A 72,089-nucleotide genomic window follows, 5' to 3' on the forward strand; every position below is an offset into this window, starting at 1 on the left:
AGAAGGACAGGGCTCCAGGGAAGCCACCAGAGCCTGACAATTAGAAATAATTGTTTCTTGCTTGCTATCTACACTAACGTGTTTATTTTTGTCTTTCTCTACTGCCTGGGTGAACTTTCGCTTCCTCTCCTCACCCAGACCTGCCGTCTTCACTCAAGGGAGCCAGTTTCATCCTTTTGCAATGTCCCCAAACACCTCCGGCAGCGTGGGAGGAGACGTGCAGCTGCGGGGAGGAGACCGGTGGCCGGCACGGAGGTGGCCGCTGGCCATGGGCATGGCCCCACTGCTCTCCCAGGGATTTTCTCCCTGCAGCTGTTTTCCTTTGTTCTCCTCTTGAAACCCTCTGGTCATAACATTTTCAGTGCTTTTTTTCTGACTCACAGTTGAGGAAACCAACCTTTATGATCTGCTCGTCAAGTGAAAACTTCGAGTCAGCCCTGATCGCTGTCCGTATCTTTCGTGAAAACAGCTCATTTGTAAACTGCATCCTGCAACAACTAGAGTCCCGTTCCTCATTCTTGAAAAGAAGCTGCTGCAGCTGTGTTTTCTGCATAGACAGCAGGGCACGGCGCTCACCCACGCCTCCTGCGCAGCACCAGCCTGGTCCTTCTGTTGGGGACACTGGCACCCACCCGATGCCCGAAGTCCCCTTCCCCTGAGGTCCCTGTCAGTGTTCAGCCTCGAGGTCCACAGCTCCTGCCCCTTAAGCACCTACCAAGGATCCCTCCGCAGCCCCTCCGCAGCCCTCCCTCCCCCAGGCCTCCCCTCACCGAGCACAGCCCACCAACCCGGCAGCCCCGCTCCAACATCAGGAGGCCTGCATCTCCACCCTAGCCTCCCTGCGGAGGACGCTGACCTCAGACGAGGTGCCGAACCTGGCCCCTCATACGCCAATGAAATGAATGCAGCAAATGTGCTCGGCAGAGCCCAGGAAGCCCGCAGTCCACGTGGCCCCGGGTAGGCGTGGACAGGCCCCGTGCCCGGTGCAAGAAGTCTTATTTCCTGCCGTGCGGGCCGAGTAAACACTGCGCGCACCGTGAGCAGGGAGGGATGCCAGGTGGTGGCATGGTGTTCTTTCATTATTAATAATGTGAAAAGCAGATTCACACGCCAGGTCCAGCTGAATTCGCAGGGCTCCCGGGACACTCAGATGGGACAACACGGCATCCACGAAAACAGCCTAAAAACCCAGTGTGCAAAATAAATTGTTTAAGTCTGTTTAAACTTCTTGCTCCTTCAAAAGACATGCTGTTTTAAAAGGAGATCCAGGCCTGAGGAAAAGTTTTACACAGATGACGATGTTCCCCTTTGACGGGCTCCATAAACACCACTGTTTTCCGCTGAGAGGTCCCAGGAGACAGAAGCCCAAGCGCCGGGCTGTCCCCTCGTGCCGGCAGACACAGAGCAACGCAGTACAAATGCCTATTTTCAAGCAGACACAGGATTCTACCGATGGTTTACGAAAGCTAGCAAAACCAAAGAAAATGAAAATGATTTGGGGCCGAGGTCTTCACGGTGACCTGCAGGGCCCAGCTGAAGGTGTACGGTGAAGGCCACACAGTCTGGATGGCACCCGTGCCCGTGTCACTCAGGGGAGTCCAGCACCTTCCGGGCCGGCCGAAAACTCAGTAAGTGTTTCTCTAGTCTAAGTCCACATGAGAAGTCCATTTGCAGAGCACAAATGTGGCCACGGCCAGCTTATGTGTCCTTATTCCCATGTTTGCTGCGTTCCCTAAGTGCAGCGGCCATCACCCAGCGGTAAGCGCTCACAGGAGGTGCTGGGCCACAGATTTCATGGAGAGGCAGCAGGGGTATCAGCAGCTGATGTAAGGGGTTTGTTTGGCAAACCTCTATCCTCGGTCCATTTTCTGAGCGATGATAGGGACACTCCTCACTCCTTCCACACACTTTTGCAGAGCCTGGTCCAGTGGGGCACTCCCTTTATTGGGGAGTCTGGGTCTCCCCACAGGCCATGCGACAGGCATCCTCCCCAGGCACTCAGAGCTGATGCAGGATGGCCCACTCCTGCCCCTTCTCTTGTGGAAGCCACTCTGCCGGAGCCCGGAAAGGGGCAAAGGGCTCTCTGGTTTTTTCTTTATCCTTTTTTGTATTTTTGCATCTATAACACTATTTCTGCATGAATTATTTTCAAAAGAGAATGCCAAAATAAGTTCTACAAGTTTCCAGATTTGTAGGCAGGATAAATAAGAACTCAGTTTGGTTTTCAATCATGTTCAAATTATTTGCATATGTGCAGCTTAGTTTCATTTAGTTACTAAATTCTAGCCATCCCTAGACAAACGGACCGATGAAACTTGCATTTCAAATGTAAATGTATTTATACACACACACACACACACACACACACACACACACACGAGCACACGCGCAGTTAAATCTGCATAGACAAATCCTTAGCAAACACTTTTCTGAAGCCCACTGCCTAAACACATTTGGGAACCCAGCTGTCACTGCCCTCACAGGCCATGAATCTGAAGGACATTCAAGATGACCATGCAGGCAGCAGAGAAGTATCAGGTTACCCGGCTTTCAAAGAGCTGTGGGTAAACTCAGAGGTGTGGTGATTTCCCCACAGCAGGAATTATCCGTGCTGTTCTAGCCTGCCTACATGAGAGAATCATCACATTTAAATAACTAGTTGAGGATTCAGGATCTCAGAGAATGCCGCCATCAGTCTTGCTTCTAGAAACCGATGATGGATCCGAGTCACAGGTACCTGGCTCTTCCCCAGAAGTCGCTTCTCTGAAGAAATCCCCAATTTCTACTGTTTTCCTGGCACTTCCCATCTCTTCCCACACTTCGAAGGCAGGAGAGGTTCAGCCCCTGCCGGGATTCTCGGGCTGACGGTTGTTGGATGGAGGCCGCTGACCCGAGGCCAAAGATCAGTGACTGCAACTGGAGAGAGTCAGTGACTGAGTTGGCTGACATCTGCACCCAGGCCAAGAGGTCCTACTTTCTTGGATAATTTTCTGACAACCACGCTTAGTCTTCCAAACACCACCGGGTGGGTTTTTTTCAAGTTCTCTTTCTGAACAATCATAACAGAACAGATTGGAGTGTTTTACATGTTCTCCCGGAACCAGGGATTTAGGAACAGCACACACATCTCACTGTGTCAAGGTGAGGCTCTCTGCCCCTCGCCTCTGATATTCCCACACAAACCAAACACACGAGGCCCAGGAGCAACACCCAGCGAAGGCCCCACATCCACGCAGAGGTGAAGGCCGCACAGCCAAGAGCTGGAAAACACCAGAGACGTCCGGTCGCTGGAGGCCCTGCCTGCGCTGCATCCCGGCCGCAGCCCCCAGCTGTGAGACCCCGGGCACGGCATCCCCCGTCTGGGCCTGTTTCCTCGCAGCGGAATGGGGTTATGTAAGCAACTGCTTGCGTAGGTGTGTTTTAAGGATTCTGTAAGAAATTTCATTCGCATGTTTAGCATTGGCCTGCCATCCAGAAAGCACTGCATGAATACTGGCTATCGTTTCAGAAATGAGAAAGTGAGAACCCAGCGGGAAGTTCGTGCTCGGGACTAGAAGGAACCACAGACCTGGCTCCGCCTCACTGAGCTGGGTCCCTGGTGACACAGGATGACAGGATGACCCGGGCGGCAGTCAGCACAGATGTTCCTAACAAGAATTTAACAATTCCATGAGGCTTTAAAGCAACTGAGGGATGAGAGACGACAGCCAAGATTCCTAGGTTTTGTTTCCAGAGGGTCTTCTTAGCAAAGTACAGAATCTACAGATCTCTCTGGAAGATCAGCCTACCAACGGAAAATAATGGTAAAGGAGATATTTTCGGTTTTTAGACAAGAGTGAAACATGCAACCACCATCCCTAGACGGCCATCGCTTCCCAAGAGGGAGGCACTCTGCTTCTGGGCCAAGATCGGCGCTCGTGGAACAGTCTGCGCGGAGCGTGGGTGACGGGGCCTCCGGTGTCCCGGGAGAGGTCAGCAGCACCCCGAGGCAGGATGCAGGGGTTGGTGAACGGTCCCTGTGCCCACAGCACTGTCTGTGGGCAGCAACCTGCCCCCACGGGCAGTGCCCATGCCCCAGCCCCTCACCCGGAGAACTGCGGACCCCCTTTACTCCTACTCCACACTCTGCCACAGGGCATGGAGGCCGGAGGTGGCGGCGGCCAAGGCCACTGCTCAGCACCCAGTGAGTCCCGACGTTCTAGGGCAACCGGCTAGCAAGTCACCAGGCCACGCAGAACGACCCTTCGCAGTTATGTAACAGGACACAGAAAATCCCATACGAGTTTCTCAGGAGAGCGAATCGCACTGGATCTGCACTTTACCTTCAGCCAAGGCTTTTGTTCAGGTCCCAGCAGCCCCTCTAGAGCCAGTCCTCTCGGGCAGTCAGCCGGGAACGGAGGAGGAAAGTCGAGCCGTGCCCTGCCGGCGCCCACTGATGAGGACTGCGTGGCCCCGCCCCGACATCTGCTTTCTATTTCATCCCCGTGTTGTCACATTACATAACAAGCAGATGAGGCACGGCCTCGCCAGGGACTCGAGGCTCCTGACTCCCCGGGAACGCCCGCACCGCTGCACGCTCCACCTGGGCCGCACAGCAAGCGCCCTCCGAAGCGAGACACAGCGCGGCAACTGCTCCTACCTCTTCCCGAATTCCTTCTTCTCATTCCACATGCAAATGTGAGGCAAACCTAAGTTCGCTGTGGCCCGAGGTTCACCTTCCAGACCTCAGCCTCGGACATGTAGAGGAAGGGGGCCGTACACTGGGCGACAGAGGGTCCCCACGGGAGAGGGCGAGGAGGCCCGCCAGCAAGGGCAGGTGTGGGAGCCCCGGAGGGGAGAAGACACACTCCAGGCCTGCGGAGGGACAGCCCTGGAGCACGTGTTCTAGGAGCTCTGGAGCCACACTGGGGAGCAAGCGCCCTGCGACCCCTCAGCTTGCTCAGGAAGCAGGGCGGGTTCTTAGGAAGAAAACCTGCCACACACACTCCAGGCGCCGAGGCCGTGATGGCCGCAAGCAAGCGGGAGCCCCTTTCAAGAGTGTGCTCCAGAGCGGCCCCTCCAGGACTGCCATCTGCTTCCTCAACCCACCCAAACCGACCAACGCGGGCCAGCGTCACGTACGAGGGTGCCCCAAGGTCACCTGGGGTGGCCCATCAGCTCTAGGCCAGAAGAACCAGATCCCACGGCCGAGGTGCACATCTGGCAGTCGAGTACCTAAGGGGCTTCATGCAGGGCAGAAATCTCACCACTAAGCCACAGAGTCTCCCCGGCTGAGTGGTCCAGGGCAACCACCAGCCTGCAGGTGAACCATTCTGCGCAAAATCTCACCACTAAGCCACGGAAACTCTCCTCAGCTGAGCAGTCCAGGGCAACCACCGGCCTCCTGGTAAACCACTGTGCACAAGGGGAAGTGAGAATTTAAGCTTCTCTCTTATTTATACACAGAAGTGCCCCGGCCGACTTGATTGGCAAGAAATTGAATGAGGCAGTAGACCTAGCGGTCCGGTCTATCCAGCCACGGGCAGAAGCCCCCAGCACTACCCCACATAGCCACCTCACCCAGGCCTGGTCCAGGGCCCCGCAGACAGGACAGCAGTGGTGTTCACTGGACTTCAGGTCCCGCTCTCCTCACTGCACTGGGGGCAGCAGACACTTGTTTGGGGAGAGCTATTTCAAGGGCAACACTTACCAGGCAAGGGGCACAGTTCAGCCCCAAGGGTGTGCAATGTCACGGAGGACCTAACGCTGGCGCCGCCGAGAGAAAGCTTGGCTGCGAACGGCATGTTCCTTGAGCCCCAGAGGCAAAGAAACTCAGGATTTTAGGCAGAGGAAACTGCACGGGGCAGCCCCTCCCAGGCAGGACTGCCCCCCATGGAAAGGCCCCACCACAAGAGAAGATAAGCACACAGAAGCCCCAGATGTCACTGTGCAGACCAGACAATGTGCATGAGCGTAAGGAGGACACAGAGCAGAGTGGAGTGGTTGCAGAGGACATCACAGTGACAGCCCCCCCCCCCGCTAACTGATGAGGGACTTCTAGAAGATGTCCTGTCAATGTATCGGTGTTTTCCTAACCTGGGCAGGGGGAAGGGGCCCTACACTGTGCACAACTGGGCTGGTTTTCTCTTGTTACATTGATCTGGTTATGGCAGGGTCAAAGGGATCGACAGAGAAGAGCCCATATATGCCAGTGAGGGAGGCCAGGCCAGGGTCACTGTGCGCAACGCAGGAGCCACTGAAAAACAAGCCTTTCTCTAAAACAGACACGTGGGTGCAAGGCTTTAAAGGGACACCTGAACCAACGCTGCCCTGCCGCAGGTAAGCCGCGTCCAAAGCCACTGCCAAGGCCACAGCCGCTGGACAGTGAAGAAAACGAACCCTGACTTTAATCTGCCTGAGCCACATGATCAGGCCAACATACTGTCACACACTCAGAACTGCCTATAAACATTCAGTGGGACCTACAGCTGTCGGAGTCTTTTCAGGAAAATCTTTTCAACCACCTGCGATCTAACTCAAAACTCTTCACAGATCACCAGCTATGTGCTGGTTCTGGTCTTTGGAGCTTTCCATCTAGGGGCAATCGGACCAAACAAAGCAAGCCTCCCAAAAGCAAATAAGTGAATAGACCCCTGCCCCTCATGAACAGGGTCCCCAGGGAGTGTTGCGGGCCTGGGGCGCACAGGAGCACCCATTTGAGCATCAGATCAACCACAAACTTGTGCCTCTAACCACAGCAGGGGAAGACAGGGCTGGTCCCCAAAGTGGCTCACGCGCGATGATGGGCCAGAGAGGCAAACCCTGCCCCGGCAGCATGCCCAGCCCTTCCCACAGCTCCCTCTCCCAGGCTGCCCTCTGCCTCCCGCTCTGTCCTGCAGGGCCCTCCCGCTGGCAGGCAGGACCAGGCAGGACATCTCAGGTCTAGCCCAGTGGCAGTGCCTGCATATTAGCAGGCGTGGCCACAGACGTGCTCTTCCTCTCCACCCCCACCTGCTTCAGGGTCAGATTTGTCATCTGACTTGGTGCAAGTCTGGGCTCTCTGCTGGTTGCCAAGGATGAAGGCCACACCTGTACCTGCATAAGCAATAAAGAGGACTGGCTGGAAAGCCCCTGGGGCAGCTCCCAGGAACCAGAGAATACCCACCCCTCTCGAGAAAGGTGGGCACCAGGCAACTCAGGAGCCACGGGGACCAGTGCCACCAAACATCCGAGGTCTGTGGACTGCCGGCCTCCGGCCTGCCCACCACCCACTTCTCTTACAGCACTTAAAACTGAATGCAGCAGCTCCCGGGCCCCCATGTCCCCAGTTCTGCCACCGGACACGAAGGGGCCTCTTGCCCCAGCTCCAATCTGAAGGACTCCCAGAGAAGGGCACTGCCACTGGTACTTCCACCTAAGACCACACTTTCTTTCCTTGGGGTTGGGGGCTGCATTGCCCATAAACATAAAGAGGGGAGATAAATAAGTAAAGAGAGAAGCAGCCAGTGCCCACCAGAGGCTGTGCAGCAGCCGAGCCAGCTTGGAGAGCACTACACAGGGGCTGCTGGCCTGAGCCTAAGGGCCAGGTCCCCAGGAGAAGGGCCATGGCCACTACCAGAGGCTAAGCCTCAGCAGGGCCACGAGGCAGGCCTCAGGGCAAAGGCGACAGGCACCAGTATTCACCTCTGCTTTTCCTCAAACAGCCACTAAGGGAATGAGCCCCTGTCAGGTCGCATTACAAACCAATCCCACAATACTCTCTGCAACAGATGCCCACGGCACTCAGCTACATTTACAAAACAGCTCGCCGGCATGGGATGGCTTTCTGGCCCATCGTGCTTTTGGCCGGGTCGAGCAGCGTTCGTTCTATCTTACAAAGAAGAAAACAGAATCTCCTGGAGTTTCACGGAGCCTGGCCCCATGGGAGCTCTCTGCACCCCTTGGCAGCGGGATGCCCGTTCATGCACTCAGCAGCCTTCACGGCATGAGAGCAAAAACGCCCGGCGTCATCAGCACACTTGTTCCACACCATGTTGCAACGTTTGGGCCTGGCAACGCAGCCAGGCTGGGCCGGTGAGGACCGTTGAGCCACACGCCACACAAACAGCAGGATGAAGTGCCCTTAACCGGCGTCAGCTGTCTCCACAGACACACAACACCTAGCGTCTCGCTCTGCACGGCCGGGAAATGCAGAAGCCTGGGTGTTGCTGGCAGGTTCGAGAAATGAAAAGACACTGAAAACCGAAAACCGAGGGCTCTGCTGGAATGCAAGCCCTGCCCCGCGCATACAGGGAGGGGCTCCAGAATTCTCTCCCAGGTGAGGAGCAGAGGGAAGCAGACCGGGGAGGGCAGCTCGGCCCCTCCCCAAGCACACACACAGTGACAGAAGTGCTAGAACTTCATGTTTCTGTTTTAAGCAAACATGAAAATGTATACTTTAAACTGCATTTCACACAGAATTCCCATGCTGAGACCTTCGAACAACTCCAGAACACCCTCTCCCCAGGGTAACACAGCAGGGGGACCTGCCGGCAGGGCCAACCTCGGCCCATGGGCCCTCCCCAGACTCAAGAGCTCCAAAAGGATTACGTGACACGCTCCCCAAGAGCAGAGATCCTGCCTCAAACACTAACATAACGTGCTGGGGAGACAGAGAACACTGCTCAATAGAAGTCTCAACGAAAAATCCAGAGTCACAAAAATCACAACCAGATACTCTTAGTTTAGACTTCAGGGATCTTAGCAATATGATAAAATCCTCATCATCAATCAAAAGGCACCAGACGCCAATGCACGCTCACAGCTGGCCTCACACAGTGCCTCCTGTGCTGGGGCTGGACAGCAGACCCAGCAGGCCAGACTGCGGGGTAGTATGGCATTTGCGGGGGGGCGGGGGGAGAAGCACTGCTTCCTACCCAAGTCATCTCAGTGCCGTCACCATGCCCTCTGCCCTGGGCTCCAGGTCCACAAGGGGCCAACAAGAGATGCCACCATCCCTGACCCACCTGGTCAGTGAGGAACCACCTGAGCCCCTCTCCGCAGACAGCACACCCTGTGCAGAACACAGAACTGTGCGTGCGTCTCCGCCTGTGGTCGCCGAGCGGTCAAACACAGTGCGTTCACGCACACACGCACACACACAATTTTACATTCTGCCCGTTCTTCCTCCATTATTTGAAAGAAGGCCAAGGCCAGATAGTAAAATCCTGGAGTGAAAATCTCCCCCATTGTCTTCCGTTCTAAAGCAGAAACTTGACTGTTATTCACAGTTTTGTTAAAACTGAAGCACTGCACTGCTACAGAGGAAAGGCAAGTTCACGCTTTTCCTTGTGTGTCCAATTAAATTGAAACTTGTGCATCTGCCTTCCACAGACATGAACACAGCCACCGGAACAGGGACCTCAGCGCCTTTGCCAGCACGGCCCAAGGAGTGTGGGTCATCTCTCTGCAGCCGTCCTTCGGGGCGCTCACTGGCACCTGGCACCGCAGCACAGCCAGCAGAAATCCGTAGCCTGTCCGTCCACTCCAGCCCCACGGACCAGCCCGGCAAAGTGGACAGAGAGCGTCAGCAGAAGGTAGGGCCCTTGGTCCAAGGCCTAGGGCAGGCCCGGGCAGGTGGCCTTAGGCAAACCACCTTCCTTCTGGGCCTCTTCGTCTACACGATGAACTTTCGTAGCTCCTCCCAGAACAGATGCGTTCACGGCTAGCAAGCGCTCTCTGCACCTCTGTCCTCGCACTGGCCAGGGCACGCGCTCCTGGCCGGCAGGGCTAAGGGGCAGGGAGCCAAGGAGGACACGTCCCGGGAAGGCATTTCGGGTGGCCTCGCCCAGCACGCGGAGGGTGCCGAAGGGCTGGGGGCTAAAAGAGAAAGTGGTTGTTAGAAGCTCCCTCGCCCAGGCTCGACCTCTGCATGGGGACGTGCGGCGGCCGACGGGAATGCGCAGGGCAGGAGGCTGGACGCTCTGCCGGCTCCTTACCCAGCTCCCCATTTCTTCCTCCTACCAGCACACAGATGTGCTCAGCAGCAGAGTCTGGCTTCTGCTCTCACTCATTTCATAATTTTAAATATACTCTTAACGGAAAGCAACCGAAGTACTTGACGAGACCAGCTGACGTACATGTCCCCGCAGCAGCCAGTGAGTCATCCCAACAGCGTGAAAGTGAGCGCTCGGAGCAGAGCCGGAGACACGGTCGCACACCGGGAGCGTCCTCTGAAGGCAGAAAGACGGGCCCGCACGGCCCACCCACGGCCGGCTCTTCGCGTCAGGGTGTGACTGCTAAGACAGCTCCGACGGGCAGCGTGGAGGACTCCTCGAGCTCTCAGGAGGCAGCGCGGTTCGGAATGACTGCGGTATTCCACATCACTGAGCAGATATGACTGGTCAGGCCTCAGCATCCCCAGACCCCCAGACCTGCCAGGCCAGCTGCCTGAAATCGTGGAAGACAATGCTTGTTCCTTGTGAAAACAAGTGTCCCCAGAAGAAAGCCAGCTGACCATGCTGGTGGCAGAGTGAGCTGTTAAGAGAAGCCTCTGAGTCGGGCAATGTGGCCTCAAGTGTTTAAAACCTTCTCCAAGCCCAGCTGAGCTGTCAGAAGAGTAAGGAACCCCCGGAAGGCAGGCCCTCACGGAGGCTGAATCAGACAGGCATCGGCACGCAGGCCAGGGCCCATCCTGAGGCTGCCACCTGACTCGGCCACAGCTCGTTGGGTCACTGCTAAAACCCACGGCTAGAGGCCAGGAGACCAAGCCGGGGACTGAGCAGGAGGGGAGGTGACCATGCCTGCCCTGGGGTGGGGGGGGAGGAGGCTGGTCAACCTCCCTGCTGAAGGGACGCACCCCTGCCTGGCCCTGACACTGGGGGGGGCAATCAAGAAAGAAGACTCCCCTGGGGGTCCATGAACAGAGCACCTGGCAATGGTTTGGGGGGGAATCTGGCCCCCCCCCCCCGCCAAGATGAGACAGACACCGTGGGAGATGCATCTGGAAGCGCATCCCAGGTGAAGCCACCCAGGCCTGCTCTGCTCGGGCACCAGGCAGACAGAAGCACGCACCCTCCCCGGATGGGCACGTTATCAACGTCGAAAGAATGTCTGTAAAACATTACAAGGCATAAAGTCACAATCTAAAATCAAAAGCAGGGGAAAACCCAGGGAGTAGAAGTCAGGCCAGGACAGACTTCAATAACAGGAAAATCTGATCTGACCACAAAATGCATCTCCACACCAGGCGTGAAGAAACAGACAGGGTCATCCAAGGAGCCAGCGGCTGTCGGGGACTGTCACTCACCAGCTGCACAGCCCTGGGTCCCATGAGCTCTCCCTGTGCCTCAGTCTCTCCCTTGCCAAAGACGGACCGTAACAGCCAGACCCTCTGCGGCAAGAGCACGCGGGCAGCGAGCGAGACTGTGAGCCGCCCACCATCACTAGCACCAAGAACGGTCAGGCACATGTGAACTCATGAGAAAAAAGCTGTTACTAATTGAAATTAAAAAAGGAATGAGTAGGTTAAATAGTCAATCAGACACGGCTGAGGAGAGAAGTGGGGAACGGTACAACAGCACAGAGGAGAAGACCAGGAAGGCAACCCAGAAAGACACGAATGAGACATATGAGCAGCTGGGGGAGCGCAGGGCAGAGGGAGGCACACTGACCCGCACTCACCAGAGGGCCGTACCGCAACAGTCGTGCGGCAGGCACGGGAGATGCTTTCAGAACAGGCAGAGAGCCCAGCCAGACCACAAACCCGCCTGGGAGCCACCGTGCTTGAGACAGCGGAGGACAGGCACACAGACAGGCAGGCAGACCAGCACAGGACAAGGGGGCGTCTCGAATGCTGGGCAAACAGGAGCCGTTTAACCCACGGTGTTGGGACACCTGGGGAGCCACTGGGAAAAGATAAATGAGATCCACCCCCTAACACACACACACACACACACACACACACACACACACACGTAAATGCCATGTGGGCCAGGAACCTAGTGTAAGAAAATGAAATAATACAAGCTCCAGAACAAGACATGGGGGTTCCTCTGGAGCAGGAACAGAGGAAAGCTTTCTAATTGCAACTCACTAGACAGAGCAGTTAAGACGACGACGAAGAAGAAATCGGTCAATCTGAACCGTGCTGGGGTGGGCCAGGGGGTGCTTTTACATGGCAAACAAGCACCACAAAGCATTCAAAAACAGTGGACAGATCGAGCAAAAGTATTTGCAGGATATCTCACGGATAAAAATCTAATATTCCTGATGTATAAAAAAACTCTTAAAACTTTCAGGAACAGGGGCGCCTGGGTGGCACAGCAGTTAAACGTCTGCCTTCGGCTCAGGGCGTGAATCCCGGCGTTATGGGATCGAGCCCCACATCGGGCTCCTCCGCTGGGAGCCTGCTTCTTCCTCTCCCACTCCCCCTGCTGGTGTTCCCTCTCTCGCTGGCTGTCTCTCTGTCACATAAATAAATAAAATCTTTAAAAAAAAAAAAAACTTGCAGGAACAATGACCAAAATCCTGATAGAAAAACAGGCCAAAGGCATGAGGAGAGAAAAAGGCCCTCACACTGAGCTTCCATTTCTTATCTGTCAGACTGGCAGAAAGTACCAGGCTTTGCTCTCCACACCATGTGGGCACAGGCACACTCTGGCGTCGTATTAGGAATGGGAATGCAAACTGGTACAAGCTTCATACAGGCAACCTGGCTGAAATCGAACCAAGTACACGTCTGCTCATCTTCTGTGGGAATCTCTTTGCAAGTGAAGTCTGAAGATGCAGGTCCGGCAGAGGAAAGCTCGTGTGCACAAGGTCAACCCAGGGCAAGCGCAGGAACCCACCAGCCAGCCAAGCGCAGGCCTGGGGCTCTGGGGAGGGATGGCAGGGCTTCCAGGAAATGCTCTGGCGTGGAAAAGCCACGTGCAAGACAGCTACCGGTACGCCGTTCCTCAGGTGCAAGACAGAATCCAAGATAAAGGATGTGTACTTGCTCTGTTGTCCAGAGGGCCACTCAGGAGAGCAAGGGTGGGCAGGAGTGGCCCCAGGGTGAAAGGACAGGCCTGGCCGGGCCGGCACACCACTGAGTCCGGTTTCTTACACACCACTGGCTTTAGGGACTGCACTCACGTCTCACATACTCAAAAACTGAAAATAAATATATCAGAACGTATGAGGAGGGGGAAAACATGAATTACAAACGGAAACAAAATGAACCAAACCACATTTCAAGCGAGTAACGCCGGTGCACAAGGGCTGGGCGGGGGCCACTAAGAACCGTCCCAAGTAGCTTTGGGACACAGTATTCAGACTCTATTTGGACTCTATGCCTTCAACAAATACCGAGCCCCGATTGGCAGGTTTCTTTCTCACAGAGGCACAGATTAACAATTTCTAAGGAGAGGATGGAAAGTGGGAGCGGAGTTTCTCATCGTGGGAGGAGGGGATGACTATTCAGAAAAGAGAGAGGGTGGTCCGTGGACCTGGTGACGTTGGGCTGGAATGAGAAGTGTCGGTGTGAGCTCTGCGGTTCACGTGGACACAGGGAATTCCATCTCGGTGGGAGGGGTGTGTGCATGCCCGCTGTGGCACACGCATCCCTCTCCTAGCTCCGCCTGCTCCCAGGCCATGGAAGCCGTGGGCACAGCCAGCACGCAGAGAAACAGAACCGCTTGGGGCAAGGGCAGACTCCAGGTGTGTGGCACGGAGGGCACTGGGGAGGCCAGACTACCTTCCTGCAACAGAGAGAGCACAGGGGGCCCCTGGAGCGCTGGCGACCTGCCAGGGCAGCCAGCATGCGGGGCTGCCATGGGCAAACGAGGACACTACGGGCACCAGAATGAGTCATGGTAACAACGGCTTAGAACCCAGTTAAGAAAGTAAGAATCCATGCCTCCAAATTGATGTACATAAACAAAGAAGAAAGGGAAGTCCTCTATAGAAGAAAGCCGACCACGGCACGCAGTGAGAATGACCGCACGAGAAGCCCACCATTCAGCCACTATCGTCACCGCACCCACAGCCACTGATGGAAGCAAGGGATTCAGTGAGGCTTCTGTCATGCAGAAGTCTGGAAGTTTCTATCACACCCAATCCATCGATTTCCTAAAACCATCGGTTGGTTCTTGGACTTTTCTACTAATTACTGGCAAATAGGAAATAGGTGGGTTTTGTCAGGGAGTCTTTTCTCCAGCTGTTGAGCGAACCTATTTTGGTACTGCAAACCAAAGGTGCCGAGTACCTGCCATGGCAGCACGAGGCCTCCAGAGCGTCCCAGCCGTGGGAAAGCTGACTTCCACCTTCTGATCATCTGTAACCTACTCATTAAAACTATGAATTTGGGGGGGGTTTGTAATTGTGAAAACTGGAGTACTTATTAACCTATTTTTGCTAAACATTCTCCTGTATCTATGTGAGTTCTGTAGTTTCCCGGTGATGACAACATTCCCGCAATAAAAACCTCAGGGACAAACCATAGAATGTGCTCTCCTATTCTCTCCCCTAACATTCTGTTCAGGGCTTCCATCTCTGTTCAGAGGTAAAATTTGCATATAATTTTTGTTTTCTTGTTGTTTCTAACAAGTTCTAGAATTAGGGCACTTCCATCTCATAAAATATGATAACACTTTTCAAGGCTTAGAAGCAATCGCGGAGAACAAACAGTGTGTGAACCTTGAGAAAACACAGACCAGTCCATTAAGGACCAGGTACTTTTTTTAAAAAAAAGATTATGTTTATTTGAGAGAGAGAGGGGAGGGAGAGAACAAGTGGTAGGGAGGGGCAGAGGGAGAGGGAGAAGCAGACTCCCCACTGAGCGGGAAGCCCGACACAGGACTCGATCCAGGACCCTGAGATCATGACCTGAGCCGAAGACAAGCGCTTCATCGACTGAGCCCCCGAGGCGTCCCAATGAGCAGGTACTTCTAAGAAGCATTCGGTTAAGTCCTTTACCAACAAGTGCCAAGTCTGTACAAGTTCCTCTTGGTGACAACTAGCTCACGTTACTTCGTAGCAGAGAAAAGGATGATTCTCGTCTGTGCGGAGTGCAGACACTCGATACCACGTCTGCTCTGGCACGCTGCTGATCTAACTTTCCGGCAAAGTGCTGAGAACCCTTCCTTCCAGGTGACTGTCCACCCTTCCGTGCAGAAGCCCTACTGTGTGCACTGTGCACAGGTCCCTTCTGTCTGGCAGCCAACAGCACCTGCCACCCCTCCGGCTGAGCTCAGTGCCCCGCTGCTGAGGGCATTCTGCCCCAGGCCGGATGGCCCTGCAGGCCCCCAGCACCCCCTCATCTGGGCGTGTGCGGTTCAGGAGGCGACTGGGAGAATTCTCGCTTGGATGGCAAAAATAAAAGTATTCATTTACTGAGACTGTTTCTACCTAAACTTCCTATCAGATGTGTTTTCTTCTTTGCTCTTAGAACTCTCTTGGCTCTTCTGTTTGTTTTCTTTATCACTTGACACTTCTAACACTGTCATTATTTATTCTCCATGTGATATATTTTTCAGACAGTTGGGGTCCAGAAGAAGCGTTCTAAAGGTCCACACTCATCTATGGTCTTTCCTGAAATTTGCCGTTTTACAAAGTGACAAACGTTAAATGAGAACAAAAATTCTAGTAAATTCATTCTTCCTCAGCTGCATATGTATTTACATAATAAGCCATAACCATTTATAATTAAATGCAACATAAATACAAGGCAGACATAAAATAATCAATCATTTTCAATAGCTGTGACTCCCACCCCACAGCACCCGTGGGCTGGAGGCGGTGTGGCTACATCTGTCGTCCCCGAGGCCTGCCTGCCCACGAGGTGGGACCACAGAGAGGCCCAGACCTCTACGGTCCAGTGCACCGCTCCCCACACAGGTGCACCCCCCATACACACCTACAGGAGCAACATTTCCCCTTGACAGCCATCACTGCTCCCCGCCTCTCGGGCCTGAGGGTCAGAACATCAAGGACAAGTAACAGTAAGTGCTTTTAAAAATATACGCCTCGCAACACCGGGTCGCTTAGAAAAGCAGTTCTTGCAGTTTTTAGTCTCTGAGCCCTTGCACCCTCTTAAAAATTATGGAGCACCCCAAAAGGCTTTTGTTTATGTGGCTATACCTATTGATATTGACCATATCTTAAGTTACAACTGAGATGTTTTTCAATGTTCATTTAATTCATTTGAAAATAATGTCACTGAACATTAACATAAATGACCTATTTTAACGAAAAAATAAGTATCTTTTCCAAAACACAAAACAAGCAGTGAGCAGGGTGGCACTGTTTTACATGGGCGAGCCTCTGCGGGGTCTGGCTTGGGGGAAGTTAGTGGGGCTTTGGTGCGTTGTCTGTTGGGGCAGGTCGTTGGGGTGGAAAAGGGAAAGGCAGCCCATGTCACAGAGACGTGGCAGCAGGGCGAGCAGGGTCCCAGCCCTGTGGTGCCTGCAAGCTTTCTGATTCGGTGGCATGTGGGAGCCTGGGAAGGGCCGCTCAGGTTGGTGACAGTGTAGCCATGAGCCCCACCAGTGAGGACCCCACCAGCGAGCTCCACAGACCTGGCTCCCAACCCCACCCAAGTCTGCGACATTGGGACCTCGTCATGTGGGAAGAACCGAGCTCTCCCCGAGGCTGACACGTGCCATTAGACACTATTGGGGCGGGGGGGTTTCACAGGCTCCAAAATTCCAGTTTCCACTTGAGAGCTGAAATGTCATCGCTGGCAACACACCCTATCAGCTGTTTTCCTTAAAGTGGCAGCCGAGCTTCATTTTCAAGAAAGTATCTGGCACATGCCCGAGTCTGAACACCCACAGTTTATCCATCAGTTATCCTTTCAAGGACAGATGGTGTCCCACGAAACAAGGGCTCGTTCAGCAGGCAACCTGGCCACACAGCGCTCTCCCGGGGACGACCGAGACGCCGGTCCATGGCCCAAGGGCTTTGTGTGCACAGCCCACGTCTTCACACAGAGTACTAAACAGACCTGTACCTCCGGGGTAGAGACTGAAATACTCGGTAACCGTCACAAGTGTCCTGCTTCATCAAGGACATTCCTAAGTGAAACTGCCTGGCAGTGAGGAAGCCGACAACCACGGGCCCCATGCCTGCCATGTCCCCAGCAGCTTGGCCCGTGGCACCCCCACCCACCAGGAGAAACTTCGGCCCGGTGAAAAGGAAAGCCACCCTCATACCCTTATAAATACAGCTTCAGCCTCGTAGAGCTCCGCGGGGCCCCGGGGCCAACAGCCACACCTCCAGCATGAGGCATTCAGAAATACAAAGCACAACGCAGTCCTAAGGGAGAAAGACCGTGAGTCTGGGGATGAGGTTAAAACAAACGCGCGCTTGCTGAAGCAGAAGGCTCCGCATACAAGAAAATGGGGTTTCCAACGACCACTGCCCGGGGCGGGTACCAGGTCCAGGTTTCCACAGGTACCGAGTCAAGTCCCTGCATGCCACGAGCTCTCGAGCACAAACTGCGGCAGCCCAGCTCTCGGGCCTGCTGCAGGATGTGCCCCAGCCTCTCTGCTGTCTGCGAGAAGCCACCCCCTGCCGCCTTGCACCCGCTCTGGACACACACCCCTGCCCCATCCCCTCGTGCATCCCACCAGCTCCACCCCCAGCCATGTCTCACCCTCAGCCAAACCCACATCAGTTCAGCATCCCGCCTCTCGCAGCGGCCACCTCACTGGAGGTGAACACCCAAGAGTGTATCGTAAAAACTCAAATGTCACTGCCCTGATCAAACCCCTCAAAGCCGTCTCCAAACTCAGAATCGACCAGTGCGCTGGGCCGGCTCCCCAGCCTGCTTCCCCAGCACCCGATACCACACTGGGGGTGCTAAGTTCAGAGGCAAGACCCGCGACTCTGAGGAGCACAAACTGCCTGGCAGAACTCCTTGGGTGAGTCACTTCCTTCCTCAAGGCTTCAGTTTTCTCATCTGTAGAACGGGGATGCCGAAGGGGTCATAAACCTCCTCCTGGGCTGTTACGAGAATTACATCTGCAAAGACGGAGAAGCACTTAGAAAAAGTCCCAGTTACACCTAGGCTCGCCCGTTGTTAGCCATTTTTACTATTATATAGTAATTTACTCATCTACTGTTTGATGTCCCCCTGAGCACTGAGCAACACTGGAGGGGGGCTTCTGTGTGGTTCACCAGTAGACCCTGGTGCTTAGAACAGCCTGGCACATGGGACAGGCTCAGTGCCCCTCACTTCAGTGAGTGAGGTGAGGTCAGCAGCAGCAGAGGAAAGCTCTGGGACGTTTCCGGAGTTTCCGTCTGCCCTGGTGCATGGTCACTACCTCACAACAGCGGCCTGGGTCGGTCTCCTGGTCCTGTCCCCCGAAGCCCCACACCCAGGACGGACAGGTGGTGTGAGCCATGGCCGCGGGAGCGTGCGGCCTCTCCTCTCTGTCCGTCGGTAGAGGAGCCCTGCAGACCGGCCGCTGCTGGGCCTCAGACTGGCCCTCACAACCGGCCCGGTGGCTGCACGGCCACTAACATCTGAAGGGCAGCCTGGTGATACATGTTACCCACGTGTGTGCCCTTTGTCCCAGCAATGCTATTTCTAGGCCTTTATCCTAATACAACTAGAATAATGAAAGCAATCAGCCCCAAATTCAAAGACAGAGATCTAAGAGCGTCCCACTAGAGTGTTATTTACTCCAGAATAAAACACGGGAGTCCCACTAGGAGAGGACTTTTAAGGACAGAAATAGCAGGCGGCTACCCCAAGTACCCCTTGGTCCTATGGTGCACACGGCAGGTGCACCGAAGCCTGGGCGGAGTCTGTGCAAGGTGGCACGAGTGGCTCTTCTCAGAACGGTGTCCCTCCGCTGCCTGTGGTCTGCTCGGACACGATGGTGTTTTCTTTTTTACGTCTTTCAGCACTGTGTGAATTTGAGGCGAACTTAACTTTTAAAATCAGGGGAGGAAAGTATTTTCCCATTTATTAAATAAACTGCTTTCACGAAAACAAAATCAATGAAGCTGGCCAATCCCTTGAGAGTCTGCTCCGTGGAAGAGCCGCTTCGGGGCTTGAGGTGGGGTCAGACACAGGAACGGAGCTCTGTCTCTGGCTCCCAAGAGCTGGTTTCGTGGAAGCAGGAGGGAGGGAGGCCACACTGGTGCTTCTGTGTCGGGTCCCTCCGGAGCCCGGACTGGAGCAGGAGGAAGGCCTGGGGGCAGCGGCACAAGCAGACGATGGCCGGCCACTCCACGGCACGCTGCAAGGGGACGGCGGAGCTCGGGGACGGTGGGTCCCACACACACAAGCCTGTGCAGCCAAGAGAGGCCTGCGCCCCTAGCATGCAGAAGTGTCACAAAACTCCCAGTTTTTTACAAAAAAGACAACATACATTTCTACTGAAATGTTTAGCTGACAAGAAACAATGAAATTTTCAATATGAAATACATCCACGGAAGCTTCCCTATAATGTAAGCTACAAGAAGTGTATGTGGATGGGGACACACACAACAGTGTGCAGTTATGAAGCACTGACGAGGGCTGGTGTAACTTCTAGAATGCTAAGGATCAACACGGTTGAGAGTGGGACAGCAGATAGCAGCTGAAGGAAAGAGCTGTAATAGAACCACAAGAAACTGGGTATCTGAGGATTACTTTCAAACACAAAGTACTCATACGATCCTGAATTTCAAGGCCACACCAGCCACCACGCAAAGGCAAGACTGCAACCACAAGGAGCTGAAAGAAACCCGGCCCGGAGGCCTCCCACCAGAAAAGCACTCTCCACCACTCACCACTGTGGACCCAACAGGGCAGGCGGCAAACACCATGTGGTCCCTGAGACAGAGAAGCTGCTAGAACAAAGCAACCTGGGGGCTTTAAAGTAGTTGCAATTAAGTACAAAAACAGCGACATTCAAATGCATTTAAGTAAAATGAATAAATCCTGTAACAGTAAAGTTCGCTGTGAAGCCCACAGCCCTGCTGTATTTGCCCTGGCAGGTGCCGGGCCAAACCCAGGAGTCTGCCATGTGCCAGCAGCGGCTTCCCCACCCCGCAGCCCACCTGGGATTGTGTAGTGGCCACTGTACCCTGGGTCCCTGGGAAGATACCTACTGATCAGGACTCATGCCGGCAGGTGGAGAGAGTGGTCTGCAGAAGCCAGCTCGTGGGGGCCACGGCCAACGGCCGGCCTCCACAGGGAGCCCGAGCCGAGCTCTGCAGGTCTTCTATAGAAAGCCATGGAGGCCACCCTCAAACTCTCCAGCCCTGCAGAGGTGGGCAACACAGAAGGGGGTGTGGATAAGGAAGGTGCCGAGTGAGGGACACGGTGAGGGACACGGTGGCAGGGACTGGAGCTGGAGAGGGAGGAGCTGAAAATGTGGTGCAACATTCCCGTGGATGAAGAATACGGTCTGGACTGACGCAGGACCATATGTAGCTCATCGGGCTTCCACGAGAGACAAAAACAAACAAACTACAAGCCCCGCACAGCTTTAAAAGCAAGCCAGGTCCTCTTCATCACCAGTGCTGGCACAACGGGATCCACAGGCAAAGTGCGGGGGTGGACCCCTACTGCCTCACACCAGAGGCAAAAATCAACTCAGTATAGACTGATCGCCTACATATAGGAACTAAAATCATAAAATCCACAGAAGAAAACGGCAGCATCTCATGACCTTGGATTTGGCAATGGGTGCTTAGACATGATACCAAAAGATATGAGCAACAGGAGAAAAACTGATAAGTGGTACCTCACCGAGATTGAAACTTGTGTACAGGAAAAGAAGTATTGCAGAGCAAAAAGACAGCCCACAGAATGGGAGGAAATATTTGCAAAGCATATATCCAGAATACAAATATATCCCACGGCTCAGCAACAAAATAACAATTACAAAATGAGTATAGGACTGGAACAGACGTTTCTCCGAAGAAGGGGTACACATGGCCAACAAGCACATGAACAGATGCTCCATTCATTAGACATCCGGGAGACGAAGGGTAAAGCCACAGTCAGCCACACCTCGCGTTACTAGAGTGACGAGCATTCAAAACCAGCTAAAGCAGGTATGGAGACACTGGAACCCTCCCGTGCTGCTGGGGGGGGAACGTAACAGGGTGCAGTCACCATGGAAACCAGTTCAGTGGTTTTTCGAAAGTTAAACGTGAAATGACCATCCGGCAATTCTACCCCTAGGTATATAACCCTGAAAGATCTGAAAGCAGAGCCTCCACACGGACACTGGCACGTCTGGGTTTGCCGCAGCATTATTCAAGAGAGCCAAAAAGTGGAAACAACCCAAGTGCCCATCCATGGGGGAAGGGATAAACAAAATGTGGCCCATCCACACAGTGGAATATTATTCGGCCTTAAAAAGGAAAGGCATCCGGACACGGGCTACAACAGGGATGAACCTCGAGGCTACTGTGCCACATGAAATAAGCCAGACACAGAAGGACACACACTTCATGACCGCACCTGGGAGAGCCCCAGAACAGACAAATCCACAGACACAGAAAGGAAGCCAGGTTTCTAGGGGCTGCGGGAGGGGGACTCAGGGTTTAGTGGGCGCAGTTTCTGTTTGGGAAGACAAAGAAGTTCTGGGGAGGAATGGTGGTGAGGGCTGCATAACAGGGTGAGTGTGTAATGCCACCGACCTGTACACATGCAACTAGCTAAAAGGGCCAATTTTATGTTACTTACATTTCACACACACACACACACACACAAGCACTGTGCACAAGAAAATTAGAATATCTGTTGGTAAACAGACTGCAATAATACCCAAGTGTCAAAAGAGAATAAGGGACTACTTTATTAAGTGATATGGAATGATCTTCAAGAAGTGACATGAAAAGCGCAAAGGGCTGAGAAAAAGCAACAGATGGCAGTATTTTTTAAAACCTGTATGATTTCCCCAGGAGCTCCAGGGCGTTCTGCAGAGCATCCCAGCGACCCGGCAGCTGGCCGGCCCTCCCTCCCCAGAGCACCACATGCACTACACCCGGGGATTCTTCCAACGGTGACTTGGGGCAGGTGAGCAGTCCACACGCCAGCCCCACTCACACAGAAGACACCTTCGGTCATGTTCCTAAAGAGAAGCGCAACCCAAACCCAGAGACCCCACCTTCCCCAGCCGTGAGTTCAAAGACAAGACACAAAGAACAAGCGCGACCACATCACTCGCTCAGGGTCCCAGCAACCTGCACCTGTTTCAGGAAAACACCACACTTTGACTCTAACGATTAATTAACCTAACGGCCTTCCTGAACATTCGTTTCAGAATCTCTGATCTGCAGAACCCCAAGGAAGCCGCAGGAGCCTACGCACAGACGTGCAGGGTGAGGGCTGACTCTGCCTTCCCCAGCCGCCGGTTTCTTCAAGCACATGGCTCAGCCTCACTGTCCCCGCCTGGAACAGAAGTAGCACCTGTCCCACTTACATGAGCTGACGCATAAATGCAGCAAGCTCAGCCCTCGTGAGCATCCTCCCCATCCCGAGGGGCCAGGGGATATGGCAGAGAAGCAGCGTGGCCCCAGCATCCTGCACGCAGTGGAATACACAGAATACACAGAGGGCTCAAGACCGCTGCTCCCCGGCCCGCTCCTGAGCCCCGGCACTCGGGGAGCAAGACTCGGCCCTAGGCAGCTCAGCTAGAATAGGGCAAGCTCTTCTCGACGATACACAGAAGTTAACACTATCAACAACTCGGATTTGTTTATCATTTACGATTCCGCCTTAAAATTAGGATCCTCACCACAGCTTGTGTGCAGTCTAAACGCAAGCAGAAACCGAAGCTCCTGAAATCAGACCGTCAGCTCAGAGCCCTGGCCGGACACGGACACGGTCTTGGGGCTGCTGCTGTATGGGCCCTGGACACAACTCCCCAAAGTATGCCCTGTGCCCTGCAGGTACCCAGAGCAATCCTGGAGAGACACTGGCCAAGTTCAAGGGCATGGCCACGTTCCACCCAGTTCCTGACCCCTCTTGCTTCTGCTAGCAAGCTGTCCCAGACGGCTGTGCCCTGCCTGGTGACTGCTTGGCCTGCAAAGCAACCACCCCAGGGTGGCCGTCATCTCCCCTCCTGAAGGTCAGTGAAGGTCCATCCCAGGCCCCATCCACTACGCACCCTTGGCATCTGCCAGCTACTGCCTTCTGGGGCCATCCTCTCACATGCCCACTGGGAATGCGTGCTCCTTGAGAGCACCCTGGAAGCCATGATTTTGGCATGGTCATCTGCGGCAGGGCCCCATCACCATGGCCAACTGCCTGAACCACCCATGAGAAAACTGGAGGCCAAGTTCTTCCTTCTCATTACACAGGAGGAGGCACAGGGCAGGGATGTCTGTTCCATCTCGGCCAGAGCATGCTAACTAGTAAACTGAGGCCAGCGCGGACAGCAGTCACTTGTTTCTGGCCTCTTCCATGAGCCAGGCAGAGCCTGGGAGGGTGCCTCAGATGAAAGGGCTCCCATGAGAACAGATCGGGATGCACACAGCCCAGCAGCTCTGTGAAGTGCTCCCATCCTGTGGGAAGGGGCCTGGAGTACATTTTACAGAATGCCACGGGAAACCCTAGGGCCCAGACAGCAAGGGCCATGCCGTACCACCTCAGAGGTTCCCAGAGGCTGAAAGAACGTTATGAACCTTTCTAAAGGTTACAGAAGACCCGTTGGAAGAAGGCAAATATTCCCCACGAAGAAGACGGGAATCAGTAAAACAGGGAACTGGAAGGAAGAAACACGACCATTTCAGTAAATAAATCCCATCTGTGCAGCCCTGTCCTTTGACGGCAGACCATGCATTTGCCCAGCTCAGAGCAATGGGTCCAGAGCTCCTCTGTGCATAGGAAGGCACTAGGCGCCTTTATCTCCAGCTGCCTGGCCTGCAGCTCCTCGGGCGGGCCGGCGCTGGCCGAGTGTCAGGAGTGGTGGAGCTGGGCTTGGTGTTTATGTCTGCCCCAGACAGTGGAGGGTTTATGACGACTTACTGACGCAAGAGCTCCCCAACGCCGCATGCCAGAAATTAATCAGGGGAAGAGGAATTCTTTTTAAGAAACCACTTGGCGGCCACTGCCCTCCCTGAAAGGCTGAGTGTAAGTTGAGCTCTTCCTCAGGGCCGCCAGGGAGCAGCAACACACGCGGGACTCACAGGCCACCAGGGTCAGGCTCAGGCAGAGACCACGGCAGGCCTGGATCAGGGACCCCAGAACCCTAGAACTGGGGTGAAAAGTCCTGCTGCAAGGCCTGCCCCACACACCATGAACCACAACTCCCCACACGCACCTGCCCTCTCTGGGCCCATGTCACTCCGAAAGGCCTCATTCTGAGGGTCAAAGTGGACCACTGCCAGCTGTGCAGACCCTGAAGAGGTTTTCCTATTGGGAGTAATGGGTGTCCCCCAACCTTTGTCATCTGTTGCTAAAATCCCTTTCTTAAGAGTTGTATTTTAAAGTTTACAATCACTAATCACCAAAGCAAAAAGTTAAAATACACAGGTTTGATCCTGCTGCCTCAAGTCGGTGCGGCAGGGGCTGCGCTGGGCCCCAGGCTGTGCACCCAGGAGGCCAGAGGGGCAGCACCACAGGCCTCTCTTGCTCCTGCTGTGGCCCGTGCACCTCTCACTCACAGGGCTCCCCTGCTCACTCCCCCTCTCTGTCCGCCTGTGCCCCTGTGCCCCTGCAGGTAGAGACCACTCAGCAGGTGGGTATCAGCGTGGGAAGAGGGTGGCTGATGTGTGCAAACACCCCTACTTTTAATCTGCTTTCAGAAACGATGTCAGAATGATTCTGAAATTTCAAACGTGGAAGGATGGAGGGTATTTGTATTTGTCGAAAAGGGCATGAGTCTGACAACGTTGACAAAACTGAAAGTTGCCAGACACTCTGGGAGGGGTTCTAGGCTTTAGATAGTTCCAGATTCCTAAGATGATGACAGCAGCTGAAATCCTGGGCACCATCGGGCCCAGGGCGACGTGCCTGTCTCATGGAATCCCCTTCGCAGGTGAAGCCTCTCATGACCTCATCCTGAAGAGAAGGAAACCAAGCCCCGAGGGAGGGTCTCTGCTCACCTGGGGAGGGGCTGGGATCCAGGGCTAGGAAGTACTCTTGCAGAGGCAGTCCATGAAGAGCAAAGGGGAGAAACAGAGGCAGGACACCGTGAATGGCCCCAAGTGGCCCGACCGCAGGCTTTCCACGGCCGCAGAGCCACAGGGCCCCGACTCCTGATCCTGCTCGCCCACCTGTCAACCAGCATAACTTCCGTCTCACTTCATGATCCTTCTGGCTGTGAGGAGGACGCTGAGAAGGGGCATGTGGAATGGGTGCTCCTGCCACGCCAAGATTTGCTGGTGTCACCCTGACTCAAAAAGAATGCGCACAGCTGTGGGACAGTATGTCCGCAGTGCCGTGGTCAAGGGGGCGCTGCCTTCTCCATCGCTAAGGACCTGAACCCTTCTTCCAAAGGCCTGAACAAGGACGACTGGTGACCCCAGCCAGCTGCCTGGAAACAGGCCTCGGTACCCATCCCGAGCATCCAAGGCTGCAAAAGGCCGCAGGGAAAAGTGTAGCTATGCAGGAACGCCTGAGTGCTGCCCTCGGTGGCCACCATCCCCTCCCCCCACTCCAACATCTACTCTCCATCACCAAGTGGAAACAGACGGCCATTAACCCTGGGGAGTGGCAAGTGTTTATAAGTCCGCCAGCCTTCACACTGAGTTTGTTTTGTTATCTCTAAGGCAGACGCAGATTCCAGAAAACTATCTTACTGCAATGCTCAGATGGTCCTCTGGACATAAGGCCTCACCTCCTGTGGAGGGGGGTGGGGAACTGGCTTCCTTAAAAGTAATCAATCTGTAATTCAATATGTAAATAAAATTTTATTTATTTTTAAATGATGAAAATTAGCACTCATATGAATAAAATGTACTTCTAAATGCAACAGAACAAACAAGGTATTTATAACCTGACCATATTATATGAAATGCATCAGTTACAAAACATAAAAGGTAAATTTTAATGTGGAAAAATAGTCCCCCTCCACAGCACCCCCCTCAGCAAAAAGAAAAAAAGAAAAAAAATCATTAAAAAAAAGGAGCTGTCTTACACTCCAACCCCCAAAGATAAAACTGTGCTGGCTTGTGGCTTCCTTCCAAATGTTTTGGCCTTGGCTTCCACTTGAACGTGAGGATCACGGAATCTCAGAGTAGGAAGGAACGAAGATATCATTTAATACAGCCTGCTGGCTCCACGCACGGTGAAAATGAGGCCAAGAGAGACCAAGTGGCTCACTCCAGCTCTGCTCTGTCCGGAGGGAAACCCGATGCTGGCATAGTCATGACATTAAAGGCATTAAAAGCAAAGTCCTACAAATTCTTTCTCAAGCCAAATCCAGAATGAATTCTTCATTTTTATTGGGGGGAAAAACAACTTGGCAAAACCCAGGTGGGGAGGGGCTGGCGAGGGCGGGGGGCAGGAAGTGCTGCACAAGTGCCCCATGCACTCAGATCTGGGAGATTTTACCACTTAGAAGGTGTGACATAAATCGCCTCATAAAATACCTGAATAAAAGTGCTATACGAGCAGCTCAAGGCTGAAGATGAATTTCAGTCGCTTTAAAATATGCCCAGCAGTTATGTCACCGCAACATAAAGGTCAATACCAGCCCACAGTCCCCTGGAAACTGAAATAAGAATGAACGAGAACGACGGCCGACAAGCCTCTCCATCAGACACTGGGAACGCGCTACTAGCACGGACAGGTAACCCTCATGTGCCACCCTGCCCACAGAGGACCAGCTGCTACCCCACTACTAACCCCTTGGCCAAGGCCAAGGAGGCCTCGCTGACATACACAATACATGCACACACCACGAAGGCTTCAGAACCAGAGAGCCACCGAGGCAGCGAGGACTGGAGGGGCCAAAAATGTGAGAGGAAGAGATCGAGGGGAGTGCATATGTGAGCTCGTGTCCCCCCACCCCAGAGGTGTGTGCTGACATACAAGCAGACCCGGGGAAAGGAGATGGGGTCAAGAGGCTGCCAAGGTGGAGGGGTTCTGTAGATACCCGAGGTCACAGCTGGCGTGCTTTCATACCAGGAGGAAGGACGAGGAACACTAGGCTGGCCCTCACAGACACTGAAATCAGACATTTCATAAAAATAAAATGGTTATTCCAACAAGAAAGTGTAAAATTCTAAATCTGTATGGACTTAAAATAGCTTCAAAATATTCAAAAGCAACGGACAGAACTAACAGGAGGAAGGATACTAACCTGTGATTACAGCAGGGGTTTAAGTACCACTCCCGGGAACTAGCAGGAAAAGGAGGCTGCAGACCAGCGGAGTCGGAGGTGAGCACCGGAAGCAGTGAGCCTGACATGACTCGGAGGACAAGTCTTACCCGGTGTACTCTCTGCCCGTGTACATTAAACTGTACAAAATCGACCATAAGGAGGCAAAGCAAAACTCAAGGAATTTTCAAAAACTGAAATTATATACGGTAAATTCAGCAACCAAAGTGAATTTAAACCAGAAATCAATAACAAAAGCAAGATACTAAGAAATTCACAAACAGGTGAAATGAAAAAATACTTTCTGAGATAACCCCTGGGTCACAGAAGAAATCCAAAAGGAACCCAGATATTATTCCAAGCTGAATTACAATGAAAAATGACACACTTGTGCAATCCAACTAAAGCCATACATAGGTTAAAATCAAAGACTTAAGTCCTTGTAGTACAAAAGAAGAATGTCTGAAAAAAAAATAAATTCAATGACCTAAATATTTCACTTAGTTTAAAAAAAGCAAAGTAAATCCAAAGATAAAAAGAAGCAACAGCAATCCCATAGAGATAATGAAGAAAACTAAACATGGCAGCTGAAATATATTAAAATCCTAAGCAAACACAATGAAGGAAAAAAGAGAAAGAACAAGTAAACAATATAAAGAATGAAAAAGGAGATGTCACTTCAAATCCTAAAAACATTGCAAAGATGATGTAAAGGTATTTGAACAAGTTTATATCAATACATTTGAAAATTTAGATGGAATAAAAAAAAAAATTCTAGGGGCGCCTGGGTGGCACAGCGGTTATGCATCTGCCTTCGGCTCAGGGCGTGATCCCGGCGTTATGGGATCGAGCCCCACATCAGGCTTCCACTATGAGCCTGCTTCTTCCTCTTCCACTCCCCCTGCTTGTGTTCCCTCTCTCGCTGGCTGTCTCTATCTCTGTCGAATAAATAAATAAAATCTTAAAAAAAAAAACATTCTAAGGAAAAACCAAACACATTAAAACTCACACAAGAGGGGCGCCTGGGTGGCGCAGTCAGTTGCGAGTCCAACTCTTGGTTGGGCTTGGGTTGTGATCTCAGGGTCTTGGGATCGAGCCCTGCAGCGTGCTCCCTGCTCAGCATGGAGTCTACTTGATATGCTCCACCCCTCTGTCCCTCCCCCCCCACCCCCGGCAACTCTCTCTCTCTAAAACAAATACATAGAATCTTTATAAAAAAAAAAAGAAAGAAAGAAAAGAAAGAAAAAGAAAAGAAAAGAAAAGAAAAGAAAAGAAAAGAAAAGAAAAGAAAAGAAAAGAAAAGAAAAAAGAAAAGAAAACTGACACAAGAAAAAACAGAAAATCTGAATAGTCCTGCATCTGTGGAGGGTGCAATTTATAAGGAAAACAGGTTCCAAGTCAGAGAAAACTCCAAATTCTTCCAAATACCTAAGGAAGAAATAACATCAATCTTACATAAACTCTTCAAGAGAATCTGACAGCGGTCAGCAAACTGTGGTCTACTGACCAAGTACAATCTGTGGCCTAATTTTGTACCATCTGTTAAGAAAGACTGGTTTTCACCTCTTCAAATGGCTGTTTAAAAAAATTTAAAGAAGAAAAATATGCAACAGAAGCCATATATGGTCCACAAACCCTAAAATATTTACCATCTGACTCTTTGAAGGGAAACTCGGTCGACCCCAGGATTAGACACAGAAGAACAAGCCCCCCACACTTAAGTGGCAGCACAGCCTGGATGTCAAAACCCGACAAGGTTATTTCAAGAAAAGAAAATCACAGCTCAATCCCACTCACAAATCTGGATGAACGAAATCAAGCCAAATACAAGCAAAACAAATCCAGTAGTATATAAGGAGAGCAATATTTAAAATCAAGTTGGATTTACTAATACAGGCAAGGCGTAGCACTCAAAAATCAACTGAGAAAATTCATCACATGAATCAAACAAAGGAGAAAAATCATATGATTAATAAATGCAAAAAAATCCAATATATTGAGCTAAATCAAATCAAAGTGCCATTCTGTAAAGAAGATTGAACGTTTGCAATGTAATATGGTTCAACTTAATATTTTAACACCTACTTCTGAGAAAAACTAAGCAACCCTGAGAACAGAAGAGAAATGCATTAATGTGATAAGGCCTATTTACACAAACCTACAGCAAATTTTGCACATAGTGATGATATGTTGAAAATTCTTCCCTTGATTTTTGACCAAGACAGACATATCCACTATCACCAATTCTGTTTAACATTTGTGTGAAGGCCCTAGACAATGCAACAACAAGAAAAGGACAAAATGCTTAAAAATGAGCAAAGAATAAAACATTCGCTATCCACAGACAGTAGACCTAAAAAGCCCAAAAGAACCTACAGATAAACCAGTATAATACGAAGCAAAATCTGCAAGTGGTCTACAGACAGGTGGCTATACAAAAATTAATTATATTTCTAAATACACACACACACACACAAAATAAAATTTTAAAAACAAACCAGCATCAAAAAAAAAAAAGTAGAAATAAATCTAACAAAAGAAATGAAAGACCTCTACACCGGAAGCTACAAAATGTGACTGAAGAAATTAAGGAAGACCCAAATAAATAAAAAGATACATCATATTCACGGACTGGAAGATTTGAAATGAACTGATCTTAAGGCAAATCAATATAATCCCAAAGGAGATACCAGTAGGTATTCTGCTGACACTGAAAAGCTGATTTTAAGTCATAAGGAAATGCAAAGGGTTAAGAAGAACCAAGACAAGCTTTAAAATGGTGAAAAGTTGGAAGAGCCACATGACCAGATATGAGGACTGATTTCAAAGCTACGGTTAGTAAGAGATGCTGTGCCGGCACACACGGACAAACAGACCAGAAGAGCAGAACAGAGTCCAGACACAGACCTACACGCATACAGATACCTCACTGAGGACCAGGGGGCACTGCAGAGAAGTGCAGAAAGGATCAATCTTTTGGGCCAAATGAATATCAAAATGGGAAAAGTGAGCTTCAATTACTACCTCACATCATGTTCTTTTTAAAAATCAATTCCAGGTGGACTGTAAATCTAAATGTGAGTGGTAGAACAGCGAAGTTTCTAGAAAATAATATAGAGTATCTCCATGACCTTCAAGTAGGCATAAATAAAACCACCAATAAAGTGGGCTATGTTAAAATTAAGAACATCTGTTCATCAAAAAAAAAAATCATTAAGGGAGAAAATAACTAGCAAAGAACTCATTTCTCATCTATATAAATGATTCTTACAAACCAGTCAGAACAATAAAGACAACCCATTTTTTAAAATGAGCAAAAGACTTGAACAGGCGCTTCCACAGAGAGGGCATCCAGCTGTCTGGTGCACACACGGAGCGGTGCTCTCGGCAATCAGGAGCGCGGCGGCTCACGCGGGCATTAGGAAAGACAATAGCAGGCATCCTCGAGCTCCAGGGCCGGTGGGCCTCTGAGTGTAAATGGGTACAATCAGCTGGAAAAACTGATTGGCACACACTTATCTAATCTAAAGAAAAACACACTGGACCAACAGCCGTACCCGAGAATGCTGTGGGAGCATTCCGGGAAGAGCCCCAAACTGGAAACCCCCCGTAAGTCATCCACAGCTGAACGCACGCACTGTGGCGTGTTCATGCTAGGGAACATTCTACACCCACAGAAATGAACCACGATTTGAAGCCACAACCTCCGGACATCTCACAAACATACTGGTGAGTGGAAGAAAAAAAACAAGAAGAGTCAATGTTTTATGACTGCGTTAATATAAAGTTTAAAAACAGGAAAAACTAATCCAAGGTGTCAGAAGCGAGGCAGCGGATTCGGTGGGGGGGGGGGCAGTGACCAAGAGGGGACACAGAAAGGGCTTCTAGGGTGCTGGACTGCTCCATTTCTTGGTGGCATGGCAGTTACAAGTGTCTTCCTTCTGTGGGACTCCACCCAGCTAAGCATCCTAGCTTTGTGCTCCTTTCAAGACGCCTGGGACACTCCAGTGAGACGCTCACGCGGGACAGGCACTCTGGAGGGGGCAGCACGCTCACAGCAGCCGCGGTGGGAAGATCAGAAACAAAGTCACATCTGCCAACAATGACCTCTCAAGTGCATGACATTTTGTCCACATATAACCATAAAAAAAAAAAAAAGAATAAGGAAGCTTTCTGGCTCATTTACCACAAAGGAAAAAATATAAATGCTGGCATGTCTACGGTATACCACCATGCACGCACCAGGGGAGCCAGAGAAGATCTACAAATTCATTTTTTTTTCCTTAGCTCAGATTTTATCAGGGGACTGTATCACAACTGGAGCAGAGGGAGCCCCCACCCCCATGCACGGCACCCACGACCCCCTGCACCATCCCCCCGGCTAGGAACCTCTGCCTGGCCATGCGGCACCGGGCACGGTTCGCCAGCCGACGCTCGACACGGCGCTTGCGCATCGTGTCCCCTCAGGCTCCTCCCCACCGTGACAGTGTCTCAGACCGTCCTTGCAGGCGATGGCCCTGATGGTATGGGGGATGGGGCAGGTGTCCGCCAGGACACAGCTCTTACCGGATGCTGAGGCTCCCCTCACGCTTAGGTGAGGGAGGGAGACCGTGCGAACAAAGCGCTGTTCTCGTCACACACACTCGTTTGATGCCCATGCCCCCCCCCCGTCAAGCCATCGTCAGCCCCCCGTGGCCCCGAACAGCCGCTGGCTGCCACACAAATGGCCGGCCTCTGAAGACCACGGCACCAGGTGGCTGGGCCTCAGCCGCCCGCGCGATGCACACTCGGGCTGCAGGGAGCAGGCGGCGGCACGGACCCCCACGGACCCGCACGGACCCCCACAGACCCGCACGGACCCCCACGTACATGCACAGACCCCCACGAATGCCCACGGACCCGCACGGACGCCCACGGACCCACAAGTACATGCACAGACCCCCATGGATGCCCACGGACCCCCACGTACACACACGGACCCCCACGGACCCCCACGGACTCCCACGTACATGCACGGACACGCACGGACCCCCACGGCCCGCAAGGGCACCCATGGCGCAGAGCTTCTCTGTCAACAGAAAACCCCACCTGAAGCCACTTACCTCTTGGATCACAGGAGGAAATCAGGACGCAAGCGAGGCAACAAAGCAAGACCTAAATTTGGCAGAAAAGGAGCAAGGATCAAAGGCTTCCATCTTCATCAGGCCTTGTGGCGACAAGTGAGCGAGCCCGTCAGGCAGTCGCAGCCCGGGCTGTCGCTCCTGTCCCCTCCTGAGCTCCCGACAGGCATCCAGCAAGAAGGATGAATGAACAGGGCCCGCACCGCCCAGAGCCAGCTCCCGCTCCCTACAGACCAACGGCGACGGAAGAGCCAGGCTGCACCCCCGTGGCCCCGGCTGCATGTGAGCATGCTTTCCAGGAACGGTGCGAGCCGCCACGACGACCGTTCGGGCCGATGACTGCAGACCCGGCCCCGCGGGAGCCATCACAGCCTGGACCCAGCCCGGGCTTGGGACAAGGGCCGAACAAGGACAAGGAAAGCTGGCTCGGTTTTGTACACTGCTATCCCAGCGGAGGGAAAAGGAAATGAGAAAGGGGAGGGAACCCCTCTGATGTCTAATCCCAGGGGCCCGGCTTAGAGAAAGATCCAGAAATGGGTCTGAGCAGAGGCTGGCACTCAGGGATGGCCCTGAAGGAAGGTGCGGCTCAGCCCCACCCACCAGCCGGCGCCAGGCTGCTCACAGACAAGAGAGGATTCCAGAAAGAGCAGAGGGAAATCTCTGTGCTCAGATGGGTGCTCCAGGCCACCAGCCGCATCCGTCCCACCTCCGTCCCCAAGAGAACTGCTCTGCAACCTTCCAGAGCTCCTCCCTTGAAGCCCAAAGCTGAGGCCTGCTGCCTCTCCTCCTCCCCTCCCTCCCCTCCCTGCACGCGGCCAGGCAGCCTCCCCTGTCACCCTCTCCTCTGACCTGAGCCTAACCTGGGCCCCTGCTTCCCTTCACTCAAGAGGTACCTGAAACTCTTTCTACGGGAAGCCTTTTCCAACCTGGGCAGAGTGCACTGAAATCTTTGTGATTCCAACCTGGGTCTGATCCTCAGCTCACAGCACCCTGCCCCAAGTGCAGACACTGGACAGCCTGGCCTAGCGCTGCTGAGTAACTATCCCATCCAAAGTCTACTCACGCTTGTCTTGTAAATCCAGAACTAGAAGCTGATGTTCAAAATTCACCTATCACTGCATAAAAATGTGAGCAAGCGGACACCTGTCCTTTCTCTTGGGCAGCTTTCTAAATGTGCTGCAGTCGCCACGGGATGTGTATGGACTTCGAGCTACCTACTCCCAGAGAGAGACCACCATATTCAATGAGCTTCTCAGCTCAGTCAATCCAGAAGATTCCCTAAGCATCCAAGGCAAAAGAGACGCAGCCACAGAGAACATTTCAAAAGCCACAGGTGGAAGGTTCTGGAGCAGGATTCTTGGGCCACACAAGGCATGGCCCGTGCCTCGCAGCTCATGCCCCACGCCGAGAGTCTACCCGAGCTTGGTTTCAGCTTCCCAGTGATAGAGATTTTTGTTTCCAACAAGAACAAGTGTGTAGAATTGACTTGAAAGGTTTCCCAAAAAATTGTGAAGGCATAGGAAACCTGTATTTAACAAAAATCTGTGAAAACTGTGTTTTAGTTTACATAAAATCAGAAAATACAGAACCTGGCTTTGTAGAAAACAATGGTAAAGATGTTATCTTGGTTAGTGATTTCAAGCAATGTCTCAAATGAATATAGGAACTCATGCATGGGCTACCTGTCTGCTCCTGTCCAGGTGAACACTGGCTGCCCTCTTGGACCCAAACTCCTCCAGGTAAGAATGAGGATGACCATCCAACCAGGTGTGGCAGGCCAGGCCCAGGTGATACTGAATGTCTACCCCCTTTCTGTTGTAGAAGGGTCTGGTTTTGACTGTAAATACAGGACGGCCCTACTTGGAAGCCTACCCCCAGTGCCACAGTGGAGGCCCCTCCAGGGAGAAAGAACAAGATCACCTACCCATCTGCCACCGTGCTGCCCTCTTAGAAACCACGAAGCAGGCGCTGGCCTGGAAACAAAAACCAAAGCCAGGGGCCTTTCTGAAGGGCCAGGGCCTGGTCCGAGGCAGCATGGCCCCACCATCAAGGACGACCAGGCCAGGCCAACAAACCCCACTGACATTCCTCCTGCAGAGGTGGCATGGTCGGCACACAGAGCTGTCTCTGCCCGTGGCTCACCCAGCCCCTGCCCCTGCCCATCCCCCAGGGGAAGCCCAAATATTTCAGAACTGGAAATTGTTGAGAAATGCTAAAATGATATTCTTTCAGGCAGTTTAACCAAGTCAAGAAAGACATTAGTTGCTCTTTTCTCCTCACAGACAGTCCTGATGTCTGAAATAACATCCCTCGGCCAGAGCAGACTCCTCCCTTAGAATGACACACACAGCCCAGCGTCCCCCGAAACCGACTAGGAAAGGGTTCCAAATGCCACCTCCTTAGGAGCTACGACTGCTGAGGCTGTACCCACGCAAACTGGTCTCCAAATCCTCACGTAACAGGGGCCACGTAGGATCAGAAGACAGAGGAAACCTACGACACAAACACCCCAGCTGGTGGTTCTCCCGCACCAAGTCCTGCGGCCTCTCGGAGAGCTCAGGGAAAGCCCAGCCAAGGGCAAAGAAAGGCACGTCTACATCAGCCAGGGCCGCCAGGCTGTGTGAGTCTGATCCCCACAGAGGTGCCGGCCAATGTCCAGGATGGGCCATGAAGAGGCTGGGAACCTGCAAGAGGGGGAAGCCCCCCTGCCCCCCAGTGCCTTCCTCTCCAGCACCACTGAGCTAGGACGGTCTCTGCAGCTGTCCAGGACATGTGGTGTCCAGGCTCTAGGCAGTGGCCTGTCACCTGCCAGGCGCTGCCACCCCCTCACATCCAGGACACCCCCAGCCCTGCCGAGAACCGGGGCTGGACCGGCCACAGAGAGGCTGACCTGTGCCCCTCACGTGCTCATGTGGACACAGTCCCACCTACCCTTCCACGCCGCTAGGAGAAACAATGTCGTACAAAGTGCTCCTGATGGCTGGGGAGGAACAGAAGGGACCAAATCACAGAAAGATGTCAGAGCAGACAGTTCGACTGTTCCCAGTGAGAATCTCTGCTTCCCATGTGTCCAGCTCCCCCAATGCCTTCTCAAACTTTCTAAAAACTCTTTCTGTCTACCAGCACCGAAGAAAGAATCAATTAACCCCGCCTTGCCCCGCTCCCCTGATCCTGTCTGTGAGACAGCACTGAAGCAGCCGGCGCCGTGGGGGCACACGCGGGGGACCCGGGATGAAGAGCGCCTCCCTTGCGTGGCCACGAGGCCACCGCAGGCATTCAGGCGAAGACAGCACTAGGCCCCCCAGCTTTTCAAGCACAAAAGAACGACGAGCAGGTTTGCATTCTGTATGTCAGACCATGGTGGGGAGATGGGGCTTTAGAATCAGCCAGGCAGCCCTGGTCTGGATTAAATCAACATGAGCTAAACACGAGGAGAGCCGAGAAGGCTGCACGCGCTGCCCTACTCCGAAGGGAGAATTTCTGCTCCACGCGCCCACACCGCAGCAGGTGTGAGTGGGTTAGAAAGGGCTCTTCATACAGCGTCTAGAAAACCTCCGTGAGCTGACAGCAGACCCATGGAATTCTCTGGAACTCCAACAGCATTTCACAGATCCCACTGAACCAACAAGTCGATAAGAAACACAGTTATAATAAAAGGCCAATTTCTACAAAGGATTTCCTAGGAAAATTCGTATACATTTTGAAAGGAATAAACTTTGGCCACAAATGCAAACAAATCACAATAGAATCTTCAGCTCTTAAAATGCAAGGTTTCCTCTTGGCTTTAGCCCTCAACAACCAGGTCTTAAGGAGTGACCTTCTAAAACACAGCCTAAGAGTTAAAGATTGTAAAAAGTGAACAACTGCCACCAACCGCAAAAGTTCCCCGGGAAAGGCTCACCAAGGACAAGGAATCCTCAACACATGGACAGTGGGCACTGAGAGGAGGAGCTCCTCTGGGCTGTGGAAGGTAGTTCTGTGCGAAAACACTCCCCCATTAGAGACGAACACATACTTAACATCAAGGGGCTTAAACGAAACTTCCATACTTCTTTACAAATGCTATCTGAAATGGAACAAGTTAATATAAGACAACTATGTATTTTATTTTAAAAATCGTATCACTTTGCAGCAAGCCTCACCTACTACCTTTCAAAAGGAAGCGGTATTAGCAAAAGTGAGGAAATGGTTGTAACATGACACGTTGGTTTTCGCATTAAAATCCCCAAAGCTCTGAAGTTGCATTTCAGCATGGAATGTTCCAAGTCAGGATCATCGCACTCAAGGGACAGCAGCAGGAACACTGGGCGGAGGAGGGGGTGATAAGGACCAAGGGTGACAGGGAGCCTGAAGTCCAACAGGGCAAAGGCCACCCTAGAACATCTGGGTTTACGACCCTAAAAGATGACCCAAGCCTCAAACCCAGTGCAGCCCTCCTGGGGAGCAGCCACCTCGCTCCCCGCCCTGCGTGGGCTGCTCGCCCCAGGACCAAGCTCCCATCAGCCGGTGCCCTCAATCCGCGAGAGGCATAATTTATCTTTCCTATTTGTGTTCTAGAAAGGGGAATGAAAGGAGGGGCCAATATGGAACATAAGGCTTCTTTTCATCATACACTGCTTATCACTCCTTAAAAGCCAATATGCCCAGTATCTTACTGATTAAGTGGCTAAGAGCAAACCGATTTAAAAACACAAAGCCAGATATGCTCCTAAAAGTTTGATTTTTAGATTTAATTTTTTCTTAACCGTTATTTTCCTAAAAGCGACTACCTTTTATCATGTTCTCATGAAATAAGCAAATAAAAGACTCTTAAGTAGAAACAAAATGAGAAGTTTGAACTCAAATCTCCCAAATTAACCAGGTCTGCCAATCACCCAGTCAGCTTCCAGTCCAAGAATTGGCAAAGAGAAGTTCAGAGTAAGTCCAGGAATATTCCCAAGTCACATGGCAAGCGGCACCAAAGCAACCACGGAAAACAACGCTCATTTAAAACAACGGAACACCAAGCGTGTGTCCCAGGGGAGGGCACAGCACGAAGGGGCAGGAGACTCAGGCCCACAACCCCTTCTCAGCACCTACAGGGTCTTGGAACCAAGGGAATTAGAAACATGTCACCCGTCCTACCCCAGAGCCAGTACCCCACACCTACCTCTCTGCTTGTTGTCTCCCTCTCCGCCACGCCAAGCTCCCACCTCCAGGCCCCTGGGCCCAGCCCCCAGTGCCCCACCTGGGCAAGTGAGCTCCTGCCCTGCTTTCTGATCTGGCTCCCCAGTCCTGACCTCACACATCCCTTCGAGGGGTGGGGCATGCCCCCGCCCACCTCCTCTCATCCCATGAACCACACTACAGGGCCTGGAAGCTCCATGCAGGTCAGCTGGATCACCTTCGGACACAGTCCAGTGCACCCAGCGTCTGCCAGCACAGGGCATACCCCCCCCCCAAGGGCAGGGAACCAATTCTTGTTCCAGGCTGGCCTCCAATTAGCCGCCTGACATGAAGCTACACACCCGGCAGCAGTCAACACCGGTTTCCTCATCTACAAAACAGGAATCATGGTGCACTAGCCCGCTTCACAGGGTCATCATGCAACCCAAATGCGACAGGTGCAAACCATGACTCAGAATGGACATGCTGTTCACTCTGGCATCCTGAGAGTACGGCGCCTCTTGGCTTGGAGCACTCAAGAAACCAACATGGATTTGTCACTATTACAAGTTTTCAACGTCTACAGTTAAGCAGAGCCCAGCCTGACGTCTGGAGGTGGCCGCACATCTCCGCACCTGTCCGCGCCAGACCTGCCCCCCGCCGCCAGGCGCATCCATGAAGGCCTTTCTGTTCCACTGCCACACTGTGCTCAATGGCTTCTAATCATTCTCGCACTGGGTTTTCTATGTCAAATATACACCGCAAGTTCATTCTTAAATTTCAATATCATTAATCATCCAACATTCAGCATCTCAGAACTCAGAAATTTGCATTTCTACAATGGTGGCTTTGAAAAAAAGGACATAAATGCAAATGTTCCACATACTGTATAAGAATTTTCAGAGAATTGCCAAAACAAACCATCAATGCTCCATTGACAGTGAATTTTCCAAGCTTTTCGTAACGACTGAGTATTCGTGATTTTTAAAAGACAAAACACAATTTGAGGATTAAAAAAAAGGAAAAAAAAAGTAGGTTGAAAAAGAAGTCATTATGTCTCCATCATTTCCAGAACAAACCTTGACTGATTGAGATCGCAGATAATGACAGCATGGGGGACCGGGATGGTGACGGTTCAAGAGCTGCAAATGTTCTCGCGCCGGGCGCTCCGAGAACGCCTGGCGGGCCGCCGCAGCAGACGGGAGCCGCGCCGGGCTCTTCGGAAGGCGTTCCTGTAGACGGCAGGCAAATGCAAGAGGCGCGAGTATCTCCCATCCAAACCTCAGCTGGAACCAGGGAGGCAATTCCTGCCTGCCCCCCACCCCTCCCCCGAAACACTTGCATTAGGCAGGGCGTTGGGACCTGGTCTACTACTCCCCCAGCGCCCCCAGCCCGTGTCCTTGGGGCTCAGTTTTGCTGCCCCTGACCAGAACTACCCCCCAGCCTACCCCCATCCATCAGCCACTGGGGGCTCCCTCACACCTTCCCAGAAGGTCCTGAAGCAGCTGGGCTGCAGCTATCACTGGCTGCTCCCGTCCTCTGGTGGCCAAGAACACAGGCTTTGTCCCCTCACCTAAACTGCAGGATTCCGGCCAGCCAGCTGCACCTGCTGGCTGCACAGCATACCTCTCCTGACAGTCTGAGCCGGGGCCTGCCCAGGCCTCGTGCAAGGCCACTCCCGGCTCCCCAGTTCTCCTTCCGCCACCTGCGGCCCAGACCCTTGCTCGGGGTCCACAGCCCGCCTGTCACCAGCAGCTCCAAACCAATGTCTTCCCTGTGTTAATGGCATGTCCTCAAATTCATTTCCTCCCCCTTAAAACTGTGGAATATTCCTGAGACATTCAATCACTGCAAAGCATGATTTAAATGACATACAAATGTTCCTTTCTGAGATAATTTCTATATTAAAACATAACAACCTTGGCAGCCAAACTGAAACAAACAGACTCAGGATCAAACAGAGGAAGAGCAGAGCGTCCAGATGAAGGAAGCCCAGAGCCCCAGCTCAGCCCAGCCAGAGGCACAGCCTTGCCCCAGGAGACTTCCAGGATTCAAACTTTACGACGGTTTGAAGAAATCAGACTATGTCGAAACTCACTCATCACTAACTTATTGTTAACACAGACTTTTTAGCTGCTTTTATGTGCATGGGCTATTTCACACTGAACAAAATATTAAGAAATCAGAGAATGGTCCAAACTGAAACACTGATCTTAAATACACAAGTTTTCCTCAAAATAGTTCTCCTGCTTTTAACTCAACACCGTACACCCTCTCACAAAGATACAGGGAGAGATAGGACACTTGAGTGACTCCACTCCAGGCCGGCTCAACCGGTTTTCTAGCAAGAACACGGTTTGGAAGACCACACACGAGTCCTCAAGACTCCACTGCGGGCTCTCTGGGATTTACAAGGAGGGCAGAGGAAGAAGGGAGCCTTTGCTTGTCCTGCTAGGAGGTCCACACGCGTGTCCATCCTCCATCAGTCTTGTACCAGGGACGTGCCTCCAAAGCAAGACGCCCTGTGTCCCAATGGCCCATCCTGACCTGTTTCGGCACATCCCCAGCGGGGAAAAGTTTAGAGCACTGGGTTAGGCAAGAAGCCTAATATTTCAGTACCTGCTCTCATTCTTCTTACTATCCAAGAGGAGTTCTCGTAGGCTAGATTACCCAGGCCTTTCCCCAGGCTGCTCACATCATTAGGAATAGTTATTCAGTGCAATAAAACCCCAACAGCTAACAGTTTTACGTCAGAGAACCAGGGCCTGGCTCTGGCAAAGTTCAGAAAGCACAGCAATAAAATCATAATGCATACCTCACCCAACACCAGAGGGAGTTTTAAAGAAAAACAGGGAAGAGAAAAATTATACGCATCAAACAAAAAGGTCATTTTATCATCTGGGTAAATCCAACTTACGCTGCCAAGTACGAGAGGAGGGACCACACGGAACTGGCTCTCCCCAGCCTGGTGGGGCGCAACCACACAGCCCCAAGGGAGCATGGCAGACCAGGGACAGCCAGGAGACAAGGAGACGAGGAAAGGAGGCACCCAGCCAGGGACACTGAAAACTGCACGAGCGAACAGTGCTGGCACACAAACAGGACTCGGCCCCTTGGTTTGAGAAAAGTGACAAACGACACCTACAAGTTTCTCATTCAAAAGAGCAAACTGAACAACTATTACTTCCCTTTCTCCCAGAAATCCACAAAAAATGACATAAATAAAAATATGGAAGGATTTATGGTGAAACTAGACAATGGGAAAATGGCAGCATCAACAGAAAAAAATTGGGGGGAACTGCCTAGAAAATACAAATCCCAGGGGATCGAAGTGATGGGAAACCAACCACTAGCAAGCAGCCCCTCACCTGGGGGGGCCGCGGCCTCAGGAAGGAAGGCGAGCCACAGCTCAGCCCGACTCACAGCACGCCACGGTGCCAGAAGGCAGCAGCCGGGCTGCTGAGGGGCCACAGGTGTGCCCGTCTGTGTGGGGCTGCTCAGGGGGGAGGGCAGGTCCCTGAGGAGACCCATGGGCAGGGAGAAGGGGGAACACCCGGGGGCTTCAGGCCCACCACACACCATGACACACGTCCACACCGACACAGCACGGGTGAGGCTCAGGCTCGTAAGGCAACGGCAGCCCCATGCCAGCTCCCCACCTCTGGAGACTCCGACCTACTGACAGGGACAGAGACAGCGGGGGTCAGTGTGGGGAACAACAGTCAGCTAGGACGGTGACTGCAAAAAACATCAGTGGGCAAATCCTCCACGTAAAAAGCAAAGGCTCTCGGAAGGACAACCTGGAAGGTTAAGCTGAGTGTGTGCAGACATGCTGATCAGCTAGGCAAGGCCTAGGGCAAGACTGCTTTTAAAAGACATAATAAACGTTTGGGCAAAGAAACATTAAATGAAGAAAAATTCTATATATTTTGTTAAGAGGACTGAGCTACCAAGACATACGGTCATCAATTTTTAAGTGCAGAAAAACACACTGAAATATATAAAGCAGAAAATGATCAGTAATGTGAAAAGAATATTGCACATTTTTGTAGAAATCGGGCACAAAACAGATGAGACTGACTTCCATGAGTCAGTGAAGCCAGTGTGTGCATATCAACAACACAGAGAAGACACGCGTGTAAGTACACGGTATCTGTGAATAAGGAAACTCTGTGCACATATAGATTTCTTCAGACACGAAAACAGGAACAAAAGAGCATTCTTCCCAAATGCGTGGGTGGCATGGACCAGATCTGGCTATGTCTATACAAAAACGTGCACTCCTGTGTGCACAGTGATGTAAATTCAAACCACCATTTTCCCCTCGCATACTGACAACGACGAAATGGACTGCATCCACCCGGCGCTGGGGCAAACGGAGAAAATTCTGTACGCTCATAAACTGTGACTGAGAAGGTAAGTTGAGACCGTTTCTGGAGCAACGTGAGAGTGGACCTGACGTTCATGCCCCCCAACCCAGGAATTCTACTTCTTGGAATTGGTCCAACGGAGATCCTTGCAGAAGTGTGTGTACAGAACAGGTACAGTGACTGCTGGATGCCGACTGGGGGCTGTCATAAATAGTACTGCAACCACAGAAACACCCATCTACAAGCTATCAAAAATAAGTGAAATTTATATACACACCAACATCAAAAGACACTCGTAATACATTACAATGGAAAAAAACAGAGAACACAGAACCCCACATATGGAATGATGACATTCTACTCCAATGTTTGCACGCACGCCCCTCGATGTTTACACACAGGAACGAGGCACACCCCCCAACTCGACAGCAGTGGCGTGCTCTGAGCGGCAAGGAGAGCTGGGCACCGCTCAGTGTCTACTTAACGCACTTCGATCCGGACTGCTTAATTTTGTTTCATGCTTTGTTATCAATCAATACACGAACAATTTAAATCAATAAAGCTTTCATATCTAAATATAACCGGGAATCCTGCTCTCTGGAGCTTCTGACAACTCTCATCAGAGCCAAAGGAAGGTGTGAGAATGTTCTGGGGCAATCCCAAAGGGAAAGACCTAAACCTCTGTCTCCACATTACCAGGCCAGGCCCCGAGGCCCACTCGCAGAGATGTGGGTGCCACCAGGACGCGTCACCCCTGCCTGAGTTACCCACCACCATCCCCCCCCCACGTGGATGCAGGACAGACTGCTCTCTGAGCACTCGTCAAGACCATGTTGCACTGGAAGAGGCCACCGGGCGGCAGATGGTGCTGGTTGTGCCCCAGGCAGGTCCCGTTAGGCAGGACAAGGCAGCACTCAAGGCTTTAACCAGGCATCCGCACTGTGGCTTTGCAAGGAGATGAATGCACGTGCCCGTGGCACCCTTCTGAAACTAAGACCCCACAAATGTGCTTTCTAATCCATTTGGCCACTTACTAGCTCTGTGACCTTAGACACGTCAATTCTTCTCTCCAGATCTGAGCCTTTTAGGGAACTGAGAAGCCCAGGTGCAGGCCAGGATCTTCGTGCCGTGCCTAATACAAAGCATGACCCCAGCAGCGACTCCTGTGGCCACCGAGGCAGGTGCAGAGGGGGGCGTTACCTCTCAGACTGAGCCCAGAGGTCCCGTCACAGAAGCACCCCGCTCCACAAAGACCCCTCAAAAACAAAGAAACTAAACAAGGAATTAACTTTCCAAGTCAGAGACTGACCTAAACGTCACCTTGCTAAGTACAAGTCTCCTCTCCTGGCATCAATGGAAACCACATGCCACTCTGGCTGTGTGCAAATCAAAGCCAAAGACATGACCCCAAACTCCTGAGACGAAGAATCCACAATCTGCCCTGCACTGGGCAGTCACACACCGACCGTGGCCACGCAGTGAGCCAGCACGGTCACACGAGCTCAACTTCTAAAGGAGAGCCCTGCTGTCTGCCAAGAGAGCAGCGGACCTCGCCTTACCTGGATGGCTTTGGGAGCTCATTGCTAGCAGCGTCTACTCCTTTAAGCGGTTCAAAATGGCTCACAAGTTCCACGTAAACGACAGCTCCAAAGAGCCCCCAAGTTCCAGGGACACATACAAGTACAGCCGCAAGGAGTGTTGGCGCACAGCGGCAGAAACTCTCAGTCTTGCTGACCACGTCTCGCAGGCCGAGTCATCCAAGAGGAGGGCAGGGGTCTTCCGCAGGCTCTCAGGAGGTGACCTGCGTGGTTAGAGAAGGAAGAGCAGTGTCAGTGAAGGGGTGAAGGCTCTCGCGGACGGCAACGTCTAACTAGGGAAACAACGTACATGTTCACACGGATCCATCATGGGTGGAAAAACCATCCCGTGTGGAATCTGTTCTGCTGACAAAAACCACCTGGGGGTTTTGTTAGTAAATAAGTGTGAAGACACGTCCCAGAGCAGCAGCTCTCAGCCTTGGCACCACCAGCGCCAGCCCACTCCCACCACGCACCTGCCCGGCCCCTCACCCAGACATCCATACTTCACGGCGCTGCGGTCCCACAGTCCACACTCGGCTCTGCACGGGCCACTGCCCCCTAGTAGTTCCCTCCTCACCCCCCCATGTTTCCATCTTCATAATTACCACCTTCCCGGCTGATTTCCAGCGTCTGACTCTAACAGTAATCCGTGCTCATCGCGGCTAAGTGTGTCAAGTCAACCACGATGCTGGCACCCAAGGCCAGCACCTGGAAGGTTAGGACCTGTCTCCTTGCTGTTCTCTGCCCTTTGCCCGTGCACACCGCCAGCTCTGGGCTGACACTACAGCCGGGAGCGTCCCCACGTCACTCAGCACTCCCGGGCACACCGTTGCTCCAAGGCTGCTGCCTAGTCCATCGGGGGCCGAGACGCCCGCCCCCTCCCTCCGAGGGGCTGCTCCTCCCCACCCCAGTCCGTGATGCGCGCCCGGCTCATCAAACCCACTCCCGAGACCAGTCTCCTCCACGGAAAACAGCCGCCCGGAGACGAGCACGAGAACTCCTACCAGCAGGGGTTGGCCTGTGTGTGGAGGCATCATGGATGAATTCTTACACCCTCGCCTGTGATCTCACCATCAGAAAGTGGAAACAAACTGAGAAAGTGGTAACTATGGAAAACCTCCTACTGACCCTGGCTCAAGGCTCCTCTGAGGCCTGTCATCTCCTCCTTTAATGATGGGACAGATTCCTGTTCTTGATTAAATTATTCAAGGACCCTTTCTTTGCCTATTGCTTGTACTCAGAGAACCCTAACCAGTCTGTCACGAAAAGGACTGTTGTCCAAAGGTGAGCCATCTCCTGGTTTCCATGACACGTCATCTTTAACTCTGGGATTGATACCCTCACAACTCTTATTCTGTATCTGGTTGTTTCCTTAGGAAACACAGTGACATCTACCCCAAGTTCAGACTTTTCATTCACCCCTTGGCCAGAAAGAAACACCACTGTCTCAAAGACAATGTAAATAGTTTATTTTGCAAATCTCAGATGGCTCTGTACCCTTCACACGCAGGTCCCAGCTTGGCTGGGTATGAAAGTCTGAGAACACAGGGGCACCTGGGTGGCGCAGTCATTAAGCATCTGCCTTCAGCTCAGGGTGTGATCCTGGCGTTATGGGATCGAGCCCCACATCAGGCTCCTCCGCTATGAGCCTGCTTCTTCCTCTCCCACTCCCCCTGCTTGTGTTCCCTCTCTCGCTGGCTGTCTCTATCTCTGTCAAATAAATAAAATAAAATCTTTAAAAAAAAAAAGAAAGAAAGAAAGAAAGTCTGAGAACACAAACACTTCTCCCTTGAAACCTTTAGGCCCGGCCCCACCCTTGGCAGTGCACAAAACCCCACGTCTATCTCCTCCCTAGGGGACTTCTGGGGACTGAACTTGGATGATGCCACTGCTGCCATTTTCTTCTGTCTGGATTCTGCGAGAATGTTTTTCTTTCATGTTGAAATTCAAAAATGTTGTCAGAAGGTATGAGTCTCTTTTCGTTTATTTTGTGCCAAACGTGAACCTTTCAATACATACAGGTCTCTTTTCTGCTCAGGAGAATGCTCTTCAATCAGGCCTGGATTACTACTTTGGGGGAACTTGTTCTGGCTTCCTCAGAGACCCCTCTCCTAGCTGGCTGGCGTCCCCCTCAGCCCTGGCCTCTCTCGCCACGGGCACATCTGCTGTTTACTCCACATTCCTGGGCGTCTTCTCAAGTATGTTCTCCACAGCACGGCTATTTTCCACGATATCAGTTTGATTCCTTATGGCCTCTAAGACAGATTTTAACTAAACCTCAGACTCCCCATTTTCAACCGTTTCCCTTTACAACTCAGTCCTTTATCTTCTCCACTCAGCGCACCCCTCTTCCTCACCCAGCCACTGAGCCATGTCTTCTCCCCGCTGAGGTTTTCTGAAATGTCTCTTTTCTGACTCTGATTGTGACCACTTTCAGAGGTATATTCGTCTTCTGTTTCCAGGTATTTCCCTTTTCACCACGTTCTGGGAGACCCCATGTGGGGATTTTCTGTTCATTCATCCTCAAATAAGAATAGCTCCGGTCCAGACCTGAGTTTTGCCAAAAGACCATGTGTACTTGCTCCTACCCCATCCTGTGTCCCTGTAACGCTGGCCAAAATCTGCTTCTCAGAGCTACACCGCTGGCGGCTGAAATGCATGGTCCCCAGCCCAGCGCCCAGCAGGCCCTGACCTAGTGCGGTCTTGCCAGACTGAGACGGACTCTCTTCCCAACTGCAGATTAAACAGAAAACAGAAGTTTCTGCTATGCTACCATCCATGTGTCTACAAGAACTTCACACTCTGCGAAACTATCCTAAAAATACCAGGGCTTCTGAAAAAAAATAAGGTTGGAGTGGACCATTCAAAACTGCAATTTTTTTAGGACACCACAGAGATCAATAACAACACTAATAAAAACATGACCATAGTGTTTGTAAAAAGACACATAAACTTCCTAATAAATAAAAAGTCCTGCAAATGTAGGATTTTACTGCAGCAATGGTTTTAGGATGGAGAAGAAAAGGAAGAAGGGAAGCCTCTGAGTTGTGGAATTGGGGGCGAAATGTTACGATGGAGAAAACCATGGGACAGCGCACGTGGCCAAGCAGGAGGCAGAGCCGAGGCAGGAACGCATGCACACATACACAAACAGCATGACATTCCTCTGCGGATTATCACGCTCAGTCTGAGAGTCCTTCGTGTGCAAATCCTGTCCCTTGCTCACAGAAAGCATCCACGTATAGGAAAAAATCAAGTATGGCCCAGCTCCATCTCCACACTGTGGACTCCTTCTCCCCTCCACCAGCAGCCCGTGGGCTAGCTCGTGCTGTGAAAGCGTGCTTTGTCACAGGACAGAACATATACGAAGTGGTCTCACGTCCTAGGGCTGCCGTAGCACCACACCACAGACCAGGTGGCTTAGAACACCAGAAATTTATGTTCCTGGTTCTGGAGGCATGGGAGTTTCACAAGTCTGCAATCAAGCATCGGCGAGGACATTCACCCTCTGAAACCTGTAGAGAAACCCTTCCTGCCTCTTCCCAGTTTCTGGTGGTTACTGGCAATCTCTGACACTCCTTGGCACACTGCCTGCACCACCACATGGCTTCTCCCTGCATCTCTGCCTTCACACGGCCATGCTCTTCTAAGAACACCAGTCATCCTGGATGAGGGGCTCGACCCACCCAATAACACTTCATCCTAACTAATGACATCTGCAACAACCCTACGTCCAAATAAGGTCTCATTCTGAGGTCCTGGGGGCTCGGACTCTAACGTATCTTCTGGGGGAGGGGGAACACGATGACACAACTCAACTCCTAACACCCGGTATGCACTGCACCGTGGGCTCTTCCTGACTGCGCCCGTATCAGCTTCCCTGACGCCGTATCAACTTGAAGGTTCCAGAAAACAATGTGCCCCCACATCTCACAATCCTCTCATCAGAGCCACACCATGTCTACGCAGACCAACGCCTTCTGGACTGTCAAGAGCAATGAGGAATACACCAGGAGCACAGAAGCACACGGCTTGAAAACCAGCTCCATGTGCCACAGAGACAGTTGCCCAGCGTCCTGGCAGTTTCGGAGGGTGACACTACAAATCCCAGGAGATGGTGGGGAAGGAGGGTTTCCTTTGTGCTCTCGGGTGAACCAATGACCCCCATCATTCGGCCCAGTTTCTCTGGCTTCGGCCACACCGAGTCTATCAGCAGACTCTGTGCCCCAGGTCTTTAAATGAACCCAGAGAGGCCTTACCACAAATGTCCAGCCAGCTGCTGGCTCGCAGGACAGCAGAATGCCCAAGAGCACAGGCACAAGAGCCAAAACTGCCAGGGTCCCGGGCTCTGGGTCTGAACCTCAGATTGCCATTTTAGCACGTGACCTTGAGCAAGTTCCTAACCCACAGGAATGGGAATGAAGACGAGGAAACAACACTGTCCTAGAGGTAGGACTGAACATGGCTTGGAGAGAAGAGGTCCTGCGCTGTAAACTGAAACAAAGCTTCCCCAAGCATTACACACCCACCACGGTGCCTAGAAGGAGCCCACTTCAAGTATAAAAATACAAATAGGTGAGGGCCCCTGGGTGGCTCAGTCGTTAAGCGTCTGCCTTCGGCTCGGGTCATGATCCCAGGGTCCTGGAATCGAGTCCCCGTATCGGGCTCCCTGCTCAGCGGGGAGTCTGCTTCTCCCTCTGCCTGCGGCTCCTCCTGCTTGTGCTCTCTCTCTCTGTCAGAGGCTCATGGTTTCATGCAACAAAAATGCACCTGGTGATCCAGGCAAGTGAAGGAAACTGGGTACTGGAGAACTGGGTGGACACCCGGAAACAGGAAGGGACAGACAGTGCCCGGAGGACCGTTGTCTGAGACTCCCCTTCCAGGGGCCCCCAGCTGCTGGGCAGCATAAGTCCACATGGCCAGGGCAAGGCAGGACACCTTGACCGGCAGGCCCACCAAAGTCAATCTAATGGGAAAGGGGTCACTCCCCAGAGGGAACCTGACATGCTGTTACCAGAGGAGGTGAGGAACTGGGCAGCAGATGCCACGAAGAACCACAGGGGAATGGGGATCAGACCGTGGCTCCCTACGGCCAGGACTACACGATCCTCCCAGCTGCCCACCTCCCCATCACAGGACTCCACCAGTGTGGCTCCAGCCAGTTTGTGATAGCACTGGCTGGCCTGGCCACGAGTTCCACGAAAACCAGCAAGACACATCTGTCCCTTAGCACCACTATACCGGCGTGGGAGGAAGCGCAGGGCGGGAGGCCTGAGCCCCGTCCGCCCAGCAAGCCCACCGTGAGCTGCATGGCCCTGGGCCAGCCCCTGTGACATTCCTGGGCTGGAGCAAGGCTGCATTCACTGAAGTTTCCAGGGGCCCTCATGGGACAAACTCCACAGGGAAGACCGCTTGGTGGCCACCAGCAATACTCACAGACACACACACACACACACATACACACACACAGGAGGGGCTGAACAGCCAGGCACAAGGCCCGTGAAATTCCTGTGTCTTCCCTCTCTGGGGCTCCCTCCTCTCTAGAGGTGCCCTTCCTGGGCGCCCGGATGGCAGTCCCCACCCCTCCCACACACTAGTCCCATCACTCTGCTATCTGACACATCTGCCTGCTTGTCCATCCACTGTCGTCTGCAGCCACCCCAGGCTGGACGAAGGCTCAATGACCGTAGCACCGGCTCCCCGGCTGGCAACTGAGGATGGGCACACAGTAGGCACGCCAACAAAAAGGTGCTGAACAGAATAAACTTCCGAAAAGTTGTTCTAAACCCACCTCAGAAATCACTTCAAAACAGGCTGAGGTCAAAAGGTAACCACAAGAGCAACAGCGCTCTGCCCTTCGGAGGCTCTAGAAGAAAAGTCAAGGGTCACATCTGACATCAAAGGTCCGGTTAATCCAGGAGCGCGTGCTGCTGCGGGACACACGGGACCTCAGCGCAGCCAGAGGCTAAGTGAGGAAGGCAGAGCCACAGGTCACCCAGAGCCCCTGGGCCCTCAGAACATCTAAGCTAAGTGAGGGACAGCCATATCTTCAGGCAGGTGCTGAGACACAGCGGAGAAAATCAAGGCATTAAGGAGCATCTTACAGCTGGAAACTCAATTATACTCCTGGCAAAGAAAGCATACCACACCTCAATCCCACAATGAAAGCAACTCCCCCCCTCCAATCTCAGAGGAGAACCCAGCAAAGTTGTCTGACCTGTGCAGCCATACTTCTCCCCTTTTCTTCCCAGGGCCACGAGCATCTCTCTAGGTGGAAGGTTCCTGAACAACCCAATGCAATATTCACAATATAAAAACAGACCAGGAATTTACAGTTTAAATAAAATAAAATTCAAGCACAATATGGTTCCTTTCATCTCGATGTAAACATCTAACAACACTTCACTAACCAATAGATTATTGCCTTTCTAAGAAAACACAGAGCACACGGTACTAAGATCTCAAAAATGACAGGAGCCTCAGGTTTCTGAAACCTACTCACGAGGAACAGCTGGAACTGGAATGTGCACGTCTCTGAAGCATACACTTCAGATAAAACTGAACAAACGCTGAACGTATTATGAGTTGAGACACAACTGCTTTTACGACTACATTCTTTCCTGATTTATGGCATGAATTAAAAGACCACATTTGGAAGGGTGAGCAGGAGAGGACTCTGGAATTCTGACTCACAGCACCTTTAGAAAGACAGGCATGGGCACTCCATGTACTGGGCAGTCTCTGACACGGAGCATGCATTTATGTAAAGACAGCTCTTTCTTTATTTTTATTTCTGCCCCATGTTGAATAAATGGAAGTAAATGCGTCACTACAGTTTAAGTGTGTGCTAATATTTCCTTCACCAAACGTCTGAATCTAGGATTACCTATAGTTCTTCTCTCCTGCAGCTGCTCTTAAAAATTTTAGTTGACCTAATTTCACAGAATAAGCCATAAACTTCCCAGAGTCAAAGTTTTAGAAACTATAAATCCTTAAGGGAACATTCTCTTAAAAATCGTATTAGGTGACCACAAAGAAATGTGGCCACGCAGGGATGACATGTTTCCTCACTCGCCACAATCCTCTGCGCCCCGTCACATGGGCACGGAATGACCACAGCTCAAAGTCCGAGCTCCTCCCCGCCGTGGCCGCAGCCTGCCAGGCTGGTGGGAGAAGAGCAGGCTGTTCGCGAGAGCAAACACACAGCCAGGAGCCACACGGCGCAGCGCAGCCCACAGCACCCTAACGCAGAATGCAGGACACAGACCATCAGCCCGAGTCGGGAATGAAGCCAAGATACCCCTCTCACCGCGTCCACTCAACACCATCCCGGAGATGTTAGCCAGAAGATGAAGTGAAGGGCATGAGGGCCAGAGAGGACAAAGATACTGCATTATTTACAGACAGTATCCAAAACCCCAAACAATGCACCAGCCTCTATCAACATTCCTATGTGAACTTAACAAGATTGCTGGGCACAAGGTCATGTGCAAAAATCTATTGTATTTTTACATACCAGACAAAAAAAGAGAGAGAGAAAAAGCTTTGAAAAAAGATACCATTTACAGTAGCATCCAGTATTGGCAAATGTCCAGGCCTAGATCTGCCTGAGGACTTATGAGAACTTTGGACATTAAGCTGGGAAACATCAGAGGTGAGATTTAAGATTTAAACAAAGGGGAGAGCACACCCTGTGCCCAGACTAAGTGGTCCTCAATGCAGTCTCAGTCACCATCCCACCAGAACCTGCCTGAAAATTGACAAGTGTATTGTACATTTTACACGGAGGTACAAAGGACCTGGAACAGTAATCTTGAGGAAAAACAGACACGGAAGACTTAGACTGCTAAATACCAAGATGTATTATAAACCTATGTAATTAAAAGGCTGGCCTAAGAACGGGCACCATAAGGAACAAAACATTCTAGAATGAGACCAACACAAATACAGTAACATGAGAGCAGCAAAGGCTGCACTCCAAATCCACAGGGAGAGGGGTCTTTCAGGGAACAGTACTGGGCCACAGGGATCCACATGGAAACAGAGATGAGCCCGACAGCTCGCCGTGGAAATTGGCATGAAATGGAGCGCAGACTCAAGGTCAGACAGCGAGGACAAGCCTAAAAGACAACAAAGAAAAATATCTGCAGGCAGACAAAGATTTCTTAAATATATTTAAAAACAACATCATTGTTTAAGAAACTGACAATAAAGAAAAGAAGATAATACATTTTACTGAATCAAAATTAAGAACTTGCATGTATCCAAAGACCAGCAGAGGAGGGGAAAAGGCAACCCAGAGAGCAGAAGAGAATCTGCCCAGCACACATCCAACAAAGGGCTGGTGTCCACAATACAGAAATAATTCATAAAAATCATTAAAAGAAAGACAACCCAAATAAACAATGGGCAAGAGATGTGAACAGATAATTTTTTACAGAAGAGGATTCCAAGTGGTCAATCACCATATGAAGAAATGCTGGGCTCTGTAATCTCAGGGCAATGCAAAGTAACACCACGAGGGCACACTGGAAACGGCTAAAACTGAAAAGCCGCGCAGAACCAAGCACTGGCAAGGCTGTGGAAGGACTGGAATGCTCACGCTCTCCCCGGAGGGTGTCGATGCACAGGCACCATGGGAAAGTGCTTAGGGACAGGCATCGAGGCCAGACCCCCGCAAACCTGTTCCCCAGCAAAGCCACTCCTAGGTACATGCCCAACAGAAATGCATACAACGACAACACGCAGCCTCACCTGTGACAGCCAACGCCCGGGAACCTCCCAAATGCCCATCAACAGTAGAACGGATGTGAACTGTGGCACAGCCCTATCACAGAACAGTTAGACAAGAACAAATGACAGGCACAACACAGATGTATCACACGATCGACGCTGGGCAAAGAGCAGACGGACACGCCAGAGGACACACTGTGTGCATCCATGGACGTGCAATCTAGAAGCAGAAGGACTACTGCGTGCTGTTAGGGGACAGGACATTCGTCGTCAGGAGTAAGTGGTAGGGAAGCAAACGGAAGGAGGAAAAGAGGGCTCCCAGCGTGTTGGTCACATTCTGTTTCCTGATCCAAGTGAAGAGCAGGGAGAGGGTGTCTCCTGGAAATTCACCCCCTGAACCCTTCTGGCCCAGAGACAGAGGGAGAATTAGCTACTCAGAGGCCATTTCGCATCAAAGACAGGCCCAAAATAACACCTACCAGGTGGGTCCATTCATTCCACTTACACTGTATTCCTACGATCAGCACATACACAGGAAGTCCTTGCCCAGCTACCCCTCCTGAGACAGTCACACCTCCCAGAAGTAGGACAGGACTCATCCTGAGTCCATGACGACACCAACACGGGACGGGTGATCCAAACTGACGGACTGGATGCAAGTCCCAAGGAGACCCCAGGGCAGGGTATCAGACAGAAAAAAGTACCCATGAAATAACTGTTAATGTAAATATTTTCAATGAAATAGGTAATTTGAGCTTAATTAAAATCAATTTAAATTTTAATAAATTTTAATCAAAAAATGAACTCTGATGGAGTGATTTTCCCAAGTCCTATTTATGTGGCCAGCTTTATTAACGAGCATTATTTTCTTCATCAAATATCCTTAATGAAATATGGGCTGTAAAGTCTAGCAATTACGTTCCATAAGAGCGTCATTTTATGATAGACGGTCACGCAGCAGAAGACAAGGTCTGTCCCACAATTCATTGGGACAGAGTTATTTTTCAGCTTCAGAACAGGCTCTCCACTTGAAAGTCATAAAACACCATCTCAGTGTACTCTGAGAGTCGTTTCATGACACCTGAGTGATGCAGGCTCCACTGAGCAGAGCGCCACGGGCAGACGTGGAAGGGCACAGGGATGGAGGCACCAGCACCGCCAGCGAGCACCACCAGGTCGATGGGGCGCTCACCCAAACACTCGAGCACACAGGCACACGCTCACACACACCCACACACCTGCATGCACACACGCACACGTGTATAAGTACATGTTTGTGCACACGAACACATCTGCACACACTCGTGCACAAGGACACCCTTGCACACACAAGCATATTCCCGGGCACACACGCATACATGTACGAGCACATGTCCATGCACACACACACTTGCACACATTCGTGCACACGAATGCACATATCTGGGCACATAGGCACACACGTATAAGCACACACAAGCACACACTCGGGCACACACGCATACATGTACAGCATATGCCCATGGACACAAACACACTTGCACACACTCATGCACACAAATGTACATATCTGGGTCCATAAGTACACATGTGTAAGCACACGCACGCACACAAGCACACACCCGGGCACACATGCATACATGTACAAGCCCATGCACACACTCGTGCACACAAATGCCCATATCTGGGTACATAAGCACACATGTATAAGCACACAAGCACACCCTTGCACTGCACACACAAGCACACACAGAAACAACTGCCTGTCAGGAACAACCTAACACGGATTCTATCCACAAGAGAAAACAGCCTCCCAGCACTCTGGATCCTTTTTCCAGATGGCTACATCTATTTACTGATAAATAATTGTATCTTAGTTTTAACATGTACAAACTCCTTGATAAAATAAACTCTTTAGATTAAGGGTTCAAATGGACAAAGCACCCAGATAAAACAATACTTGTTTCCCTTATCTGCTAAATAAAGTAACTTTAGAGGCACAGATTCTGGCAGGCCGGCAGGGAGCCCAGAGAAAACTCGATGGGTCATTTAACAACCGGCCAGCCCCAGCCAGGAGCATCCCAGGTAGAGGGTTGCAACCCCCTGAAGAAAAACACGGGGAGCCCAGGGCAGGCGACACGCAGTCCCGTAACCTTTCCACGGCTCCCACCATAAACGCAAGGACACAGCACTTCACCAGCAAGAAGCCAGGAACCTGCCGTCACTGACGGTCACAGGAGAACAAGAAACAGCTCGGTGACAGCAGATTCCTCCATCAGCCAGATGACTGGTCAACTCCCATTAACAAAGGTTAAACCTCTTCCTGACCCTGCTCTCAACCACAGGGAAACCACTGTTCCTAAAAGTGGTTGTCATAGAGTGGTACAAGGTCCCTACGGGTCCCCAGGACCTATACAGGGGCTCTGAGAAGTACACACTGTTTTCATTGGTAACACTGTTCCCTCGTGGGTAAATGGTGGAGTCTTCCAGAATTCACAACACATTGAATGTTAGAGGTGGATATGAGAATCCAGCAGCCTTCTACCAAGCCAGACATCACAGAAATGGGCAAAAATGCTAAATGATGCTTCTCTTCTCACTACATTCTTTGTTTTATGTAATAAATATTTTTCATAAAAAAATACATTGTCGTATTACTATGTAATGGGTTTAGTTTCACATGGATATTTTTGTAATTTTTGTAATTTCTGTGCTCGTTTCTAATGTAGTAAGTATCCATAGATATAAGCCATTTCCACAACAGCTCTCTGGGGTCCCAACTTTCAAGAACATAAAGGGATCCTGAGACCAGAGTTTGAGAACCGCAGCCACGCAGATGTATCCCGAACATTCTCCCTTAGGAGACAGGGTCTGTGTGTCTGGGTGTAGGTACAAGAGATGGGAGCCAGCAGAGTGAAGGCACTCAGCTGGGAGGAATTCGGGGAACAGTGATGGAGGGTATGGAAGGGCACCGTGCACTGACCCATGAAAGCAGAACACCCCCTACCGTGTACTTCCCCACCGTTCCGTGGAGGCAGCGTCCGCAGGGCAGACTGACCTGCTGGCTGGGTCTGGACAGGCTCAGCCAGCTGCCTTGCTGGCTTCCTTCTGGACAGAAAGTGGGGTCCCCAAGAGGAGAACAGGATGAAGGGGCAGAGTCGCTGGCACCTAAGGAAAGAGGGACATAGACATTCCACCTTTCACCAAAAGGCTGGCCTCTCCTTTACTATCTCTCACTATCCGCAGTGGACAGTCCTCCCCTGCTGGGTAACTCGGGGTTGTGAAAGGTCCTCACAAACCTGAGACAGGGCTCCTGGGCAGGCAGGACTTTCTGCTTCCCACAGGTGTGGCATCTGTACCTGGAGCGGGCTTTCCCAAGCTCTGAATTCTCTGGACTCAACACAAGTGAACCCCCTCCGAGTCAGGCACTACTGTCTGAAAGGGCAGGGGGTCCAGTCACCCTAGATACTCCCCCAACTCCACCCCAACCACCTGGGTCAGCAGCGCCAGATGACCCGTCAAGCAGAATCCGGAACCTGTGGACAATCCTGGGCACTTGTGTTGATGTGTCCTTGTCCAGCATCAGGAGCCCCAGACGGAATTAGAGGGGAAGCAGAACTCTGCAGATGCTGTTGTCCCCTGCAGCCCCAGCCCCTGCTGTCTCCCCTTGCTGCCCACAGAGGTGAGCGCTGGGCACAGACTAAGTCTTGGTCCAAACACACATGTACCGGGACCAAAGGTCAGACACATGCAGGTCAGACATGCTGGAGGGAAGAGCAGAGGCCCGCAGCAGTACTGCCATCAGACCCACAAGGGACCCACATGCGGTGGCCTTCGCGGGCACCCCCACCTCTCATAGTGAGCCCGCTTTGGCCCCAGAACCATGACTGTCAGTGCAGAGGAAGGGCTACGAATTCCCACTTTCCAATCTCACTTGTTGGAACTGTTTACAAAGAGTATTTTTGTTATAAGCAGAAAAACGCTATTTTTATTTTAAAAGTACAGAAAAAATGCTGCAGGTAATCAAGACACGGAATTAACCGTCAACCTCTGCCCCCCTTCTGGGGTCCGCCTTCCAGGAACGCGCTCGGGGGCGGCTAGTCACCCTTACCGGGGCTGTGGCTGCTTCCACAGAACACGCAGAGGGCCGTGGTTACCCCTGGATACAAAACCACCCAAGTGATGAACTCGAAAGAAGAGGGCATCATGGTGGAGAGAGGGTATGCGCACTCGCCATGCCTTCTGCGTCCCTCCAGTGTGGACGTCCCACATCCCCCGGGGACAGAGAGTCCCAGGGCTGCCACATCTGGGACTGCCCAAGAGAAAGGGACTTTCTCCTGAGAATCAGCATGGGGCTGGCCACACACTCGCCAGACAAGTTCACACTCCTGCCCCGGAAACCCGTTACTGGCGGGTCCCCGCGTGTAGAACCCTGATCTTCTCCCCATGGGGCCACGTGGGGAAAGGGACTGAGGTGCACCTATGACACTGCAGTACCTAAGGACACCACCAGCCACCTGGACGATGAAGCGGAAAGGAGAAAACCCCGCGTTCTGGAAACATCCAAACTGGAACAGCACCCTGGCCCCACCAGGTCAGGTGCCCCAGGCGGTGAGCACAGGGTCTTGGCCCAGCGCTCCGCAGGTGACACCATGCCCTGCGGTTTGCAGCACTCCTCACGGACAACCGCCAGACACCCAGGGGGAGGGCGGGGCGGGGGCCAGGTGAGGGCCACGACACTCAGGCTCTTCCCTTGGGACCAATATCTGCATGGCTTGTGGTCTCCTTCTTGCAAGGCACCAGCTCAAAGCCATCCTTAGGGTGAATTACAGACAGCTGAATAAATCACCAGAGCGTCGCACAGTGCAATCTCGTAACTGGGTAACGGACAACAGCTGTGGTGAAGGGCCCTGCTCCCACCTCCCCCCAAGAAGCCGCTGTCCAGGCGGGACCTCCCCCACACCCCCTGGCCCCAGGCATTCCCCCAGCACCACGGCCGGTGGCAGCCCTGCCCTCAGCCCAGGGAGCCTCATCTGTTCAGACGTCTGCCTGAGCCTGGGCCCACCCCCGGCCACCAAGGCCCTACACAGGTGTGTGCACGCATGCACACTCACACTCAATGCACACAACACCCTCACACAAACACACACTCAATGATACACACTCACTGACCACAGTGGGCGCACGCTGTGCTGTTCCCACAAGCTTCAATCGCCCCCAAGCAGGGTTGGCAGATTCTAGGCAACAGTTCTCCACCCCGTGGCCCCCAAGGAAGGCACTGCCAGGTCCCGGCCCCCTCGGCAGAACCCTCTAGACAGCACTCTGGCCTGTCACCACGCCGTGAAACAGGAGATGTGCGGTGGTGACCGCCCCGGCCCCAAACCAGCATCCGCTGTGGTTAGTAATGTGGCATTCCCCCGGCACAGCCCGAGTGACCATACGTGGGGGACGGTTAAAAAACAGCAGGCAGGGGCTAGGGTGGGGGTCACCGGAGGTGATCGTCAAAGGCGCAAACGTCCTGTCAAGGGATGGATAAGCTGAGGACCTGATGTGCACCACAGGGAGGACATGCAGTAACACCGCGCTGGGCACTGGCAACGGCCGAGCGCAGATCCTAAGTGCTGGCGGATGCCGGGGATGTCTTCAGGGACCAAGCTTATCGTAGGAGCCTTTCGCGACCTGTGTCAAGTCAGCACACTGCACACTTCAAACACAAACAGTTCCACCTGTCAGTGATGCCTGCACCCGGAAAGCCCAGCAGAGAGCAAAGGAGTACCACGCTGCTGTCACCAGCTGTGACAGTGCAGACTGGTGGCCAGGTGGGAGGATCCCTGCGGAAGCTGGTTCCATGAATGAGCCCAAGGCAGAAGGTGCCCGCACGCCAGAGCACGGCTGCACTGTGCTGACAAGGAGCAGGCACGGGCGCCTCACGGACCCGGGGCGCTACAGAGAAGGGAAGTCACTCCCAGTCAGCTAGCTCCTCTGGGACAAGGACCACCGCCTCACAGCCCCCAGTGGCCGGGGCTCATCCACCAGCCCTGACCCCATAGCTGTGAGCACTCACGGGCCCAAAAACACGCCCCCGCCCCTGCGGAACCGAGCCCACGGTGCTGCCTGCTAAGGACAGCCTGGGCCACACGGCATCGGTGCCACTCAAACACAGCCAAGGTGACGGCAGCGTTCGATGCTGGCGATTCTGCTTCCAAATGTCTCCTTATCCCGCCCCCCCCCCTTCTCTGGCCTCGTCTCTGAAAGCAGTCGCCTTCAGCACGAACCATGCTAGCCTGGGAAAGTGTCACCAGACAGCTCTGCCTTGTCTGCGTCTGCCCCATCGGCACGGGTTTGATGCCATCTGCTAACTGCAGGGCCGTTCACGTGCCAGTGACAAGAGGAGTAGCCCCACAGGCCCTGACTCCCCGGCCAGCTGGGGCCAAGGAGGTGCTCCTGCCAGGTCCTGGGGCCCAGAGCAGGTGTGGGAGCCCCAGAGAGACACAAGCAGGCCACAGCCAGGGAAAAGGAGAAGACATGGCGACATGGGTTATGGTGGCGACTATCAATAGACAACAAGTCCTCAAACCCTTCTCACCTCAGCAGGTGCCCACGCAGTCCTGGACCTGCCCACCCTGAGCCCGGTCTGCCTCCGCAGGCCTCCGCGCAGTTCCTGAACTCCAGTGCCAGCCCAGCCCTGCACCCCTCCACACCCCCGGGGCATCCTTCAGAGCCCTGTGCCCTGCAGCCCCCAGGGAGAAAGCTTGAGCCAACCCAGCACCCACCAGATGTGAGGCGATCCTGAGTCCACCCCGCGTCTTCTCCATGCACAACACTCTCCCTCCTTTGCCCAGTTCCCCAGGCCTAGCCATGACTCCGAGTGGCCATACTGAGCCCCCAGGCCAGGGGCTGCCCTTCCCCAGGGCTCCCCTCCCCTGCAGGGCCACTCAGTCGCCCCTTGCCCTGCAGATGGCAGGACACTCTGACCTCTGAGCTCGTGCTGCCTCGGCATCGGCCTCAAAGAAGGAGGGAGGACAGGATCACGACTGTGAACAAAGTTCAGCACCTGAACTGAGGCACTGACGGTTGAGGGGCACGGGGGGCCCAGCTAAGCCCCTCCCGGGCCTGGCTGCTAGGCAGCTGGTGTGGGAGAGGTGTGCAGACCAAAGGCTCTTGTCTGGCAGGCACCTGGCCAGGAGAGCAGCTATGAAACAGGAGAGAGGCACGTGGGGTCGGGGAGACAGCACAGACCAAATCTGCAGCCCGCAAGCCACGTCATTTAGGGAAAGGGAATGACAGGGTCAAGCTCGAGAACGTGGAGCACAGGCGTGGGAAGGAATGGGCTACAGAAGGCCCGCGCTCTGCGGCAACCAGCTCAGGGACGTAGTCCAGGGGCTCCCTTTAAGTCACCGTGCGCACACACATGCACATACACTTGTACACGTTAACATCACACTAACGGAGTACACAGCAGGTTACACATACTCACCACCTACAACACATTAACAGACAACACTTACATGCACACATACGTCACATATTTGCATATACGCATATTTCCATATACACGGACATTGGTCCCTTCCCGTCTTTTCCTTCACAGTTGGCACACAATAGGACAGTAAGAGCCACCGATCTTTAAAAACTCTAATAGAGCTGATGTCTACTGGGTACAGAGATTCGATTTTACAAGATGAAAAGTTCTGGAGCTTGGCTGCACAACGTGCACGCACTTAGCACGACTGAGCGTGCACGTAACACGGTTAAGATGGCGAATCTTGTGTGCTTCTTACCACAATTAAAAATGAAGATTTTTTTTTTGAAAGCTAAATTTTCGACGAACACCCAAATGGTTTATTACGTGGCCTACTGCCCTTCTTTGTCACTACCTCCACAGAAGCAGGTGCCAAGTGGGTGTCGCTCTCCACGTAGGCCTGCTGTCCCTCTGAGAAGTAAGGGCAAGCAGCAGTTACCTTCCCCCTGGCACGGTGGGCCGTACGGAACGGCGGCCCCCTGTCCACAGCACCTCTGGGTCTCGGCGGTGCCCGGTCAGCTAAGACAATGACGGGGAGTGAGGACACCAAGCCCCCCCCCCACCCGCACACACACCAGGACGTGTAGCGTGTGCTCTCGGTCAGTGAGCTGTCACCAGACACGCGACGAACAGGCAGTGCTCCGAGGCTGGACCCAGTCGAGGGACTAAGAGCACGGGCGCTGCCTCCCTCGACCCGCACGAGGAAGCACGCAGCCGGGGAGCGGGGCTGAAGAAGGGCTGGAGACAACACTGGCACTGGGTTTTAGCATATTCTAAACGTGTGATTTACAATTCAGCAATCCCCTTTCTTTTTATGCAGTCACTACCACACAAACATGCCTCTTTGTTGTCTCTACCTACATCTGCATGCAGAACACACTCCAGCCAGGGAAATGTTAAGTTCTGGGGAATGGAAACCCATTTTTCAAATGTGAAAGGGAAAAGAAAAGAAAGAGCAAGAGAGAAGAAGGTACGTTTTATTCACATGCAGAAAACGTAAATGAAAGCTGATTCCATTTCTTCACCCCAACCTGGTAAATGACGTTTGTAACTTGTCCCTGGTGGTTTCAAAATTATTAACTGAGTTCGAGGACGGCAAGGCGGGAACAAGCCCGTCTTGGTCCAGATGCTTGCCACTGACTCTAATTCTGCAAGCACTCTCGATGATGAGAGCCTCACTGGTGACATTACAGTCACCCTGGGTGAGAAGCCCTGGAGTAGCCTCTGCCTGCAAGGGCGTCATGAAGCCACCACCCTGGTTCCCTGGGACACACATGCTCCCTCGGCTCCCTCGGCTCGACTTGCAGCTCCCCGGGCAGCGCAGGCCCCCCAGGCAGACCTGAGTGACGCAAAGCTCACACGGCCCCGTGGGGCAACAGACTCTGAATTCACCTGAGGTCCCCCGGATCTCCGCGCTCCTTGTGGCAATCAACCACGGCTCAGAATCACACCAACAGGAGCTGGTTTCCCAAGCTAGGCAGGGCACGCACCCACGTTAACAGATTAAAATTAGGCACCCTAATTATTAAACTGTCACTGTAAAAGCCGGAAATACCATTTTTTTAAATGAATAGAAGAATTAATGGATTTTTTTATTTGCCTGCCTTTGTGATACCCAGCCTGTCTCTTCTTATCAAGGCACTCATCAAACATGCTTCTGCCACATGTGCACATTAAATCATTAGTACTTTCCCCAATTATAGTAACTGCTTATGTGTATCGCTGATCTATTCTCCCAATATAGCTCCCTTAACATTGATGATACGGCAAATGCTTTAATAAAACACACTCTCAGGCCACACAAGAGAAATACTCTCCCTTCTGTACCTTTCTGACGCGTAACTACAGGGCCAGCCCATAGTGGCCTACATCAGTCATCCAGGGACTGGCCACAGGGCTCTCAACTCTAAGGGTCCAAGAGGGGCTTTTGCCAGAGGGCCACGGGCAGGGGGTCTCCCAGACTCCTCTCCAGGCCCCCCACAATGGGGAGAACTGATGTTCCCATGGGCAGGTCGGGGCTCCCAGGTGGGAGCTTTCTGTGACAGCTTACATTTTATCCGAAAACTCGGTGAAACGTCCACTCTGCCGCACCACACAACCATGCTCTAAGCTCACCTGTTCTCCTACCGCGGCACCGTACGGAACCATCTAGCTCCTGGCTCCCCTCCCGTTCCATGCTCACCTGTTCTCCTACCGCGGCACCACGGAACCATCTAGCTCCTGGCTCCCCTCCCGTTCCATGCTCACCTGTTCTCCTACCGCGGCACCGTACGGAACCATCTAGCTCCTGGCTCCCCTCCCGTTCCATGCTCACCTGTTCTCCTACCGCGGCACCGTACGGAACCATCTAGCTCCTGGCTCCCCTCCCGTTCTAAGCTCACCTGTTCTCCTACCGCGGCACCGTACGGAACCATCTAGCTCCTGGCTTCCCTCCCGTTCCATGCTCACCTGTTCTCCTACCGCGGCACTGTACAGAACCATCTAGCTCCTGGCTTCCCTCCCTTTCTATGCTCACCTGTTCTACTGCGGCACTGTATGGAACCATCTAGCTCCTGGCTTCCCTCCCTTTCTATGCTCACCTGTTCTACTGCGGCACTGTATGGAACCATCTAGCTCCTGGCTTCCCTCCCTTTCTATGCTCACCTGTTCTACTGCGGCACTGTATGGAACCATCTAGCTCCTGGCTTCCCTCCCTTTCTATGCTCACCTGTTCTACTGCGGCACTGTATGGAACCATCTAGCTCCTGGCTTCCCTCCCTTTCTATGCTCACCTGTTCTACTGCGGCACTGTATGGAACCATCTAGCTCTGCGGCACTGTACGAAACCATCTAGCTCCTGGCTCCCCTCCCGTTCCATGCTCACCTGTTCTCCTACCGCGGCACTGTACGGAACCATCTAGCTCCTGGCTCCCCTCCCGTTCCATGCTCACCTGTTCTCCTACCGCGGCACTGTACAGAACCATCTAGCTCCTGGCTTCCCTCCCTTTCTATGCTCACCTGTTCTTACTGCGGCACTGTATGGAACCATCTAGCTCCTGGCTTCCCTCCCTTCACACCAGCTTTCCAGTGCCCAGGAAGACACACCCACTGCCAATGGCCAGGCCCTCAGCGGCTCCGGCGGCCCTGTGTCCACCTCACTGCAGTGCCCTCATTGTCCTCGCCGGCCAGGAGGCCCCACGCTGCTCCAAGCCTCCTCGCCTTCCAGTGAAGGGCACGGTCACTAAGTGGCTCTGTTCTTCACACTTCAACTCAGGGGTCTGTGAGTCTGGGATCCGAAAGGAGAACACCACTGGCTGCTGGAAGAATGAGCCGGGCTTAGAGAACAGGCCTGGGATGGGGCCAGGGCCGGGACAGGAAGAGAGGCCATGGGCCAGACAACTACCTCCACACCTGGCTCCTCTGAGAACCCAGATATACCCACACCAAGGACACAGTCCCCAGTGAAGCCACAAAGGAAAGTTCGCTGTCCAAATCCAACACGCTCACACTTTGCCTGATAACTACGAACATATTCCTTTCCATCCCAAGTACAGCAGCACCGCAAGGACGGGGACCCAGGCTCCCAATACCCACTGCCATGCCCCCCGGGCCCCGAGCCAGCTGTGGCACTCCCGCAAACCCAGTCGGTGTGTGGGATGGGTCAGCTGGGAAACTGAGGAAAACGGCCAGGCTCGGGGAACAGGACTGCAGACAAAGTGAGGCTCCGGCCGCACATGCCCGCAGAGTAGAGACAACAGCCTTCTCCCGGGGCACAGCACATGCCAACAAGGACAGAAGCGCCACAGGGGAAGAAGGAAGCTGGGAACGGGACCCCTGGCTGAGAAAGGCCGCAGGAAGACGAAGCACGTAAAAATCTGAGCACTCCCTCTGCGGGACAGAGTACGGCACACTTTCACCTTTCAGAGCTCGGAGCCAAGAACTCCCCAGAGAAAAAGAGTCCCTCCACTGCTGTGCAAAGTCAGGAAAACAGCAGGGCCGGGCTGCACAACAGTCTAACATTCTAAAGCTTACACAAAACTCCCGAGTACATTAGCCTGCGGGTCAAGGAGCAAGAAGGCCTGGGGACACTCCCAGCTCCTCCTGGTCCACCCCGAGCACAGACCCTGACTGAGCAGGCGAGCCCGGGTGCAGGAGATGGGAATGTGGGCGCTCAGCGCGTGTCAGGCAGGGGGGCAGCCACCTGTGGGAAGAGCCTTTTCCTGACTCTCTCAGCAGCACCGGCAACCTGGCACCCAGTACTCCAGGCCTTCGGGAGAAACCCTGAGCCTCCGCTTCTCTGAGCTTGGGGCCTCCCAACCTCATTCACACCATGGCGAAAAAAGAAAATGACCTTCACTCAGCACAAGGGGTAAGCAACTGGGGGCTGCTCGAAGCACCGGGCGGGGGAGCAAGAGCTGACGGACACGGGCTCCAGCCGAGAGCTCAGCACCGCTGCCCGGCCCCTCGCTGGGAGGAGCTGGGAGGCAGAGATGGGCTTTGGGAACGGGTGGCCACATGCACCATCTGCTTCCTCACGTCTCAACCTTAAGCCTGTGGGAAGGAGCCCTTTAACTCCGCGGCAGCACGACTCAGCAGCGGGGCCAAGGCTCAGCAGCAGTAACACGCACGTGCCTGGCCTGATTCTATCCGTTTCTGGCCCCGGTGACAACAGAAGGACTCAGAGCCCCTAACTGTGGCCTCCTCATCTGTTCCTCATTACAAGGCAGAAAGAGGACAGAGTCCAGGAGAAACGATGGTCAGGCTCAGGGTCTGCAAGGACGTTATGACTACAACTCCTGCCACTAGCGAATCGAACGGAAGCCACCCAGCCATCCAAAACAGGCAGTCTCCTATCACTGTTCTGGAAGCCCAAGCAAGCCCCTGATGCAGGCACTCGTAAGGGCCCAGGGCAGGAAAGCCCAGGAAACGGGGTGGAGGCAGGTCCATGCAGCCAGGGAAAAGGGCACGGAGGGCAGAATCTGGGGAAGGGAAGACGGATGCAGCCCTAGAGTCCCTACAGGTGAGGCAAAGGACCCAAGTTTTATTCTAGACAATGGGAAGCCACAGATATCGGGGCACGGGCACCATGACTAGGAGATGAGGAAGGCTGATGTAGTCAGAACACAAGCCAAAGACGGAAGACCGGAGGTGGGGTCCCAGGGAGCACGCTTCAGAGTGAGGGTCAAGGCCATGGGCATGGACAGCCAAATGCCATGAGAACAGGGAGCCAGGGGCATGGCTGAGAGGACTGGGGACCACAGGTGAGAGGGCCACAGCCAGAGCCAGGCAAGAGTCCGAGCTCTGAGAGGAATACAGGACCAATGCCGCCCCTCTAGGTCTCGTTGGCTGGCGGGCCGACATGGACAAAGGAGCATGGCCCCAGGGAGCAGGTCAGGTCTCATGGGCATGGGTGCCTGGGGCAGCTGGAGGCCTCAGGAGCCAGGGTGACCAGCGGGGCGACAGGCAGGAGCCCTCCATGGGAGCTTCATGGGTTACTCCGACCACACCGTGCCCGAAATGGAACAGCCCCACGCCAGAGAAGCGAGAGAGCCGGCGCCTGGAGGGAATGCCACAAGCATGCCAGCTCCGGGGTGCCTGCGGCGCCTCCTTAAGAAGCACCCATCAAGTCCAGGCGAGTGAGAAGCCGGTCCCGGGGGCCCACGGCAAGCCTGGCCTCAGCCATCCTGGCCCCACTGGACCCTGGGCCCCATTGACGGCCCGTGCAGATCTATAGTGGCCAGCACGCGGGCTGGACGTGAGCGGGCTGGGCTGGGAGGACGGCGAGCAACAGCGGTGCTTACAGCTGGTGAAGTGGGTTAGAATTGCATGCTGTGGAGGGAGAATTTCATCACCCAACCGTCACCAGAGCACCTCGTTCCAGAAACTCTGCCACTCCTCAATGAGTGGTAGGTGGCCCAAGGCAAGCGGCTGAAGTCAGTCCGCAGGAAGGACAAGAGAGAAGCTGGACTCTCATACTTTACACGCGCTCCCATCTGTGTTCACGCCTACATGCACGCGTGTCTGTGTGCATGAGCACTCATGTACGTGTCTGTGTGCGTATACGTCTGCATGTGTGTGCACGTGTGCGTGCATACACACGTGTACACATGTACGTACGCGTCTGCGCACTCACATGTGCATGTACATGTGTGTGCACACGTGTGTGTAATGCACATACGCACATATGCAGTCTGTGTGTGCGTGCGTGTACATGTGTGTTGCGTGCGTGTACATGTGTGTTGCGTGCACTGTGTGGGTGTGTGCATGTACACGTGTGTGTGCGTGTACACACGTACACGTGTGTGTGTCCACACCTGTCACCATCCCAGAACTGAACTGTGAACTAAAGAGAGAGCAGACGGGGCACTGGTAACAAGTGGCCTCCATGAGGTCACCCACTGGAGTGGCTGCCCACAGGGACCAGTGTGGCCATAAGCAGGGGCTCATGAGGGGTGGGAATATCTTCCACCCAGCCAGACGAGAGGCCGCCACAGCCACAGTCCCACCATACAAGGTCCAGCTGTGCACCTGCCCGGCAAGGACCACAGGGCCAGTCACCACCAACACCAATACAGAACCCAGCACAGCCTCCCCCCACCCCGCCTCAGTAAAACATCCTTGGGGGAGGGGTGCGCAGGGCCGAAGTTCTCCGCCTCCGGCTCGGACCCTTCCACACCTGGGTAGATGACCAGGCCTAGGCTCCCAGCCAGCGGGGGCATCACACTAGTCCCCACAGCTCGGCCAGGTCAGGGGCACCTTGGTCTGATCGTGCACAAAGAAAACAGGCCTGGACGCACTGGGGAGAAGCCATGTTGCAGCCTGTACACAGCTGCACCAGGACATGCACCTGGACCCCCTTCAAAAATGCTGAGCCCCTCACCGCTCTGCTTTCCTGACCCGGAAGTGCCCGCACAATAAGCCCTGCACTTCCTCCCTAGGGGCAGACGGCCGTACCGTACCGTGCGTTCCAAGGAGGGCCTAAGGAACGAGGCATGGGCTCAGCCGGCTGCCTGGCTCAAACCCGAGCTGCCCCCCACGCCACCACCCTGCCTCGGGGCTCAGCCTCCTCAAGTAAGGCAGAGAGCGTTTAGCAACACCACAGTGCCCGGCACTAGAGAGACACCACAGGACGAGCTGGGCAGGGGTCCTTCCCAACCCGTGTGCGCCCATGAACCTAGAGAAAGTCAACAGCATTTCTACATGGCAAGCGTAGGAGCTAGGCCACTGACCCCTGTATCTCCCGTGCTCATGACCACAATCCTCCCCAGCAGAGACTCTCACGCCCACTTTGCAGTTGGGAAGACTGCGGCACAGGGCAGCTGGGTATCTGACCATTTACACAGTGGAGGGTTTTGCAACCCATCTACCTGATCTCAAAGCTCATTCTCTGCAATGCTCCCCTTGCCTGCAGAGAGGCTGATGTGACCAGCAGGGCTTCCAGAACTGCCAGCCCAAGTGCGCGTCAGCCGGCACGACCCACCCGCCTTCTCAGGATACCCTCGGCATTTGTCCACCTCTGTGCTGGGCAGGAGAGCTAGCATGGGTTCAACCCTTTCCAGGGCATCCTCAGATAACGGCCTTGGTTCTCCTGGGTTGCCTGGGAGCATTGCCCTGAGGGCAGGGGATCAATCAGGAGGAAGCATCCACAGGCGTCGGGAGACCCAGCCCATGCCATCTCATGGTTCCACTGTCCCCACTCCAAGGGCCCCTCCCAGGGGTGTCAGCACCCAGGCCAGCTGGTGGAGGGAGAGAATGGAGGAATCTCCCTGATGAAGCTTCTAGATCGCCCCTATCCACCTTGCCAGCTGGCCAGCTCCAGCCACACGCCACTGACTTCCAGGGCCCAGGGTACACCCAGGAAGAAGGGCACACAGGAAGGTCAGTGTGCCCCAGCATCTGTTGCCACAGAAGTCAGTCCTGGTCAGTGCCTCATTTCTAGACCCTGCTGAGCACTTTCCCCGTGACCTTCATAGAAGGCTGCTACGGGATCCCCTGAGGCGAAATCTGTGTTCAGTACAGCACCATGCGCAGCAACCCCCATGGAATGCTGTTCTGGACCTGCTGCTAGGGACGCAGGAGACAGGCGACTCCATAAAGGATGCCATCCACTGGGTCCCTCCTCGGCACCCATCCCGTCTCTCCCTCCTCCCAACCACAGCGATTTCCACACAAGGGAAGCAGACTCCTCCACCAGCTTCTGGAAGAGGATGAGCCACTCTGCGCATTCCATACCCCTGGCAAGGGGCAGTTCAGAGGTGGACAACCGACCTCAGCCACACCAAGCAGAATAAATCCAAGACTTTGGCTGGGACAAATATGCTCTCTTTCCCAGTGGCATAAACCAGGGTACATGCAGCCCTGAGGGCAGCTGGCAGGACTCTCTCAGGCAGGAAGCTGACTCTCCCAAACAGGGGAAGGAAAACAAGGCCGTCTTGATGACATTGTGGAGGAGCTGGATCAAGCCCTGCCTGAACTCTTCCTTCACCTGACTTTCTGGGAGAGCAAGTCAATCAATTCCCTACAGCGCACGGTGCTCTGTGAATCCGCCACGGAGAGATTCCATCTGACGGACAGCTACTGGAAAGACCTTCCTGCTCAAGGCTTAGAGCTGCTCACAAGACTCGCTTGAAGAGACTCTCCCATAATCCCAAGGAAGACAGAATCTGGTCTCCTGTTTCCCTGCTCCTCCATTCCCCACGGGCTACCTGGTCCTACAACAAGGTCACAGCTGTTCCCTGCATTCACACCCACAGAGCCACCCATGGAAGGCTGTACCCACAGGGTGCCAGAAGCTCCCTGCCTCCAGTCGCTAAGCTCTTCCCCACCCTTCCTGGGGAGCACTGCCCCTTCACCCCACAGCTGCAGCCCCCTCCACCCTAACCCCGTGCACCCAGGCCACGCAGGCTCCCATGAGCCACTAGCACACGGAGCGGCCTTCTGACAGCAGAACAGCACGGCACTAGCAGGTGAGCAAGGCTCAGTCCGTAAGGCTCCTTGCCTGAGCAAGGACTGCGAAGAGAAGCGCAAACGGGGCAAACCTGCCACTGGACTTGCAACATGCATAACATGGATCTGCGTGGGACAGCTCCCTTCTGCAGATCTCCAGCGAGTATCGCGGGCAGTAAAATCCCTGCATGAAGTGTCCACCACCTATGTTCATGGATCACCCTCTGGGCTGCAGACCTCGGCACCACAGGTCTGGGGACAAACCGCACCACGGTCAAGGGCCGGATGCAGTGGGACACCCACTGCCAGGCCCAAGCCCCGCGTGTGGTCGCGGACTGGCCTCCGGTCCCTGCCGCGCACAGCAGTGCCCTGGGAGCTGCCACTGTTCGGGGTGCAGTTGGCAGGGTGCTGCTTGAGCGGTCAAGACAGGATCTCTGCAGGCTAAGAAACAGCCCCCACAAAGACAAAGGCAGACACTGACTCCCAAACATGACTGAAGTCCTCCGGGGAGGTGTTCACCCTGCCGTGACCTCAGCAGACGCAGGCAGAGACGCCCTGCACTGGCACAGGGAACTCAGGGAGCCCTGAAGTTACATAAGGGACACCAAAGTCACCAACACTCCCCTTGCACACAAATGCCTACCTGAGACCTGCCCGAGGAGAGGCGGAGGAGAAGGGCAGAGCCTTGGGGACAGGCTCCCGGGCCCCGCAACAGCCCTTCTGGCCTCCTCTCCTACAGACAGGATGTCAGATGCGCAGACACAAGGCAGCGCCAGCCAGGCGACAAGGTCACAAGAGTGAAGCTGGGATCTCAACCCAGGTCTGACTCAACACCCACGTCTGTCCTCAGCGCCCCAAAGCCACGGAAAGCAATGTCTCCCAACTGTGGGAACCCCTCCTGTACACTCCAGGTCAATCCGCACCCGGGAGACAGAACTAGCACCTCTACAAGTTGGACCCCTGCCCACATCCACAGCAAATCCATCCAAGGAGCCGACCCCAGAGCACGGCCCTACTGCCAGCCTACTGCCCAGCCCCATCTGCTATTTCATTAAAAGAATTCTGGGGGCACGTGGGTGGCTCGGTTGGTTAGGAGTCGACTTGATTTCGGCTCAGGTCATGATCTCAGGGTGGTGAGATGGAGCCCCGTATTGGATCCATGCTGGGCGTGGAGCCTGCTTGAGATTCTCTCTCTCCCTGTGCCCCTTTCCCCTCAAAAAAGGAATTCTGAAAATCACAGTCACAATGCAACACGTTTGGATGAACATCACGCAATCTAACACAGAAAGGCATTCCTACTGGGGGACAGAGCTGGGGGTACACTTTACACTGTTGTTTGTTGACCCCATGTCCCAAAAAGTGAACTCTTCCCATGAGCCCTGAAAGGTCAGTGGACGCTCCTCTGCTGGGGACCCAATCTCAGCGAGGCTCACGGCCACTGGGGACGGAGGAGGGAGTCCCGGCCGGCCCAGGCTTCCTCGAGGCCCACAAGAACTCATGACAGGCGGGATGCTGCAGGTGGACTGCTGCCCACCCAGAAAGAGGGGACGCATGAGGGCTGCTGCAAAACCAACAGGACGGCAAAGGTGAGAGGAAAACAACGCGCTTCGGAGAAACCACTCACAAGGAGACGGAGGTAAGACGTGAGGTGCCCAGTGACGTGTCCTTCTGTGTGTCCCTCCAGCGTGGAAGGCTGAGGGGGAAATGACAACACAGCCCCTGTGCTGGCAAAGAAAGGCTTCCCAAGGAATGGGGACTGCAGCCACCCTTTACAACCTTCTGAGTGCAAAATCATACATAATTTTCGAGCAGATGGGGTATTAACCCACTGCAGTGCTTCCCCAACAACCGCTGGTGGCTCGTTCTAAGGGCCCAGAGGGCTGAGGGCCACTGCCCCCTGTGAGTGCTTCCTCACGACAGTCACTAAGCTCACCACACAGCCTTGCCCCGCTGGGTCGCCGACCCTGGTGGCGACTTCACCTGCTCTAGGTGTCCGCGGCCCCAAGGGTGAAGTGAGGGTCGGGCTCACCAGAACGCTCTAACCCCTCAGCGCCACGGGGCTGGCACAGTAGGTGTAAGACGGAAAGCCTCAGACATCAAGGTGGAAGGGCCTGAGCGCACGGCCATGATCTGCCCACCTGCTGGGGTCCTGCTTTCCACCAGGATACTCTACGGACACAGTACCCGTGTCCCTTGCAGGGGCCAAGTGGAGCTCAGACTTAACCTTTGACTCGCCACACATAAAACCAACAGCTAGAGTAAGGCAGGCTCAGGTCCCTTCCAGAATGTTCTCGATGCTGATTCCGGCAGAGCTTGGGCTCTCACAGTTACTCTAAGGAGTCCCGGACCCAGAAGAGGTCTCTCAGTAACACTGGCTGAATGAGGGAAGGGCCTCCCATGTTCCCCTAGTGTGGGTGCCCTCACTTCTTGCCCAGAGCCCTCTGCGCCAGTGCCCCAGGCCAAGCACGCTCCAGAGCGGGGCCCCTGGGGGCCTCACCAAGGAAGCACACACGCCCACGTCCCCCACCATGTCACCTCTATCAGGTTAGACCAAGAGAAGCCAGGCGCCTGGCACCTCAGAGAAACCAGAAAGAAGACAGAAACCTCGATTAAACACAAGCCGACTGCACGCGTGAGCAAGTGAGGAAGTCCTTCGTGGAGACAAGCGCCGCCAGCCACCCCTGGTTAGCCCAGCTCGCCCTTCCTCACGCATTCCAGTCTTAGGGCCCTCATAGCTCGTTGCTGTGACCCCACAACTCTGGTTCTGGCTAAAAGACACCCCACTCATCCTGGGCGGGCTCCACGACCGCTGTCCCCCGGCCCCCTGCTCCCCACGACCTGGTGCACCTGTGTGTGCTCACCCTCTCTTCCTTCTGTCCCCACCAACGTCTTGGCTCATGCGGCAGAGCCCAGGGCTTCCTGGTCAAGACTGGGGGGGCAGGGGTCTGCTACCGAGTCCTCCTAATGCAGGGAGTGTTCCCTGTTCACCACCACCCCTCTGACTCCAGGCTTGTACTTGGGTCCCGGGCAGGCTGAGGATTTGCAAAATATAACTGACCCATTAGAAACTTTTAGGAGACCCAACCCAAGCACAACCATCACCGCCACTCCCCCACCAAAGAGGGCCCGGGGGGGCCACAAAACCTTGTTTTTCCCAGTCTGAAAAAGCCAACAGCACCGCATAGAGCAGACGCCGCTGCTCCCAGGGGAACGCTCAGCTCCATCACTGTTTGAGCGACACCCTCACTTGGAAGGCCGGCTTGGGCTTTCAGGCCATAAGAACTGATTTATTGTTTCAGGCTCAAACTTCAATCCAACAAAAGCACTTGACTCTCACAGACGGAGCACTTCATAAACAACAGTAGATGAACACAGCCTAAGAGCCCCATTTTTGAGCAGAGCAGACTACAAATGTTTATAGACACACCCATATTAAGGTATCATACTAAAATTACGAGGTTAAATAAGAAATGACTGCAAAATATCATTAATTCCGATCT

The 72,089-nt window shown here is 53.3% G+C and overlaps 1 long non-coding RNA gene across 1 annotated transcript; it reads right to left on the bottom strand.

The window, feature by feature from the left end:
* Positions 1 to 31,906: 31,906 nt before the first annotated feature.
* On the bottom strand, positions 31,907 to 56,385 carry LOC117801175. The gene is made up of 3 exons (XR_004623701.1): positions 55,150 to 56,385; positions 43,410 to 43,651; positions 31,907 to 38,712 (listed from the first exon to the last, which is right to left on the bottom strand). It is a non-coding gene; the product is annotated as an uncharacterized LOC117801175 (long non-coding RNA).
* Between the last annotated feature and the right edge of the window lie 15,704 nt (positions 56,386 to 72,089).

Source organism: Ailuropoda melanoleuca, chromosome 2 (genome assembly GCF_002007445.2).
Source record: "Ailuropoda melanoleuca isolate Jingjing chromosome 2, ASM200744v2, whole genome shotgun sequence".
Lineage (NCBI taxonomy): Eukaryota > Metazoa > Chordata > Mammalia > Carnivora > Ursidae > Ailuropoda > Ailuropoda melanoleuca.